Source organism: Hordeum vulgare, chromosome 3H, assembly GCF_904849725.1.
Source record: "Hordeum vulgare subsp. vulgare chromosome 3H, MorexV3_pseudomolecules_assembly, whole genome shotgun sequence".
In the NCBI taxonomy this organism is placed as follows: Eukaryota; Viridiplantae; Streptophyta; class Magnoliopsida; order Poales; family Poaceae; genus Hordeum; species Hordeum vulgare.
The window spans coordinates 457,119,892-457,191,787 of NC_058520.1; the positions used below are offsets into that span (position 1 = coordinate 457,119,892).

Consider the following 71,896-nt stretch of genomic DNA (forward strand, 5'->3'; position numbering starts at 1 on the left):
TAATCTTATTAATCTACATTGCCAAAGCTTTACTACTTTCATTGTTGAGGCTTACTGAGCCTTTTGGTTTCTAAAAGGTCTAATTTATCCGTATTAAGCAGCATCCAGTATGCTAACCAAACACATCTCAAAACATCCGGCTAATAAGATATTTAGTGAGCCTCTTCTGCTATTGTATAATACACTTTCAAGTCCTTTTCCCACTAGCCTCTTTCATTGTTTTTATTACTGAATTCATCTTCTTTAGAACCCCAATTCAGTGTTATTCTCCTTTTTGTGAGATTTTCCGGACACTTGTTTCCCTCGATTCTTGAATGTTGGTTTGCTATTAGAGTCAACTCAAGCCTTGTGCTAACAAAGGGAACTTGATATGTTATAACCTGCCCTTTCCCTGCTCTAACTATATACTACTAAACTTGTGCATCCTCGATAATTTGCTTTCACGTTTTCTAGGATCTGCCCGCTTCTGTATTGACTATTGAGCGATGGTCGATGGCAATGATTATGCGGTATTTTGGAAGTATTGGTATGCACAAAGACAAGATTGCGCATCCCTTAACCTAGAAGAAATTTGCCCTACAGAAATGCGAAAGGGCGACTCGATGTACGAGGCAAGAATCACATACCTTGTTTGTTGTATCCTGCTGCTGGTTCCTGAAGAGAAGATGGCGTCCTTTCCCTGGGGCTGCACCAGCGTCCAGTATTTGTGCTGCAAATGAGGCACTGCGTTTATATTCTCCATGAAATCGCCATGGGATCAGCTGGTCAGGTCTTGGCCACGTGCGAGGGTATCGCTGCAGGAGCCGGATGTGTGCACGGGAACGGCAAGAGCAGGGGTGGTTGGGGTCAAAGATGATGTAAGGAAGCACGTGGGTTTATAATCTTTGACTTTGCGGAGAATGTTTGTTTTAGCAGCTGATCCTATTATGCGACGACATATTAAAATACTTTAAATACTGCTACAAAGGAGTTCCTTTATAAAATACTTTATAATACTGCTACAAAGGAGTTGCTATCCTGAGTTGATTAAATGAATTTTGTAGCAATTCTACATCTAGGAAATTTTTCTGTAGAGATCTTAGTTCGGGACTAAAACCAGAGCACTTATTTATTTATTTTTAACTCAGATCATTTATTTTGGGACTGAGTACATGACTGATTCTTATCTTTTATGCCTAAATTTCAATGAAAGGAAACATTAGCTCGGACTATTATGACCGACGTGCATTATAGCCGCTGGGGGGCTACGGGCAGTTAGGCCCAATAGTAGTTAGGGGCTTAGCTCACTTATCGCATTTTTATTAGCAGCTATGAGATAAGTACCGAACCTATTTGCTCGGCTTCTGCCGGGAAACCCTAAACCCTAGCCGATGTCGCGGCTCCTTCCCCTCACGCGATCACGACGCCCCAACACCCTCGGCCTGGCCAACCCTCCTTCTATCCCTATAACCTAAGGCCGCGCCCTCGTAGGAGCCTTGCTCCTATCAATCTGGTATCAGCTGTCTCGGGTGTGATTATGTCTGCTCCTCAGCCCATCGCCTCCCAGTCACCACCACTTCGCCGACCCTCTCGGGGTCGATTGCCTCGACCGCAGGGCAGCCACCCGTCGCCGCGCCCTTCGTCTTCACGTCGGAAGAGATGACAGCTGCTCTCTAGGAGCTCGGGCAGGAGGTTGCGGGCATCTGCACCTTCCTCTCGGGCCCCTATGCCCCGCAGTTGACCGGAGCCTTCGCCGCCACCGCGGCGTTCCAGCAGCAGCAGTTGTCGCCGTCACCCTTCTCGGCCACCCCTTCCTCCTAGGGAACCACGGTTGCCGGCTCACGAGCGTCCTCGGGCCCGGGGGTCCCCATCCACAAATTGGATCATCTCCTTCGAAGTATGAGAGTTTCAGACAAAAACTCATTTGTTACAAAGGCATTTCATTTTTTAACTTATTTTAACTCCAGACTTTTTGTACATTTACTATGCATCATTCTAAGCCACATTTTCAAATTTCAACCCTTTCTAACTTCATTTGCTATTTTTCATGCATTTAATGATTTTTTTAGCTAAATGACCCTGAAATTAAAACGCAATACAAATGAACACTGAAAATATTGAAACTCGACCACATAACATGTGATAAAAAGTTGAGAGGGTTACAACAAAAACTGGATGCACTTCGTGTACAAACTGGACCGTCTCCTTCAAAGTATGAGGGTTTCACACAAAAACTCATCTGTTACAAAGGCATTTCATTTTTTTAACTTATTTCAACTCCACACTTTTTGTGCATTCACTATGCACCATTATAAGCCACAGCATCAAATTTCAACCCTTTCTAACTTCATTTGCTACTTTTCATGCATTTTATTATTTTTTGAGCAAAATGACCCTGAAATTAAAAAAAATACAAATAAACGCTGAAAAGGTTGAAACTTGGCATGGTATCATTATTTCGACCACATATCATGTGATAAAAAGTTGAGAGGGTTACAAAAAAACTGGATGCATTTCGTATACAAACTGGACCATCTCCTTCGAAGTATGAGGGTTTCAAACAAAAACTCATCTGGTACAAAGGCATTTCATTTTTGTGCATTCACTATGCACCATTCTAAGCCACATCTTCGAATTTCAACCCTCTGTAACTTAATTTGCTACTTCCTCCGTCTCAAAATAAGTGTCTCAACTTTATACTAGCTTTAGTACAAAATTATACTAACCTTAAGACACTTATTTTGGAACGAAGGGAGTACTTTTCATGTATTTAATGCTTTTTTTATTTAAATGATCCTGAAATTAAAAAGCAATACAAATGAACACTGAAAAAGTTAACATTTGGTATGGTATTATCATTTCGACCACGTAGTATGTGCTAAAAAGTTGAGAGGGTTACATCAAAAGCTCGATGCTCTTCGTGTACAAACTCGACCATCTCCTTTGAAAGAGATTGCCATATTTGAAATTCGAAAATAATAAAATTATTATTTTAGAAATTATTACTCCCTCCGTTCCTAAATATAAGACATTTTAGAGATTGCACTACAAACTACATACGGATGTATATAGACATATTTTAGAATATAAATTCATTCATTTTGTTCCGTATATAGTCTTTTAGTGGAATCTCTAAAATGTCTTATATTTTGGAACGTAGGGAGTATTCTTTAAACAAATGATGTCATATTTGTATTCCTCACATTTTTTCTGATAATAATGGATATATTATTTGTTGAATTTCGATTCCTCACATTTTTCTGATAATAATGGATATATTATTTGTTGAATTTCGAGTTATAGATTTAAAGATATTAATTATGCCATATTAAATGAATAAATGGCAAACAATGAATAAAATAATATGATTACTTATTTTATTTTCATAAAATTCAATATTATTATTACTTACTTTATTTTTTATTTTTTATTTTTTTATGCTTTTTGAGAATTATTTGTGTTTTTTGAAAGTGTTGTCTTTTTGAAGTTTTTTTAGTTTTTAAATTAATTATTGTTGTTTGTTATTTGTTAATCGTTGTTGTTTATTTTAATAATTGTTTGGAATTTAAAAAATTAAATCATGTGACATCAATGTGACATCAAGACGTAAGGGTTAATATGATTGATAGCTTATTATTGTTAAGAAAACAACAAGTGCACACTTCGAAAGTAGTGCAGATAAAATTCAAAAGTTAAGCGTGTTTTGACTGAAGCACGATTTGAAATGAGTGGAGTGGGTGAGTGAGTGATTGATCGGGAAATTAGACGATTTGAATGAGATATCCAAGCTGGAGTAGTGAGTAGGGGTGAGTAGAGATTAAATTATCAAATAATTCAAATATTTGGAAATTAAAAAAATCATTTAAAAAAATCCTTTAGTCCAGGTTGGTGTTACCAACGCGGACTAAACGTCCTCGGCCCCCGGCACAGGGTATTAGTCCACGTTTGTGGCAAACCGGGACTAAAGGGAGGAGGTCTTTAGTCTCAAGTTAATAGTTCCGATTGCTGAACTGAGACTATAGGCCCTTACCAATCGGGACTATAGCCCCGTTTTCTGCTAGTGACCTGCTGCATATTTGTTTAACAAATTCTACATAATTGGAGGCTCACGACGACCAATAGCATTGGCTTTTTTTTATTACAATGAATAGACTTTATTCATCACAAGATTGGCACGTTTGTTTGCAAGAAGGGATGAAATAAAGACTAGTGCATTATATAAACCGATACTAGGCTAGTCAATAGGTCATTTCATATTCATTATAACAATCTCATGGTAGATACATGTACTCTATGCTATACCCCATATCAATACAATCAAAAACACGACGCGGAGTATTATCTCCTTGAGAGAGTCCGAACCTGGACAAAATCATGTGTCTATGTTACCATCCCTTGAAGACGCATAGCTTAGAAACCCTACCTCGATATATGCTGGATTTATGACCAACAATGTTTGCAACCATGGCCGCCGCAAATTCCTTTTCTTCTTGGTTATTTTTGAAAATATCCATCTGCCACAGCAACATAGTACATAAGACGATAAGAAGATACATCACAGTAGCATTGCACATTGGCAAAAAAAACACTAGCTCCATCCATCAATTTAGTAACATCAACAATCGATACATCCATCCTTCTAACAAATTCAGGCATCAATCCATCTACGTATGCAACGTAAATCGATCCAACTATCCAATTTAGCATAAAATGAAGAACAAGAGAGATATAACAAAGAGGATGGCTCACCGTGGGCATGTCCTACTCCTAGTCGTGAGCTCCTCGTGGGCATCCAGCTGCAGCGGAAGCCCATCAGGCGGATTGGTGAAGTGAGGCAATGTCGGGCGTAGCGGGCATGGACGGGAGATGGGTCCGGCAGGGGAAGTGGGACGACGAAGGAAGAGGGGCGGTTGTGGGGACCGGACAGATGGAGGCAAGGGGCTGGCCGGTGAGGCCGATCAGGTGGCAACGTGGCAACCCTAGTGCTCATCGTGCGTGGGGATTCTTTCGCTCGATGCGTAAAGGGGTCGAGCGCAAGGAGTGATCGATGGCATCGTGGAATAGCACGCACAATAGGGGTATGCTTTAATTTGAAACGTTTTCTTTTGACGGACTCTCGAAAATGTTGAGATTATGGGGAAATCCAAGTGTTTTTTGACCTATTGATTACACTAGGATTTTACAGAATCCTCTCATTATTTTTTAGAAGAAGAGATTTTGTATAATCTGCTCAAGAGAACTGACCTTTATATCGACTGAAGAGGCAGCCTCTGGTTGGGCTGGGCCAGCTCACTGCGATGCTCGGGCTGGGCCTCGTTCCGCCAAGACTGGCCCAGTCTGGGACCCGAGCCGAGCCTAACCAACGTTCGTTTCGTTTTACAGGAGAGGCGGAGGACGCGCTGCTCTCTCTTCGGGGAGGGAGACGTCGGCCGCCTTCCCGCTGCCGTCGTCGCCGTTGGAGTCGGTTGCGTCTCCGCTCCGCAGGTTAGCCGCCGGCCTCCACCTTCCCTTCCTCCTCCTCCCTCCTCCTAGGGTTTGGTGCTTCATCAGCCAGAGCTGTCCTTGTTCCTCGCAGGAGTCGCCGCCTCCCTCCTCCTCTCCGACGAGCTCAGCGCGGCGCCCCTCGCCGCGGAATCCGCTGCTCCTCCCGTTTCCGAACGTCCGCACCGCAGGTTCAGGTGAGAAGCACCACGCCCCCCTCCCCTCCCCTCCCGCACCAGCAGAGGACAAGCATTTCGGGATGGGTACCGTACGGTGACGGTGGATGTTCAGATTTGGAATCCGAATTTCGTCGGGATTCGGGAGGGTTGCGAGGTGAATCGGAGAGCCGGCTGTTCTGATTTATTCGTATGATTCATGAAATGCTGGCTAACAATCTTACCACTTCATCAAACATTCACACTAATAAGATCATTCGAACTTGCGGAATAACATATTTTGTGCCGGTAGTATTCTGCTCAGCTGGGGGAATGCTTTCATACATCATTTATAAAGTACTGTTAATGCTAAAACATTTGGCATTTTTGTTCCCCCTTGCCCCCTCCAGGGATACTACACCAATCTCAAGTGAAATGGCTGTTCAATATGTGAGGCAGTATTCTGTAAGACTTCTTTTACTCATTCGTTTTTGTTGTTAATTGATGTGGTATAGGCCTAACAAATATGTTGTGTCAATACAGGAGACCTATAGCGTTGCTAGCATGTGCGATATGCTTCTGAACCATTGCCGCAACCCGGTGGACAACTTGACGCTGATACTGGTTTACTTCAAGCCTAGTGCCAGGCTCCCATCTCCGGCCCCGCCTGCTCCCACCAAGTTGCCCGTGCGCGTGGTTGGTTAGCGAGATGCACGCAAGGAGCTCTGATCAGTCTCTTAATTGAGAAGGTAGAGAGCGCTCATGGGTGGGGAAGTTCTGCAGTGACATATGTTTCATGTCTCCATGTGATGCCACTGTGTACATATGTTTCATGTCTCCATGTGATGCCACCGTGTACGAGAATGATGATAACATGGCGTTGGTAGGTGTTGTTCAGCTTACACTAGTACTGATTGCTGCATGCTTTACTGAGATCTGTTTAGGAGATTTTGCCTTAGAGTTGGGTTCTTCACGTGCTTAGTTTTCAGCATTTGACCTGATACTGTAGTTTCTTAGGCATGTGCCAATGAAAGTCTCTTAGCGTGGTTGATTACACATATGATTACGTGCTAAGAGACGATGCATTGACACAGGCCTTAGAGTTCCTCTGTGCTGCAGAGTGCTAGGCTTTTCTGCATCTAAATTGCATTGAATTCTTGTTTCTGTAGATCGATTACTCCTCCAGATGCTCACCGCCTTCAGAATTCTTGTTTGATATTCTATATGTTGACCCCAACCTAGTGTTGATACATGTAAAAAAACTAGAATCTGCCGCCTCCTCCATGACCAGCTCGCGCTCGACGACCTCTAGGGGAAGGGGCTCCATGACATCCGTCGCAACATACTCCGCAAGCATCTCGTAGTCCGCGTCCGCCATCTCTTTGGAAAAGGCCACCATGAGCCGGCCGTGGTCCGGGCGTCGACGGCCTCCATCTTGTCTAGCCCTCTAGGGAGGCCGCCGACGAACGGAAGGCTGCTCGAGCGCTCTCGTCGATTTTTCAACTCGACGGATGTAGCTTGCCGACCGATGTCAGAGAAGGCTGCTGCTATTTGTGCGGTGAACGACACGAGCTGGGCATGGACGTCCTCGACATAGGTGTGGGCAACCTCCATCAGGGGCTGCGGCGGCCGTCGAGGCACGGACAACTGATGTGTCGTTCTCGTCGTTTGCTATCCCCGTTGCGGATGTTCCTGCCACTATTTCAGTTGCATCCATTCTTGAAGACACTGCGGCTGCGCTCATGGATGTTGTGAGCGCACTCATGGCTAATGTCGTCGTGCTCGGGCCGGAGTGGTTCCCCGAAGTTGTATTCGCGATGCGGTTTCACGTCCCCATCTTTCATCGACGACGTTTGAATAGTAAAATGAGCTTGGAGAGCAAGTGTGATTGTGTGATTGACGTGCCGGCGGTGGACTGTAGCTGACTAAGCTTCCGACATAAGCCATATATGAGGATTTGCCAAAGATATATTATACTACATCACACACGGTTCGTGATCATCAACTCTTTATGATATACTTGATTTTAATATTGTTTTAAAATGAATAATGAGATTACATCAGCAAAAGAAGTTGTTTGGATTGCAATAATATTTATCTACAGTTAACATGCAACTATAGAAGTGTCTCTTAAAGTATGGAATTATTCAGAGTTCGTTTGGCCTTTGTAAACATTTATTAAGATTTTTAGACATTTGTTATGCATAGTTCAAATATAAAATTGCAATCACAGGGTCCAACATAGGAAAATGGGCCAGGGATTGAACAGAATGTGTACATGGAATTCGGTTTAAAAATTACAATGGGTAAACATTTATCGTCGAATATTTAGTTTGTATTGGGCTGTAAAATAAATATTAAGGGAATACTGTGTAAAAAGGCACTTCCACTGTTTTTGACATTATAGTTGAAAGTAGCAAAAAAAATACTGTCGTAAATATTCAGAGGTACAAATACTAATGTGAGGACATCATGCCAAAGACATAACAAAATTTAAGAAAACCGAAACATCCGTAAAGCTCAAAGAAATGAAACATTGGCAACCATAACTGGATCACTATGAAGTAGGGGCACATTCCGGATATTGGACTGCAAGGCAAGATACTATTCGTAGGAGATCGATCAACAATGACACCTACTAGCTGCACATGAGAACCAAAAAGGGGACAATATTAAAATAATAAAGGCCGGCTCTTCGTGCGAAATATATATGAAAAATATGCATGTACGCATGTTGACAAGACCAACTCATGATGCAAAGATCATGAAAGCACACCTTTTTACAAGTAGTTAAGAACTAGATAAAAGAGAAAGGTGTAACAACAAAATATGAACAGTAAAATAAAAAATAAATAGAAAAAGAGTTTTTAAAAAATCTGAAACTTTGCAACATATAAGGTGGTCAAACTTTGTAGGTTCTTACAAGTTTTCATGTCAAAACATTATGTAGAGAAAGGTGTACAAACAAGTTACAGATTCCAATGCGAAAAGTGCTTAAAATTTGAAGTACTAAGATGTTTTTCCTGTGTAGAGCTCGTCAAATGTTTATTTGACATGAAAACTTGTATGCACCAGTGGCGGAGCCAGAATTTTTGACATGGGTATGCGCACTAAAAAAACTGCTTCACGACATTGCAAGAAATAGAAAGGTGCATAATAAAATAAACGAAACTAGAAATTATTATTTGTAGAAACCCTGTCTTCAAGAATTCGATTACATCGCAACAAGGAGAATCAAAATTTAACCCTACGATCACCCTTTTGGAAGCGAGATATGATGGTGTCTTCCTTTACTTGGATGAAGAATTTACGCTTAAGAAAAGTAACCAAGCAATCATTTAAATATTGCTCTCCCATTTTGGCTCTTAACTTATTCTTCACATAATTCATCAAAGAGAAGACCCTGTCAACACTAGCAGTCGCCACCGGGAGAATTAACACCAACTTGAGAAGCTTGTAAACAATGGCATATGATATGTTCTTCTTTGTCTCAACAAGCTTGGCTGAAAGTTGGGCAATATTTTTCACCTTTATAAATCTTTCATCTCTACGCATATCAGCAATAAACATTGACAATTCATAAGGAAGTTTCAATATTTCAGTCTTTGAGAAATCCTTAGGATAAAAATGGGCAAGCTTGACCAACTTCTCTTGATCATAAGCAGCAAATGAATCAACGGGATTGAACGATGCCATACATACAAGTAATTCGGTGTTCACCTCATCAAACCTATTGTTGAGCTCTTGAAGTTGCCTATCAATAAGACCCAAAAACATATCAATACGGAAGCGATGGAGATTCTTTACTTTCTTGAAGAACTTATTGGATCACTGAGCCGACTTATAAAATCCATCCATGTCAGGCACTTTGATCTTGTGCTTCAGACAAAAAGACTTGACATTTTCTAGAAATAATGCCCACCCACTATCTTCTCGCAAATTCAACAATTGCTGCTTAGTGAGGGAAATTAGATCAATAGCATTCACAATATCTTGATCCCTCCTTTGCAAAGCTTGACTCAAGCCATCTGTGTACCCAAATAGTTCCTCCATCAAGTGCAACATGAAAACAAACTCAAATGACTCAAATGATCTCAATATAGTTTGAGCTCCAATACCCTCAACACTATTATACTCTTTTCCAATCCTTTTGAGAACCTTTTTGATCGAAGGGTACAAAGAAAGAACATGTGACACGATTTTAGAGTGGGATCCCCAACGGGTTTCACATGGTCTTCCCAAACCCATCTCCTGGTTTTGCCCTTTGCCGGTTTCAAGTTCATCCAATTGCAATGCTTCAATGAGATAATTAGCTTGAGCTTCTCGAAACATTTGTATCTTTTTGCAAGACAAACCCAGAACATTCAACAAAGATGATAGTTGTTGAAAGAACGAAAAGCAATCACCATTCTCTTTAGCAACAGCAACAAGAGTTAATTGAAGTTGATGGGCAAAGCAGTGAACATAATAAGCAGATGGAGACTCATCCATAATTAAATTTTTTCAAACCATTAGCCTTACCCTTCATGTTGCTGGCTGCGTCGTATCCATGTCCACGCACCATAGAAAAACTCAGAGAATTGTCCATCAATAGTTTCTCAATTGCCTTTTTAAGTGTTAGAGAGGTAGTGTCCTCAACATGGACAATTCCAAGAAATCTCTCAACCGGCCATCCAATTTTGTCAACATAATGCAAGCAAAGGGCCAATTCTTCCCGCTGGTACACATCACTAGATTCATCGGCAAGTATGGCAAAATATTCTTCACCGAGATCTTTCATGATGAGACTAGTTGTCTCCTTAGCACAACAATTGATGAGTTCTAACTGTATATCATGGGATGTCATTTTACAATTCTTTGGAGCATTTTCTAGAACCACTTTGTCAACGTCTTCAAACTTTTCCGCTAGATGATTTAAAAGCTCAAGAAAATTCCCCCTGTTAAGTGATTCTTCACTTTCATCATGACCACGAAAAGCCAAACCTTGCTTCAAAAGAAATCTCAGACAATAAATAGAATAACCTAGGCGGGAAATATATTGAGCCTTGGCTTGTTTGGAAGTTGAAGCAAGAGACTCCCTAATTGATGCATCGGGCTTAATAAACAAATCAAATTTCTCTTGAGCTTCACAATGAGCACTAGTGAGAGAACCACAATGTTTTTCACACCTATTTTTCATCATGTTCCAATTTTTAAACCCTCCTTTCACAAAAGCATCACCACCTTTAAGTTTAGTTTTATCCTTGAACAAGTAGCAAACGAAGCAAAACATCGCATCTAGTTTAACACTATACTCAAGCCATTCGTACGTGTCAAACCAATGAGCTGAAAAGCGACAATTATTACCTCCATTTTTTGTTGTTTTGAATTCATGTTTCTTTGGTTGACAAGCCCCCATTGCAATGTATCTCCTTCTCACCAAATCTTGATCATTGACGTCATAGTTCACGATGGGAATCCTTTTCCCGGGATCAGGTTCAAGTACATACACTGCTTCATCATTAAATTCTTCATCTGATTCTTCATCTTCTACATCTGGCGAACCTATCTCCGGTTCCATGCCACTGTTATTACTTGTCTGCACTAGTGCCAATTGTAGTTCATTGGAAGGTGGGTTACTAAAATTATGATCTTGATCTTGGTTTTCAACGTCGATAGATACCGATGCTGGTGTTGATGTCGAACTTATCTTCGGCGCCTTTGAAGCAGCTCTGTCCCACAAACGCTTCAAATCATTACCCTGCTTGTTCTTCATATTTGACACCTATACAAAAAACATGTTAGATAGTCATGGCGGCATACTGACATGGTGGGCAGTCTCAAAAAATTCAAATATTCATAATTCAGAAATCTATAACTATAAGCATGAAATTCACCTTGTTTTCCCTCCACTGCTTCACAAGTTTTGTAGCAAGCCAATGCAAAACGCACTCAAAATTAACTGATGCTACAATAGGCAGTTCCCTGACAATAGGTTAATGAAAACTAAACTAGGGAGTGAAAATAATCATCTCTTCTTAACTAACAAATCGGAGAAATCAAGATTGAATACTCACTGACTCAAAAAGGTCAATCAGACAGGACGAAACGGTGATTCTTGATGTGTGTGCGCTACTGCGCCGGTGTTGCCGCCGTTGGCTGTTATCGTTTCTTAGTTGCAGTCAGGCGACGAACAGGCAGTGTGACGATTGACGAGATCGATCTGCTACTGCTAGATGGTAGATCGACCAGTCCTGAGATCGACGATGTGCTCCGCGCCTCCGCCAGTCCGCCCGCCAGATCGCCAGGCCAGCAGTTTTCGATGCGGCGTCTTGGATGGATCGAAGGATTTGCAGGCGCTGCGGCGACAAGTTCGTGGTCGAGCGTCTCGCGTCTCTCCTTGCCTCCTTGGCTTCATCAATCAGCCAGCAGGTTAAGCCCAGGTTGCCAGGATAACTGGATAAGGCCCACTACGGCACTACCTATAACTAACGATCAGCCAGCAGGTTAAGCCCAGGTAGCAGGTTAAGCCCAGGATAACTAGGACTAGCAACGTAGCTTATATACTGATTTTTTTTTGCAAAAAACGTTGGGTATGCATTGCATACCCTTGCATTAGCCTAGCTCCGCCCCTGGTATGTACCTAGAAAGTTTGATCATCTTTGATCTTGCAAACTTTCATTTTTTTTATTTCTTTCTATTTGTTTTGATGTTACTATTCATAGAGGGTGCCTAGGCACCCGGGTGCTGAAAAACCAGTCTCCTAGATAGAAACCAATCAATTCAATACACTAGAAACTTTAAAAAAAATCATTCATCATGTTAATAATAATTATTTAACCATGACAAAAATACATACCCATAGCAAAAAATATAAATTACCTCGCCTGTTCATAGCATATTGGCGGATCTCTTGTGTTCAGAGATTTGGATCCACCCATTTCCACCCAACTCCCCTGCCTATATAAATAAAGCACAATAAATCAATGATTAAACATGGAGAAGTTGGATCGTGAGAATGCAAGGTACGATTTTGTGACAAGACAACTACAGTACATTAAGCCATATCCGCTGTCAGGTGGAAGAGATAATTAAGACAAACATTGTCTTTGCAAGGAGACACGTTGAGTGAAAAAAACGTAACACAAGATTTTATCATCCAATCGGGAGTAACTATTTTTCAAAGATTAGATGGTTTCACTCTATTATTTACATGGAGTAGACCATTAATGACATGGCATGAAAACTAATAAGTACAACAAATACATACCAATAATAATTGGAACTAATCTTGTTATTAGTTATTACAAATGAGTTACGCAGTATTACCTGCACGGTAGAAATTTCTGTAGGGAAAATAATTCGCATTAGCCCATTTATCCGTTTTAGAAATTAATCTGATGTGCATCGTCTTAAGGTTGACCATGAAGTCGTCACTGTATGTCGAAAGAACCATCACATTTAACTCCTCGTCATACCCCACCATCTCTGCAGTTCTGAAGGCGCCAGACGAGATCCCCTTCAATTGATTGATTTTCCGCAGAAGCACCCATCCGGCAACACCATCAGAATTCAGTTTCCTCTCCCATATATGAATGCCTGGTCTCGACTTGACGGCGAGGCCAAGTACACTATCATCATCTGTCCGTAAGAGCTGAAAGGACCAGTTCTTGATATGTTGGGCATCTGTCGGCGTCTCGATGACACCGAGAGCCTGCCTTTCAATATCAAATGCAAAAATTTCACGTCCATGAAACAACCAGTAAACTGTATTCCCGATAAGGATGCTGGGCCTTAGATTCAGAACGAAATTTGTAGTGAATGTTTGGATAATATTCCCCCCATACACCAGACGCGAATTCGTAGACACAAACGAACGATGTCTTCAAGTCTCTACTGGTGCAGAGTAAGACCAATTTGAAGGACGGGCTCAAGAAGCAATCGTCGTCCACATGGGCGGCTTGATCGTCAACACACATCACCGTGGCGCTGCACAAACACAAACTCCCCCTTTTGACGTCGCGGAGCTCCGGTGGAAAAGACACACGGTGCTGCTGGCCGTTGAGGGGATCCCACACAAAAACCTCACACAAAGACTCGCTGAGCATGACGGCGAGTGATGGGGTTATAGTCTTAGGGTAGGGTTACAGACCTGCCCTATAGATCCTATCAAAAGACTACCCTTCATAAGTGACAAGGGCCTTAGTCAGTTCCGACTGAATTAAGGACTTCCCATCATCCAGTCGCTGACGATTCCTCCATCATCCAGTCGGTAATGAGCATTCGGAGTGTATCAAACGTACCGACTGGATTCCACTCCGTACATTATAACCCCCCCTCCCCCCGCCTCGAGGGCAACGGTCATACGCTTTCGTGTACCTTTATTAGCATTTAAGACATACGTTACCTGTAACGTAGACATTTAATCATCACTACTCTACCCCTGCGCACCGAACCGTTGTGAAGGGCAGTGCGCTCTATATAAGTCGCCCTTCCCTACTGGTGCAGGGGTTAGCAATTCATTGTAATCCATATTCCACTCGACATCTAGCTCCAAGAGCACTGAGACGTAGGGCTTTTACCTCCACCGTAGAGGAGCCTGAACTCATACAACCTCGCCGTAGCTAAGGCTCTGCCCATCCTTTCGTACCCCATACATCTACTGTCAGACTTATACCCACGACAGTTGGCGCCCACCGTGGCGCGAGCGTCTAAGCGACTTCCGGCGAGTTTGCGACTACATCTTTTCATCATGTCATCCGGTGGAGATTTGAGCATGGGTCACGAGATCCTCTTCGGCGCTCTCTCCTTCATCGTCGACGATTCGGCATGGCTTCGGGATGCCCCTCTTGACGTCGAGGCGCTCCCCAGTCGCGGGGCTACGCACTTCCGTGCCGGCGTCTGCGGCATCCTTCTTCTCCAGCAGTCGGCTCCGGTGTCGACCTTCGCCCCCGTCACGCGCCGCAACAAGCGGTCTCGCCATCCGCGGCTCCAGCGTTGGGTGCAACACGTCCAGGCGCGCCAGAGCGCGTCTTCACAAGTGGCGGTCCTCGGGTCGGTTGTAGTTGCGCCGCCGTCCCAGTGCTCGGACTCAGTTCCGACTGAGTTTCCTTCCGAGTACGTGGGTCGCGGGCCTGCAACCTAAGTGCACATGGCCAACTCCCATGAAAGCCCCCGCCAAACCGACCGGAACGAGCACGAGGTCGACGAAACATCCGGCGCTCGCCGTCAGCCCCGCCGTTCTGCCAGTCGGCGCACTCATCAGAGCAACGTGGAGGTGTTCCGCACACCCGTCCTCAACCTGGCTGCCACCGCCAAGATAGCCGATTCCCTCCACCCGACTGATTCAGAGGCTGGCAGAGGGATCGAGTAGATGCGTGCCCTGCTGCACACGGCGCAGCAGCAAAATTCGGCGGTTTCTTAGTCGCACAACAGGATCCACAATAGTTCCGTTCGCGCGAACACGCATCGGTCAGTTCACAGCCCCAGTTCTCACCAGCGACACAGGGGAGGCAGCCGTTCCACGAATCCCGAAGATCGTCACCGTTCACGCACCCCTCCGCGGGGTGGGCCCTATGGGCCCCGAAGTCATGATGATCGGCGTTCGGTCGGTGACACTTATGATCCAAGGCCTGACGCAAGAGGATATATCGCCCAGAGGAGGGTCGACAGGGGTCGGGCCCACCGCGATGGTCACGATGAAGACCGTCCGAGTGGAAGCAGGACCATCGTCTCTGGCCCCGAGTGTTTCAGTCGAGCAATCCGTTCGGCTGACATCCCTCCCAACTTCCGATTGGCGACGGGGATCAGCAAGTTTACAGGAGAATCCAAGCCAGAAACGTGGCTGGACGACTACCGAGTGGCAGTCCAGATCAACGGAGGAGACGACCAGGTCGCCATGAAACATCTCCCCCTGATGCTCGACGGCTCGGCACGAGCATGGCTAAACCAGTTGGCTCCTTCAAGCATCTATAGCTGGGCAGATCTGGCCCGAGTTTTCATGAGGACCTTCGAGGGGACGTACAAACGCCCTGCTGGTCTCGTGGAGCTCCAGCACTGTGTCCAAAAGCAGAATGAGCCCCTGCGCGATTTCATCCAGCGTTGGACAACCCTCTACCACACGGTGGAAAACGTCACAGAGCACCAAGCAGTCTGCGCTTTCAAGGCAGGCGTGCGGTACAGAGATCTGTACCTGAAGTTCGGTCGAACAGGCGACATCTCCATGAGCAAGATGATGGAGATAGCAGCACGCTATGCGAATGGCGAAGAAGAGGACCGCATTCCTAGCGGCAAGCACAAAGCGGTCGCCGATGGAGATGGAAACAGCACTCGGAAGCAGAAACAGAAAGCTCCGTCCACTCCTCAGGTAGAGGCCGCAGCCGTTACCAATGCCAAGTTCAAGGTCAAGGGGAAGGCTCAGTTCACCCCCAAGAAGAAGCAGTTCGGAAACCACATCCTGGACCAGCCATGTCCAATCCACACGAAGATGGATGAAGAGGGGAACGCCATACTCCTGAAGCATACCACTCGGCAATGTCGCCTCCTGATCTAGGGGTTCGGCGAAGCACAGCCGAGTGAAAAGGACAATGAACAGGATGAGGAGGACAAGGAGGATCCGTTCCCCCAAGTCCATGCCACGCTGATGATTTTTGCTGACGTTGAAAGCAAGAGTCGACTGAAGTTGGTGAACAGGGAGGTGAACATGGCCACCCCGACCAACCCCACATTCCTCAAATGGTCTCAGACTGTGATCACCTTTGACCAGTCGGATCATCCAGCACACGTACCCACCTTAGGGAGGCAGGCCCTGGTCGTCGACCCCTGGTAGGTGGAAGGAGTCCGACTTCGCAAAGTCCTCATGGACGGCGGCAGCGGCTTGAACATCATGTACGCTGACACTCTCAAGGGGATGGGCATTCCGATGTCCAAACTTAGCGAGAGCAGCATGCAGTTCCATGGAGTCGTCCCTGGACGAAAGGCCAAGTCACTCGGTCAGATCGTGTTGGACGTCGTCTTCGGCTCCGACAAGAACTTCCGCAAGGAGAAACTGACGTTCAAGGTGGTGGACTTCCAGAGTGCGTACCACGCGATTCTGGGCCGCCCGGCGTATGCGCGTTTCATGGCCCGTCCATGTTACGTGTACCTGAAGCTGAAGATGCCAGGCCCAAAAGGTGTGATCACTATCACAGGCAATCGGCAGCGGGTCGAGGAGTGTCTGCAGCAGGGATCGAGGATCGCCGATCAACAGATGGTTGTCCTCGAGCTCGATGAGTACAAGAAGACAGTCGACCCCGCTGACTTGATGCGTTCGAAGAAGCCAGCTTCGGAGTCCGCATTCCAGTCGGCGGGAGAGACGAAGATGTTGGAATTATGCCCTAGAGGCAATAATAAATGTATAAGTTATTATTATAATTCATGTATCAAGATAATAGTTTATTATCCATGCTATAATTGTATTGAATGAAGACTCATTTACATGTGTGGATACATAGACAAAACACCGTCCCTAGCATGCCTCTAGTTGGCTAGCCAGTTGATCGATGATAGTCAGTGTCTTCTAATTATGAACAAGGTGTTGTTGCTTGATAACTGGATCACGTCATTAGGAGAATCACGTGATGGACAAGACCCAAACTAATAGACGTAGCATGTTGATCGTGTCATTTTGTTGCTACTGTTTTCTGCGTGTCAAGTATTTATTCCTATGACCATGAGATCATATAACTCACTGACACCGGAGGAATGCTTTGTGTGCGTCAAACGTCGCAACGTAACTGGGTGACTATAAAGATGCTCTACAGGTATCTCCGAAGGTGTTAGTTGAGTTAGTATGAATCAAGACTGGGATTTGTCACTCCGTGTGACGGAGAGGTATCTCGGGGCCCACTCGGTAATACAACATCACACACAAGCCTTGCAAGCAATGTAACTTAGTGTAAGTTGCGGGATCTTGTATTACGGAACGAGTAAAGAGACTTGCCGGTAAACGAGATTGAAATAGGTATGCGGATGCTGACGATCGAATCTCGGGCAAGTAACATACCGAAGGACAAAGGGAATGACATACGGGATTATACGAATCCTTGGCACTGAGGTTCAAACGATAAGATCTTCGTAGAATATGTAGGATCCAATATGGGCATCCAGGTCCCGCTATTGGATATTGACCGAGGAGTCTCTCGGGTCATGTCTACATAGTTCTCGAACCCGCAGGGTCTGCACACTTAAGGTTCGACGTTGTTTTATGCGTATTTGAGTTATATGGTTGGTTACCGAATGTTGTTCGGAGTCCCGGATGAGATCACGGACGTCACGAGGGTTTCCGGAATGGTCCGGAAACGAAGATTGATATATAGGATGACCTCATTTGATTACCGGAAGGTTTTCGGAGTTACCGGGAATGTACCGGGAATGACGAATGGGTTCCGGGGGTTCACCGGAGGGGGGCAACCCACTCCGGGGAAGCCCATAGGTATTTTTGGGGGTCACACCAGCCCTTAGTGGGCTGGTGGGACAGCCCACCAAGTCCTATGCGCCAAGGAACAAAAATCAAAGGAAGAAAGAAAAAAAAAAGGAAGAAGTGGGAAGGGGGAAGGACTCCCTCCCACCAAACCAAGTAGGACTCGGTTTGGGGGGGGAGAGTCCTCCCCCCTGGCTCGGCCGACACCCTTGGAGTCCCTTGGACTCCAAGGCAAGGTCCCCCTCCCTCCTCCTATATATATGGGGCTTTTAGGGCAGATTTGAGACGACTTTCTCACGGCTGCCCGACCACATACCTCCATAGTTTTTCCTCTAGATCGTGTTTCTGCGGAGCTCGGGCGGAGCCCTGCTGAGACAAGATCATCACCAACCTCCGGAGCGCCATCACGCTGCCGGAGAACTCTTCTACCTCTCCGTCTCTCTTGCTGGATCAAGAAGGCCGAGATCATCGTCGAGCTGTACGTGTGCTGAACGCGGAGGTGCCGTCCGTTCGGTACTAGATCGTGGGACTGATCGCGGGATTGTTCGCGGGGCGGATCGAGGGACGTGAGGACGTTCCACTACATCAACCGCGATCTCACATCGCTTCTGCTGTACGATCTACAAGGGTACGTAGATCACTCATCCCCTCTCGTAGATGGACATCACCATGATAGGTCTTCGTGCGCGTAGGAAAATTTTTGTTTCCCATGCGACGTTCCCCAACAGTGGCATCATGAGCTAGGTTCATGCGTAGATGTCTTCTCGAGTAGAACACAAAAGGTTTTGTGGGCGGTGATGTGCGTTTTGCTGCCCTCCTTAGTCTTTTCTTGATTCCGCGGTATTGTTGGATTGAAGCGGCTTGGACCGACATTACTCGTACGCTTACGAGAGACTGGTTTCATCGTTACGAGTAACCCCCTTTGCTCAAAGATGACTGGCAAGTGACGGTTTCTCCAACTTTAGTTGAATCGGATTTGACCGAGGAGGTCCTTGGATGAGGTTAAATAGCAACTCATATATCTCCGTTGTGGTGTTTGCGTAAGTAAGATGCGATCCTACTAGATACCCTTGGTCACCACGTAAAACATGCAACAACAAAATTAGAGGACGTCTAACTTGTTTTTGCAGGGTATGATTGTGATGTGATATGGCCAATGATGTGATGTGATATATTGGATGTATGAGATGATCATGTTGTAATAGAAATATCGACTTGCACGTCGATGGTACGGCAACCGGCAGGAGCCATAGGGTTGTCTTTATACTAACATATGTGCTTGCAGATGCGTTTACTATTTTGCTAGGATGTAGCTTTAGTAGTGATAGCATAAGTAGCACGACAACCCCGATGGCGACACGTTGATGGAGATCATGATGATGGAGATCATGGTGTGGCGCCGGTGACAAGAAGATCGTGCCGGTGCTTGGGTGATGGAGATCAAGAAGCACGTGATAATGGCCATATCATGTCACTTATGAATTGCATGTGATGTTAATCCTTTTATGCACCTTATTTTGCTTAGAACGACGGTAGCATTATAAGGTGATCTCTCACTAAAATTTCAAGACGAAATTGTGTTCTCCCCGACTGTGCACCGTTGCTACAGTTCGTCGTTTCGAGACACCACGTGATGATCGGGTGTGATAGACTCAACGTTCACATACAATGGGTGCAAAACAGTTGCGCACGCGGAACACTCAGGTTAAGCTTGACGAGCCTAGCATGTGCAGACATGGCCTCGGAACACATGAGACCGAAAGGTCGATCATGAATCATATAGTTGATATGATTAGCATGGGGATGCTTACCACTGAAACTACTCTCGACTCACGTGATGATCGGACTTGGGATAGTATAAGTGGATCATGAACCACTCAAATGACTAGAGAGATGTACTTTTTGAGTGGGAGTTTAGCATATAATTTGATTAAGTTGAACTCTAATTATCTTGAACATAGTCTAAGTCCACTTTGAATATATTTGTGTTGTAGATCATGGCTCACGCAAGTGTCATCCTCAATTTTAATACGTTCCTAGAGAAAGCTAAGTTGAAAGATGATGGAAGCAACTTTGTAGACTGGGCTCGTAATCTTAGGCTAATCTTACAAGCTGGCAAGAAGGATTATGTCCTTAATGCTGCGCTAGGAGATGAACCACCCGCTACGGCTGATCAGGATGTTAAGAACGCTTGGTTGGCGCGTAAGGAGGACTACTCAATAGTTCAATGTGCAGTCTTGTATGGCTTAGAGCCGGGACTTCAACGTCGCTTTGAGCGTCATGGAGCATTTGAGATGTTCCAGGAGTTGAAGTTTATCTTTCAGAAGAACGCCCGGATCGAGAGGTATGAGACCTCCGATAAATTCTATGCTTGCAAGATGGAGGAAAGCTCGTCTGTCAGTGAACATGTGCTCAAGATGTCTGGGTACTCAAACCGTCTAGCTGAACTAGGGATTGAACTCCCGCAAGAAGCTATCACTGACAGAATCCTCCAATCACTGCCGCCAAGCTATAAAGGCTTTGTGTTGAACTACAACATGCAAGGGATGAACAAGTCTCCCGGCGAGTTGTTTGCGATGCTGAAAGTCGCAGAGTCTGAACTCCGTAAAGAGCATCAAGTGTTGATGGTCAGCAAGACCACTAGTTTCAAGAGAAACGGCAAAGGCAAGAAGGGCAATTCGAAGAAGAGCGGCAATCCTGTTGCCAATCCGCCGAAGAAACCCAAGGCTGGACCTAAGCCTGAAACAGAGTGCTTCTATTGCAAGGGTATGGGTCACTGGAAGCGCAATTGCCCCAAGTATCTGGCAGATAAGAAGGCGGGCAAAAAAAAATCAGGTATATTTGATATACATGTTATTGATGTGTACTTAACCAGCTCTCGTAGTAGTGCCTGGGTATTCGATACCGGTTCTGTTGCTCACATTTGCAACTCGAAGCAGGAACTGCGGAATAGACGGAGGCTGGCAAAAGACGAAGTGACGATGCGTGTAGGAAACGGTTCCAAGGTTGATGCAATCGCCGTCGGCACCGTGTCACTTCAACTACCATCGGGATTAGTGATGAACTTAAATCATTGTTATTTAGTGCCTGCGTTGAGCATGAACATTATATCTGGATCTTGTTTATTGCGAGACGGTTACTCTTTTAAGTCTGAGAATAATGGTTGTTCTATTTCTATGAGTAACATCTTTTATGGTCATGCACCGAATGTGAGAGGATTGTTCATATTGAATCTTGATAGAGATACGCATATACATAACATTGAGACCAAAAGAGTTAGAGTAAACAATGATAGCGCCATATTTTTGTGGCACTGCCGCTTGGGTCATATTGGTGTAAAGCGCATGAAGAAACTCCATGCTGATGGACTTTTGGAGTCACTTGACTTTGATTCACTTGACACGTGCGAACCATGCCTCATGGGCAAGATGACTAAAACTCCGTTCTCCGGAACAATGGAGCGTGCAAGTGACTTGTTGGAAATCATACATACCGATGTGTGTGGTGCGATGAGCGTGGAGGCACGCGGCGGATATCGTTATTTTCTCACCTTCACTGACGATTTAAGTAGATATGGTTATGTCTACTTGATGAAGCACAAGTCTGAAACATTTGAAAAGTTCAAACAATTTCAGAGTGAAGTGGAAAATCATCGTAACAAGAAGATCAAGTTCCTACGGTCTGATCGTGGGGGTGAGTATCTGAGTTTCGAGTTTGGTGCTCACTTAAGACAATGTGGAATTGTTTCGCAGTTAACACCGCCTGGAACACCACAGCGTAATGGTGTGTCCGAACGTCGTAATCGTACTTTGTTAGAAATGGTGCGATCTATGATGTCTCTTACTGATTTGCCGTTATCGTTTTGGGGTTATGCATTAGAAACAGCTGCATTCACTTTAAATAGGGCACCATCAAAATCCGTTGAGACGACACCATACGAACTGTGGTATGGCAAAAGACCAAAGTTGTCGTTTCTTAAAGTTTGGGGATGTGATGCTTATGTCAAAAAGCTTCAGCCTGAGAAGCTGGAACCCAAAGCGGAAAAGTGCGTCTTCATAGGTTACCCAAAAGAGACAGTTGGGTACACCTTCTATCTCAAATCCGAGGGCAAAGTGTTTGTTGCTAAGAACGGAACTTTTCTCGAGAAGGAGTTTCTCTCGAGAGAATTGAGTGGGAGGAAGATAGAACTTGACGAGGTTGTCGAACCTCTCATCCCTCTGGATGGTGGCGCAGGGCAAGGGGAAACCCCTGTGATTGCGACGCCGGTTGAGGAGGAAGTTAATGATGATGATCATGAAACTCCAGTTCAAGTTTCTGTTGAACCACGCAGGTCGACGAGATCACGCGCTGCTCCAGAGTGGTACGGTAATCCCGTCTTGACAATCATGTTGTTAGACAACAATGAACCTGCAAATTATGAAGAAGCAATGGTGGGCCCAGATTCCAACAAATGGCTAGAAGCCATGAAATCCGAGATAGGATCCATGTATGAGAACAAAGTATGGACTTTGGAGATACTACCTGAGGGCCGCAAGGCTATTCAGAACAAATGGATCTTTAAGAAGAAGACGGACGCTGACGGTAATGTGACCGTTTATAAAGCTCGACTTGTGGCAAAGGGTTTTTCACAAGTTCCAGGAATTGACTACGATGAGACTTTCTCTCCCGTAGCGATGCTTAAGTCCGTCAGAATCATGTTAGCAATAGCTGCATTTTTCGATTATGAAATTTGGCAGATGGATGTCAAAACGGCGTTCCTTAACGGTTTTCTTAAGGAAGAGTTGTATATGATGCAACCCGAAGGTTTTGTCGATCCTAAAAATGCTGACAAGGTGTGCAAGCTCCAGCGATCCATTTATGGACTGGTGCAAGCATCTCGGAGTTGGAACAAACGCTTTGATGAGGTGATCAAAGCATTTGGGTTTATACAAGTGGTTGGAGAATCTTGTATTTACAAGAAAGTGAGTGGGAGCTCTGTGGCGTTTCTAATATTATATGTGGATGACATATTACTGATTGGAAACAACGTAGAGCTTTTGGAGAGCATAAAAGGTTACTTGAATAAAAGTTTCTCTATGAAGGACCTAGGAGAAGCTGCTTACATTCTGGGCATTAAGATCTATAGGGATAGATCAAAACGCCTGATAGGACTTTCACAAAGCACATACCTTGATAAAGTTTTGAAGAGGTTCAAAATGGAACAGTCCAAGAAAGGGTTCTTGCCAGTGTTACAAGGTACGAGATTGAGTAAGACTCAGTGCCCAGCAACTGATGAAGATAGAGAGCATATGCGCTCCGTCCCATATGCTTCAGCCATAGGCTCTATCATGTATGCAATGTTGTGCACTAGACCGGATGTTAGCCTGGCCATAAGTATGGCAGGCAGGTTCCAGAGTAATCCAGGAGTGGATCACTGGACAGCGGTCAAGAATATCCTGAAGTACCTGAAAAGGACTAAGGAGATGTTTCTCGTGTATGGAGGTGACGAAGAGCTCGCCGTAAAAGGTTACGTCGACGCAAGCTTTGACACAGATCCGGACGACTCTAAGTCGCAAACCGGATACGTATTTATTCTTAATGGGGGTGCAGTAAGCTGGTGCAGTTCCAAGCAAAGCGTCGTAGCAGATTCTACATGTGAAGCGGAGTACATGGCTGCCTCGGAGGCGGCTAAGGAGGGTGTCTGGATGAAGCAGTTCATGACGGATCTTGGAGTGGTGCCAAGTGCACTGGATCCAATAACCTTGTTCTGTGATAACACTGGTGCCATTGCCTTAGCAAAGGAACCAAGGTTTCACAAGAAGACCAGACACATCAAAACGACGCTTCAACCTCATCCGCGACTACGTCGAGGAGGAGGACGTAAATATATGCAAAGTGCACACGGATCTGAATGTAGCAGACCCGCTGACTAAACCTCTTCCACGGCCAAAACATGATCGACACCAGAACTGTATGGGTGTTAGATTTATTACAATGTAATTCACATGGTGATGTGAGGGCTAGATTATTGACTCTAGTGCAAGTGGGAGACTGTTGGAATTATGCCCTAGAGGCAATAATAAATGTATAAGTTATTATTATAATTCATGTATCAAGATAATAGTTTATTATCCATGCTATAATTGTATTGAATGAAGACTCATTTACATGTGTGGATACATAGACAAAACACCGTCCCTAGCATGCCTCTAGTTGGCTAGCCAGTTGATCGATGATAGTCAGTGTCTTCTGATTATGAACAAGGTGTTGTTGCTTGATAACTGGATCACGTCATTAGGAGAATCACGTGATGGACAAGACCCAAACTAATAGACGTAGCATGTTGATCGTGTCATTTTGTTGCTACTGTTTTCTGCGTGTCAAGTATTTATTCCTATGACCATGAGATCATATAACTCACTGACACCGGAGGAATGCTTTGTGTGCGTCAAACGTCGCAACGTAACTGGGTGACTATAAAGATGATCTACAGGTATCTCCGAAGGTGTTAGTTGAGTTAGTATGAATCAAGACTGGGATTTGTCACTCCGTGTGACGGAGAGGTATCTCGGGGCCCACTCGGTAATACAACATCACACACAAGCCTTGCAAGCAATGTAACTTAGTGTAAGTTGCGGGATCTTGTATTACGGAACGAGTAAAGAGACTTGCCGGTAAACGAGATTGAAATAGGTATGCGGATGCTGACGATCGAATCTCGGGCAAGTAACATACCGAAGGACAAAGGGAATGACATACGGGATTATACGAATCCTTGGCACTGAGGTTCAAACGATAAGATCTTCGTAGAATATGTAGGATCCAATATGGGCATCCAGGTCCCGCTATTGGATATTGACCGAGGAGTCTCTCGGGTCATGTCTACATAGTTCTCGAACCCGCAGGGTCTGCACACTTAAGGTTCGACGTTGTTTTATGCGTATTTGAGTTATATGGTTGGTTACCGAATGTTGTTCGGAGTCCCGGATGAGATCACGGACGTCACGAGGGTTTCCGGAATGGTCCGGAAACGAAGATTGATATATAGGATGACCTCATTTGATTACCGGAAGGTTTTCGGAGTTACCGGGAATGTACCGGGAATGACGAATGGGTTCCGGGGGTTCACCGGAGGGGGGCAACCCACTCCGGGGAAGCCCATAGGTATTTGTGGGGGTCACACCAGCCCTTAGTGGGCTGGTGGGACAGCCCACCAAGTCCTATGCGCCAAGGAACAAAAATCAAAGGAAGAAAGAAAAAAAAAAGGAAGAAGTGGGAAGGGGGAAGGACTCCCTCCCACCAAACCAAGTAGGACTCGGTTTGGGGGGGGAGAGTCCTCCCCCCTGGCTCGGCCGACCCCCTTGGAGTCCCTTGGACTCCAAGGCAAGGTCCCCCTCCCTCCTCCTATATATATGGGGCTTTTAGGGCAGATTTGAGACGACTTTCTCACGGCTGCCCGACCACATACCTCCATAGTTTTTCCTCTAGATCGTGTTTCTGCGGAGCTCGGGCGGAGCCCTGCTGAGACAAGATCATCACCAACCTCCGGAGCGCCGTCACGCTGCCGGAGAACTCTTCTACCTCTCCGTCTCTCTTGCTGGATCAAGAAGGCCGAGATCATCGTCGAGCTGTACGTGTGCTGAACGCGGAGGTGCCGTCCGTTCGGTACTAGATCGTGGGACTGATCGCGGGATTGTTCGCGGGGCGGATCGAGGGACGTGAGGACGTTCCACTACATCAACCGCGATCTCACATCGCTTCTGCTGTACGATCTACAAGGGTACGTAGATCACTCATCCCCTCTCGTAGATGGACATCACCATGATAGGTCTTCGTGCGCGTAGGAAAATTTTTGTTTCCCATGCGACGTTCCCCAACAGAAGAAGGTCAGCATCCACCCGACAGACGACTCCGCTACTCCGACGAACATCTCCACCACCATCGATCCTAAATAGGAAGCCGAGCTCATCCAATTCCTCCGTGAGAACTGGGACAGTTTTGCATGGAAGCCCGCTGACATGCCAGGTGTACCCAGGGAGTTGGCTGAGCACCGACTGCATGTGGATCCTGCTGCTCGGCCTGCCCGAGAACGCCTGCGTCGGTCTGCCGCGCACAAGAGGAAGGCAATCGGAGAAGAGGTGGCTAAGCTTTTGGCAGCCAACTTCATTCGCGAGGTACACCACTCCGAGTGGCTCGCCAATGTTGTCATGGTGCCCAAGAAGGACAAGTCCCCCCGAATGTGCATCGACTTCAAGCATCTCAATAAGGTCTGCCCGAAAGACCATTTCCTGCTCCCCTGCATCGATCAAATTATCGATTCGACTGCGGGTTGCGAGCATTTGTCATTCCTTGATGCCTACTCGGGATATCATCAAATCCGTCTGTATGGCCCCGATGAATTAAAAACAGTCTTCATCGCCCCATTCGGGTGCTTCTGCTACATCACTATGCCATTTGGTTTGAAGAATGCAGAAGCAACCTTTATGCGCATAATCCAGAAATGTCTCCTTGACCAGATTGGTCGAAATGTGGAGGCGTATATGGATGATATCGTAGTCAAGTCACGCAAAGGTTCCGACCTGCTGACTGACTTGGCAGAAACATTCGCCAACCTTCGTAGGTACGATATCAAGCTCAACCCAGCCAAGTGTTCATTCGGTGTTCCCAGCGGAAAGTTACTCGGTTTCTTCGTTTCCGAACGAGGGATCGACGTCAACCCCGAAAAGATCGGGACCATCGTCCAAATGGAGCAGCCAGTCAGAATACACGATGTTCAAAGGCTTACAGGTTGCCTAGCGGCTTTGAGGAGGTTTATCAGTCGACTCGGCGAGAAGGCACTTCCTCTGTACCGAATCATGAAGAAATTAGATATTTTCGAGTGGACAAACGAAGCCCAAATCGCATTCGACGACCTCAAAGTCTTACTTTCCACCCAGCCGGTTCTTACTGCTCCGCTCAGTAAAGAACCCCTTCTTCTGTACATCGCGGCTACAAATCAAGTCATCAGCACTGTCCTCACAGTCGAACGCGAAGAAGAAGGCAAAACATACAAGGTTCAGCGGCCAGTGTATTATGTCTCCGAAGTCCTGACACCTTCCAAGCAGAGGTATCCCCACTATCAAAAACTTATCTACGGGATTTACATGACTGCGAAGAAGGTGGCTCATTATTTCCAAGACCACTCGGTGTCTGTCATTTCTGATGCTCCGTTGTCGGAAATCCTCCACAATCGGGACGCGTCAGGCCGAGTGGCGAAGTGGGCGATGGAGATGTTATACTGCGATATCAAGTTCGAGGCCAAGAAAGCTATAAAGTCTCAAGCTCTGGCTGACTTCATAGCAGAATGGGTAGAACAACAGCAACCGACCCACATCTACTCGGCTTATTGGACAATGTTCTTCGATGGGTCCAAGATGTTGAATTGCTCCGGCGCTGGCGTTGTGATCATATCACCAAAAGGTGACAAACTCAAGTATGTGTTGCAGATACACTTTGATTCCTCCAACAATGAGGCAGAGTATGAGGCTCTCCTTTATGGATTGCGCATGGCCATCGCACTCGGCATCCGTTGCCTGATGGTCTACGGCGATTCAGATTTGGTAGTTAATCAAGTGATGTAGCAGTGGGACGTAAAGAACCCCACCATGACCACATACTGCAATGCGGTGAGGAAGCTCGAGAAAAAGTTTGAAGGTCTGGAACTCCACCATGTTCCGCGACTGAAAAACCAAGCAGCGGGTGAATTGGCGAAACTTGAATCCACTCGGAGACCAGTCTCGAGTGACGTCTGCCTCGAGCACCTTCACCTTCCCTCAGTTAAAGAAGATCCTTTCACAGAAGAACAAGTACAACCAAAGAGCTCGACAGATCCGACTGAAGTTGAAGTCCCTGCTGTGGTTGATTTGATCATGGAGATTCTTGCCATCACCCCCGATTGGACTGTGTCGTTCATTGCATACATCCTGAGGCAAGAATTACCAGAAGACGAAGTCCAAGCCAGACAGATCGTCCGCTGGTCAAAGTCGTTCACTGTCATTGATGGCCAGTTGTACAAGGAAAGTGTTTCAAGCGTCCTTCAACGATGCATCTCCCCTGAGGAGGGACAGTTAATCCTGGAAGAAATTCACTCGGGAACCTGCGGTCATCACGCCTCCTCAAGGGCAATCGTCGCCAAAGCATTCAGAGATGGCTTCTTCTGGTTGCAGGCGAATGAAATGGCGAAGGATATGGTCGACAGATGCGAAGGTTGTCAGTTCTACTCGAACAAATCCCACAAGCCAACGTCCGCGTTGAAGACAATCCCTCTTGTTTGGCCGTTTGCAGTGTGGGGATTAGATACAGTCGGTCCATTCAGGACAGACCAAGGGGGATTCACACATCTGTTGGTGGCAGTCGACAAGTTCACAAAGTGGATTGAAGCCAAGCCCAACAAGAAGCTCGACGCCCTTACAGCCATCAAGTTTGTCAGGGACATCATCTCCAGATTCGGGGTGCCGCACAACATAATCACTCACAATGGCACAAACTTTGACTCGGACAGATTCTAAGGTTTCTGTACAGGCCAAGGTATCCGAGTGGATTTTGCATCTGTGGCGCATCCCCAAACAAACGGGCAAGCAGAGCGGGCAAATGGACTTATTCTGCAAGGTTTGAAGCCTCGACTCCTGCGAGAAGTGGGACATGCTGCCGGGCATGGGTCACCGAACTACCTTCGGTGCTATGGGGTCTCCGCACAACCCCAAATAGATCTACACGGCGATCCCCGTTCTTCCTCGTTTATGGAGCAGAGGCGGTCCTTCCAAGTAACTTGCTTCACAACGCTCCACGAGTTGAACTCTTCTCCGAAGCCGAAGCAGAGCAAGCAAGGCAAGACGGAGTGGATCTTCTAGAGGAGGAGCGCGAGATGGCACTGACTCGCTCAACCATTTATCAACAAGATCTGCGGCACTTTCACGCACGACACGTCAGGAGTCGTACATTCCAAGCAGGTGACCTGGTGCTCCGAGTGGATCAGCAGAGACCTCACAAGTTGGCTCCCGCCTGGGAAGGACCCTTCATCATCTCCAAGGTGCTGAACAATGGAGCATGTCGACTCTACAACCTCGACAGGAAAACGGACGAGCCGCGAGCATGGAACGGAGATCTCCTGAAGCGATTCTATACGTGACCGTCGATTGAAGCAATGTAAAGAACAAGTATCATTGAAGTAACACAAAGCAGATTGAATTTTTTGCAGATTCTTCCGCGTTCGCAGACTCCGGTCTAAAAAAAAAACTTAGCCGCGATCCAGAATCGCCTAAGTACTAACTTTCTCCGAGTGTGCACTAAACGTCACACTCGGGGACTTAGCTGCGATCAAGAATCGCCTAAGTACTAAATTTCTCCGAGTGTGCACTAAACGTTGCACTCGGGGACTTAGCTGCGATCCAGAATCGTCTAAGTACAAACTTTCTCCGAGTGTGCACTAAACGTCGCACTCGGGGACTTAGCTGCGATCCAGAATCGCCTAAGTACAAACTTTCTCCGAGTGTGCACTAAACGTCGCACTCGGGGACTTAGCTGCGATCCAGAATCGCCTAAGTACAAACTTTCTCCGAGTGTGCACTAAACGTCGCACTCGGGGACTTAGCTGCGATCAAGAATCGCCTAAGTACAAACTTTCTCTGAGTGCGCACTAAACGTCGCACTCGGGGACTTAGCTGCGATCAAGAATCGCCTAAGTACAAACTTTCTCCGAGTGTGCACTAAACATCGCACTCGGGGACTTAGCTGCGATCAAGAATCGCCTAAGTACAAATTTCCTCCGAATGTGCACTAAACGTCGCACTCGGGGACTTAGTTGCGATCCAGAATCGCCTAAGTACAAACTTTCTCCGAGTGTTCACTAAACGTCGCACTCGGGGACTTAGCTGCGATCCAGAATCGCCTAAGTACAAACTTTCTCCGAGTGTTCACTAAACGTCGCACTCGGGGAGTTAGCTGCGATCCAGAATCGCCTCAGTACAAACTTTCTTCGAGTGTGCACTACACGTAGCATTCGGGGACTTAGCTGCGGTCAAGAATCGCCTAAGTACTAAATTTCTCCGACTGTGCACTAAACGTCGCACTCGGGGACTTAGCTGCGATCAAGAATCGCCTAAGTACAAACTTTCTCCGACTGTGCACTAAACGTCGCACTCGGAGACTTCTCTGCGATCAAGAATCGCCTAAGTAAACAGCTTCCTTCGAGTGTACCTTAGAGATCCACTCGGACGCTTAGCAGACCTTCATTGAGGCTCATGTAGATGTCAAGACAACTGACAATTACATGAGTAGCAGACCTTCATTGAGGCTCATGTAGATGTCAAGACAACTGACAATTACATGAGTAGTAGACCCTCATTGAGACTCATGTAGATGTCAAGACAACTGACAATTACATGAGTAGCAACTCGCTCCGAGTGCGACCTTACGGTCACGCTTTAAGACTTAGCTGCGATACCGAATCGCCTAAGTAAAGAACTCCCTTCGAGTGTATCCTAGAGATCCACTCAGAGGCTTAGCACACCCTCCTTGAGGCTCATGCAGACGTCAAGACAACTCACAAATACATGCTCCGCATGTTTGCCATTGGCTTCACCAAGAAACTCCAAGCAAAAACCACGAGCCAAAATCGTGTCAACAATTCTTTCGCAAAGGACGAGCAAAATATTTGGTTCAAAGTTGGTTTAAGGATAGTCGGTTCGGTGTAGATCAAGCTTATCCACACCGAACCATGAATGTGACGGCCAACAACAGTGGCCAAAGTTTGATACAAGTAACACTCGGTATACCGAGGTAAAAGTTTTCTCAAGCTTCGTCAGGGCTGGCACTAGGACTGGCAGGCTCCACGAATGTGTCGAGGTCGATCCCGTCTGCGATGCGAGTGGCGCTCTCAAGGAAGGTCTCCATGAAATCTTCGAATCGAAGCTTCTTGGTGTTGGCAACCTGCAACGCCTTCAGCTTCTCTTCGCGAGCCTCCTTGCACTGCACTCGGACCAGCGACAACGCCACGTCCGCACCACAGCGAGCCGCAGACTTCTTCCACGCCTGCACTCGGTTCGGGACGTCCTCCAGCCGAGTCATCAACCCTTCCATCTCTTGCCGGGACTCGTCTTCGGGCCACAGCTCCTTGTCGATTCGGCCGACGACCTCTCTCAGTCGACCTATGAAAGGTCCCACTTTGCCCAGGCGAATGTGCGCTCGGAGCAGGTCTCGATTGGCGTCCTCGCCGAGTGGAACGTTCGGAATAACCGACCGCTCAACGTCAGCTGCTTCAGCTTCAGCGTCCATACAAAAATCTGCAAAGATAAGACGAGCAGAAAGTAAGCGCAGAATGAAATACACAGTCAAGAAGCACTCGGAAAAACAGAACTTACCACCGAGAAGCGCAATCATCTTTCTTGCCCAGTCGCTGACGTACTTCTCCTGTGATATGCACCGCGTGTTCATCACCTTCATCTGTCCCATCAGCTCGGTCCTTTGTTTCCCCATTTTCTCCATTTCGGCCACCAATGCCTTGTTTGCCTCACGGGACTCCTCCAAGGACTTCTCTCGTTCAGCCAGAGCGCCCTTCACACCAGCCAAGTCATGAAGAGCTGCCTCCAGTTCCGCAGCAAGCTGAACCTTTTCAGCCTTCAGAGCGTTGTACGCTGATCACATCTCGCAAGTCTTCTGCAAATCAGAGCCAAGAGAAGATCAGACAAATTCAACAAGGAAAACATTAAAAGCTCGAAGTTCTTCAGACCCCTGCCGACGCAAGCAGTCGACAGCGGCCTCGGGGACTACACCCAGTGGGTTCACTAAGAGTGACCCCACTGCCATGAAGCTCAAACAGGTCCGCCCTATTGAGTTAAATAACAAAAACAAGCCTGAGAGGCTACTACTACCCGACCTGAGTAAAATTACTCTCGGGGACTACTTCCAGTAGGTGCACCCGGAGTGCCCTCACTGGTAACATTCCAACAGATTAGTTTTGATCTGATCAAGTTAAAGAAAATGTATATAAAGACAACTGCCGGTGCAAGCACTCGACAGAAGTCTCGGGGACTACACCCACTGGGTTCACTAAGAGTGAACCCACTGCAAAAATAATCATACTGCATCCGAGTATATTGCTTAAACACCCAGTGGGTTACAAGAGGAAAGTAAATACTTACTAGCCCACTTACTCGGATATCTTCCCGGAGTTCCAAGCTTCGCTTGTACACAGACGCGATGGAGTCGTACGCTCTCTTGGCATCACCCGCCATCAACTCCGCCTGCACCATGGCCCCCTTAGCAGCTCCCACTTGATCTTCCGGGAGGCGTTGGGCGTCGTACTGGACGGTTGACGGACCTGGCACCACAAGAGACTCCTTGGGCATCCCAAGTCCTGCTCCAGTCGGCTCAGCAGCGATGAGCGCCGTTTCAGTCGACGGCATTGTCTCGGCTGGCGGCGCGTCCATGGCGGGAGTAGTAGCAGATGGAACAGCCTCAAGGACAACACCGCAGCTTGCTCGGACCTCTTCTGGTCGTCCTCCTCCACGTGAATCACCTCTGAAGGAAACCCGACTGAACGATGTGAGACCACAGAAAAAAGGCAAGATCAAAGACAGAATTCGCGAAACAATAATTTGGGCTCTCGGAGCCATCACGACGTACCTTGCTGGGATGTGGCAACGTTGTCCGTATCCATGGGATCATCTTCCTGGCGTGGCGGAGAAGTGGCGGAGGTAGCAGCTCTGTCGAGTAAAATCCACTCGACCAATAAACATGAGTTCAATCAAATACTGAAAGAAGATAAGAGAACAAGACACTTACGTTGAGGCAACGGGAACGGCGATCCTCATCCGCGGCAAAGCCTTCCGAGGTTTGGACCCACTCGGTTTGGCCACCTTGGAAGGTTGGCCCGCAGGCTCAGCAGCAGCGTCCCTGGTCCTCTTTGTGCTCCGAACACTCGGAGCTACGGGAGTAGCTGGCAAGGCGCTCGGAACCACGGGAGGAGCTGACGAAGCACTCGGGGCCGCTGGAGGAGCCGACAGAGTCACGGGAGCTGCCGGGGCACTCGGGGCCGCTGGAGGAGCCGACGAAGTCACGAGTTCGTGACGACGCTTAGTTCGAGGCTCTGGTGGTGGGGGTGGCGAGCTCTGCTCCTCACCTTCCCCCTCCTCTTCTCCAGACTCCTCCTCCGTCTCCCCGCTGTCTGAGACATACTCGGCGCTCTCCACGCTGCCTTCCTGGCTGCCTTCCTCTTCCTCAGCCGGATTCCCGTTCGAGACAGGAGAATACCAGTTGGTCCACGCCTGCACAAGATACAGTCGACAACATCAGACGTCAGACGGTGACGCAAGAAGAAGTGGCAAATCTAAGGAAATTGTAAGCGCTCGGCAAGGTATTCTCACCTCATTCGGAGGAGGGTTGTCCGCGCGGAAAGGCTTCACTCGCCGGGCTCCTCTCGGGTTATCGCAGGCGCCTCTGATGGCGCGGACCCACGCCGTCACAACCTCCCCGGTCACGCACTCGGGGTGAGTCCGAGTGGAGTCCTCAGGCCCCGTGTAGTGCCACATGGCGTGGTGTCGAGCTTGCAAAGGCTGGATACGCCGACCCAGAAAAACCTCCAGCAAATCTATGCCGGTGACTCCCTTGCGGACGACATCTACCAGCGCGTCGACCAGAGGCTGAATCTGGATCTTTTCCATCTTCGTGAGCGCAAGCTGCCTAGGCGGAGCCGGTCGGTCTAAGCTAAAAGGGGGTAGTCCCGTTGCAGCATTCGGACAAGCGACGTCCTGGCAGTAGAACCAAGTTGACTGCCAGTTCCTAACGGATTCAGACAACTGAAGAACGGGATAGCTACTTTTGCTTTTCTTCTGGAAGCCTAAGCCTCCGCAGAGCTGGAGGAGATGAGTTTTGTCGTCCGACTGGCTAAGTCTTTTGATGTTTGGGATCTAGCGGAGAAGATGTGCTTAAAGAGCCCCCAATGAGGAGGGCAACCGATAAAACACTCGCAAAGCACGACGAAGGCAGAGAGATGAGCTATTGCGTTGGGAGGAAAATGGTGGAGCTGCGCCCCGAAGTGGTTCATTATACCTCTGAAGAAGGGATGAGGAGGCAGAGAGAAGCCTCGGTACACATGACTGAGCAGCAGGACGCGCTCATCCTCCCGAGGCGCCGGCTCCGTCTCGCCCTTCGCCGGCAATCTCCACGACTTGTTCTCGATCAGGCCTTGCTCCACCAGCTCCAGCATGTCCGCCGCCGTCACCGTGGAGGGGAGGAAATCCCCCTGGATCCAACCCGCCGGCAGTGCTCGCTGCCTCCGCTGAGCAGGAGCCGCCGCCTTCTTCTTCTTCCACGCCTTGAGCTTGCTTGTCTGCCCCTTCGTCATGGTGGAGGTTGCAGATCCGCGGGGGAGGAGGAGAAGGAAGGAGCTTGGGATGCGCAGGAAGTTACAGGAGAAGCGGGGCGAGTGCGAGTTATCAGGCGAGTGCAACGAGAAACCCTCGCTGGGGAGGTTTAAATAAGGTTCCGACTGGGTCACTAGCAGGTGGCCCCGAAATCTTATCCCCCGACCGGTTGCTGCGATATTAGTGGAGGAGATGAAGGCGCGAAAATCGAGGCGGCAAATACTACTCGATGACGATGTCGTCATCCCCGCTGAGCGCGCGGCAACCGAAATTTGAGGATCCCAGAAAATCCGTCGCTATCAGTTGACCGGTCACGTCAAAAGATTCCACGGAAACACTCGGTTTATGACGGTTCGTTTCACAGATATATCCACTCGGATCACTGGCCAAGAGGATAAAATGGATCGAGGCAAACAACGCCAAAGTCGCATCCATAACAGTCAGATCCGTACTCCAAGCGTCGCTTCGTCGTTCCAACCCTGATCCATTCGGGGACTAACGATGGGGTTATAGTCCTAGGGTAGGGTCACAGGCCTGCCCTATAGGTCCTACCCAAAGACTACCCTTCATAATGGACAAGGCCCTTAGTCAGTTTCGACTGAATTAAAGACTTCCCATCATCCAGTCGGTGACGATTTCTCCATCATCCAGTTGGTAATGAGCATTCGGAGCGTATCAAACGTACCGACTGGATTCCACTCTGTACATCATAACCCCTCTGGAGGGCAACGGTCATACGCTTTCATGTACCTATATTAGCATTTAAGGCATACGTTACCTGTAACGTAGACATTTAATCACCACTACTCTACCCCTGCGCACCGAACCGTTGTGAAGGGCAGCGCACTCTATATAAGTCGCCATTCCCCACTGGTGCAGGGGTTAGCAATTCATTGTAATCCATATTCCACTCGACATTAAGCTCCAAGAACACTGAGACGTAGGGCTTTTACCTCCACCGTAGAGAGGTCTGAACTCATACAACCTCGTCGTAGCTAAAGCTCTGCCCATCCTTTTGTACCCCATACATCTATTGTCAGACTTATATCCACGACAGCGAGGCCGTGGCGGCAGCCTTGCAATTCCCAATCCCTCGTGAGCTCAGGCACAAAGAAGCGTTGGGCCGGGACGCGGTCGGTCGGGTCAAAGACGGGAGCAAATAAGGGATATGAGATAATAGTTCCTGTGCGGAAATCCAACGGAGGAGCTCTCCAGAAGCTGTGAAGAAACCGAACAAAGAAGCTGCGTTTGGCGGGGATGCGGTCGAGCGGGACAAAGACCGGAGTGACGACGGAATATTTGAGACGTGAACCTCTGAAGAAGCCCAACAGAGGTGGTTCCGCGTGGTGTTTTCTGCTCAAACGGCGGAGGAAGCGGGGATCGGAGAGGATGCGGCGCCAGCGCGTGCATACGAGGGAGGCACGGGAGAGGGTTGACGGCAGCGGAGGGAGCCGGAGGAAAATCTCCTGGAGGAGGTCCTCATCCTCCAGCGCCGCTGGAATTGGCATATGGAGTTTTACTCTTCTTTCTCGCAAAGTAGCTAGGCTGGCCGCGTGAATCCTGGCACGCGGAGAGGCAGGTCTCGGCGGATCGAGATTGGAACTTTGTTATATGAACTTAATTTGCGGTAAGATTGCAACTCCGTGTAGGTATGTGTCCGTTTCTCTCTCTCTCTCTCAAAAAAAGAAAAGGGTATGTGTCCGTTAGGTCACAAGAGGGATTCGTTTTGATTTCCATATCTGTCCGTTCATAGGTTGGAAAGTTGGTTCATTTGTGGCCGTAGTCAGCCTCTACATAAGAAGCGATTCAGAGAAAAACAAAGATCGAGGGACCGACTCGGAGTGCCTGTACACTGTACATACAAGTAGGCGTGGCTAATGCGCGCGCGCGTCCTGGGTGGCGCGCTCGATTTCGGACGAGGTCGCCGACAGCAAAACGACACGTCCTGGGTGGTGCGCTCTATTCCCTTTCGCTGCTAGCGCGTTCAGCCTAGCCTTGACCCAATACACCACTTAAACTAACACTTTCAACCAAAATAAACTAACACTTTCAACCGAAAAAAATTGTTGCTTTTGCCCAGAAAAACAAATTAACCAATCCCTCTATTCCCTTTTAATTAAAATTTTACGTTAATATTTTAAACAAGAAAAATAGCGTCCTGAATTAAATAAATCTACAACATTTTGGTTAAACCATGAATATTCATTCAATTAATCTACAGTGATGAACTTTCAAAATTATAACAAAAATATTCCAAAGCGAGAACAAGATTCTAAAATTACGAACAAAATTTTGAATTTGTAATTTTTTCGGGAAATCGTAAATATTTTCAAAATTTGCAACAATTAATTAAAATGAAAAAAATATTTGCTCATAATTTCCAAAAATGTTGGTCGCATTGATTTTTTAAATTACGAACAAAATTTTGAATTTCCAATAATTATTTAAAATAAGCGTAACGCTAAGACAAGGGACAATGGTGTCACGTGCTCGTCTCGGCCTCGACTCACGTAACGCTAAGACAGAGGGGCAGTGGTGTCACGGGCTCGTCTCGGCGTCCGTCGTCGCTACCGCGACAACGTCCGCCTCGACTCGCGTTACGCTAAGACGGGGGGGGGGGGGGGGGGGGTTGTTACGCGCGACGACGTCCGCCCCGACTCGCGTTACGCTAAGACAGGGGGCGGTGGCGTCACGGGCTCGGCTCGGCGACTGTCGTCGCTACCGCGACGACGTCCGCCTCGACTCGCGTAACGCTAAGACAAGGGGACCGTGGTGTCACGGGCTCGTCTCGGCGTACGTCCGCCTCGACTCGCGTTACGATAAGACAGGGGGACAGTGGTGTCACGGGCTCGTCTCGGCGTCCATCGACGCTACCGCGACGACGTCCGTCTCGACTCGCGTTACGCTAGACAGGGGGCAGTGGTGTCATGTGCGACGTCCGCCTCGAACCGCGTAATGCTGAGACAGGGGGCAGTGGTGTCACGTGCTCGTCTCGGCGTCCGTCGTCGCTACCGTGACGACGTCCGCCTAGACTCGCGTAACGCTAAGACAGGGGGCAGTGGTGTCACGTGCTCGTCTCGGCGTCCGTCGTCGCTACCAAGACGACGTCCACCTCGACTAGCGTTATGTTAAGACAGGGGGGGGGGGGGCAGTGGTGTCACGTGCTCGTCTCTGCGTCCGTCGTCGCTACCGTGACGACGTCCGCCTCGACTCGCGTTATGCTAAGACAGGGGGCAGTGGTGTCACGTGCTCGTCTCGGCGTCCGTCGTCGCTACCGCGACGACGTCCGCCTCGACTCGCGTTACGCGAAGACAGGGGGGCAGTGGTGTCACGGGCTCGACTCGGCGTCCGTCGTCGCTACCGCAACGACGTCCGCCTCGACTCGCGTTACACTAAGACATGGGGCAGTGGTGTCACGGGCTCATACAATATTCAGAATTCATACAGAAAAGCAAAACTCATTTTCAGAGAATTAGCTCATTCTCTGAACAATGGCAGCTGCTGATTTCCTTGCTTGGTGTTCAAGTGACAGTTTTCATGCAGGTGCACATGGAACCATGTTTGCCTCCGTATTTTCGAAGACTATTTATGTTATTCAACTGTCGAGGCTTCTGCCGTCTAAAAGATCTATGTGATTCGACTGTTGAGGCTTCTATCGTCTCTAAGCAGTGCTAAACTGATAGTCTCAAGCTTGATAGAACAGGCATAACTACGAGAGAGTTTTGTTTCAAACGTGGAACACAGCGGCAAGATTGAATAGAATGGGTAATGTGTACACTTATTTCTACTTCTACTACAGAACTTACCATAAGCAGGTACTCGTATGTACACTATGCTATACGAGTAGTATATATTGCTATGTCAAGAAGACCAGAAGGAAGAGTATAATGAAGAGAACCACCAGGTAGAGGATGAGCATGATCTGCCTCTTGATGCTGGCCTTCTTCATCACCATCGCCACCCGTTTCTGCACAAAGTCGAGCCTGTTGAAAGTAGTTTCCATCTCCAGGCTTAGGTTGTTGAGGATCCTTTCCTGTGAAAACAGTAGCCATGTAGTTACTCTCCGTGCCATATGTACTCTTTTTATCATGATATAAACTCATAACAAAACTACATAACTATTAATAATTGAAAATGGAATCAAATGTCCCTCAACTATAGATCAGAATTGTTTAAACTGTAATTGCTAACCACACCCATCCGGCAACCTACAGCCTGCTTGTCAGTCAGTAGCAACTACCTGTCCAGACAGTTCTTCGTGTATGGTGAGCCTGGATATGCATAATTATCTGGAACACCGAAATGCATGATGAGAGATGAAAACACCGAAATGGCAGATAACTCGTGCAGATCGTGCAATGGTATAGTTGCGTTACTCTGCTCACCATCTTGTCAAGGTCATCATCTGAAGCCTTGCTGCACTCCATGTCTGAAGGAGCACTGAACGCGGTGTCAGCATTCCTCTTCTGCCTCTCACTGACAATTGGTGCCTGCCAAATAAATTCAAATCCTTGAGTTGACACTTACCTATTTGGTCATATTCTTGGCTCAAAGAAGGTAAGGTGAAATACATTCTGAACTAAATCTGAGTGCAATAAAAGCAAGGGATGCAAAAGATGGAAAATCTACAGCTAACCCAATTGAACCTACATTAATATCATACCATATGTATGTAAAAGTGAGCACCCAATTCAGTTAAAAATATTCATGATGTACTACTTGCCTAAATTTGCTAGACTACATTAAACCTAATCAATGATATACAGTACCATACTTATATGATAACTACATCGATTCAGCAAGAAGGTACAGCGCATATATCAAGATTTGATCTGCTCAAATCTCTGAAGATCTGTATGTGCAAATCTGCAGATTCAGGTGTATTAATTCAAACAGTACGTAGTTACAATTTTTTTTACAGTAAAATTTCTGTGTGCAAATCTGAATATAGCAAACGCAAAGTGCATTCAGAATCCAGACAGGTCCGAACATCTAAATTCACCCAAAACAGGTCCTAAAATTTGCACAATTGGAAAGTACAGAGATAAGAACAGCAATGCACACCCAGAACAGTATGAGAGCAGCAATGCACAATGGGCTGACTATCCTCATTGAGACATTGGGGTTGGTAGTGAATTAATAGTTCAATTGCAGCAATTAGGCAATACACATATGAGTTGGTTTTGACTTTTCACTCAGGGATTGTCAATAGCACAATCAGGTCCGTTGATGGAAATGAATATATATAGTCCACAAAGACGCTTACTACTGTGTATTGAATTGTGCACTTTGAATACGTCCTTACATTGAGATGAGCATTCCAAAAGTAAAAACACCTATTTTTTCGAAGTAATTATTAATGCTTTGGTTTACTGACTATCCTGTGCAACTCTTAGTTCACTCCCACTTTTAAATTTTGGTGAGCTGTGAAAAAATTATCTTGAGAACCTAGCAACTATTATTTGATGAAAAGAATATATCTTCCTACAACAGCACTTGTTTGTGGACTGGTCAATTCTCACCACAATTTTACCTGTCTGCAGGCTGCTACAGTTTCATCTTTCTCAAAATTGACTGTTCAAGATCTTAAGACACTTATTCCTACTGAGTCCTATCCATCGTGGGTATCCGTTTGCGGGCTGCGATTGCTGCAGGATGGCAGCGAATTTCCTGCATTCGTGAGCTTGGAGACGGCGGCCGCCATCAGCTATGGACTCATGTGAAGCAACAGGGGAGGGGGAGGTGGGTGGTACCGGGAAATACGTGGATGCCGTTGGGATGCTTGGTGATGCGGGTGGGGGGCACGGCGGGCAGGAGGACGTACAGCCGCCGGACATCCAGCGCCTCGCTGTATTGGCCGGTGTCGGCCCTGGATCTCGCGCTGCCTCGCCGTATTAGCCGTTGACCTGGCGGTGCCCATGCAGCCCCGGCGTCTCGCCGTACTGGGCGCTGCAGCGAGGGAGGAGCCACCGGCGAGGAGGGGGAGGGGAACGGCAGAGTAGCAGCTCATGGGGCCACGCCGTCTCGACGTACTGGGCGCTGCCGCGAGGAAGGAGCCGTCGGCAAGGAGGGTAACGGCAGGGTAGCTGCTGCTGGCGCAGCCCCTGGACCTCGCAGCGTCCGTGCGGCCACGCCGTCTCGCCGTACTGGGTGCTGCCGCGAGGGCGGGGCAAAATTAACAAAAATGACCCCCGAAGCAAAAGAACTCATGAAGTGAACCCGAAAACAAAAAAAATTCACCCGTGTGACCCTTTCGTGTGACGCCCGACACCTAGGTGCCACAATACACTGTGTGACGCCTAAGTCGTCGGCGCCACGCTTCTGGCCACCTGGCAGAGCGGGCCCACCCCAGGTAGTGCGACGCCTAAGCCTCAGGCGCCGCACCCTGTAAAGTGTGCGCGCCGAAGAATTAGGCGCCACACTGCGACTTATCCAGCCACGGGCCAGCCCCTTCCCCCACCCCCTCCTCATTCCCCTCCCTTCACAGCTTTGTGTTCAAGTCACCCCTTCGTCAAATCCCTCTCCAAATCACCAGATCTGAAGGTTTGGACCGGGCATTTGTTGTCCAATCCCTTTCGTAAGGTAATCCCCCATATCCCCTCATTCTCATCCAAACAAAAATATCTTGCGGTCATTTTGTTGCAAATTTGAGGAAACCCTAATTTTTCATAAAATGTGGGATGTATATGATATTGTTGTATTTGTTTTTATGTTAGGATAAGGGGTATGATGGGGTTAGGATTATGGTTGTTTTGATGTTTGCATTATGGTTGTTTTAGGGATGGGATAGGGTTAGTATTAGGGTTGTTTGGATGTTTGGATGGTTGTGTTAGGGTTAGGATAGGGTTAGGCTTAGTGTTATGGATGTTTGAAAGTTAGGAATAGGGTTTATTTTTATTAAGTAGATATTGTAGTATTTGGATGATTGCTTATAAAAAATATTGTATGTTGTGTTGTTTAGGGATGGAAAGAACATGTGTTTATGTTCACGTGGACAAGGATGCCTTTTTAAAAGGTAATATTGATCCGGACCCGGATGAGCTTGACATGGTGTTCGATTTCTGTCCTAGCTATGCTGAACTTGTCCTTATTGGCCTAAGGCATGTGTGGCGTCTAAGGCTTAGGCGCCACACATGTGCATCTGAAGTGTGGACTCTCTGTTACTAACAGAGAGTCCACACTTCAGATGCACATGTGTGGCGCCTAAGCCTTGGGCGTTGCACAAGTGTGACGCCTTAGTCTTAGGCGTCACACATGTGAAAACCTACCGCCATCTCTACTGCCAGCATCCCTGCACAGCATTTTCACAGCACATTGATGCACATCATTTTCCACAACACTTTCCACAGCACTTATGCACACTTGTTTTCCACATCACATTGATGCACAGCACCCACAAATAGTGCACAACACAACTTAAGACACTCATATATAGTCACACAATTCATAGCATTAAAACACAAATAGCGCAAATGGTTCACAACACCCACAAATAGTGCAAATGGTTCACAACACCCACAAATGCAACACCCACAAGTGCAAATGGTTCACAACATCCACAAGTGCAAATGGCTCCGGTTCACATCTTGGGGCCTCGTGAAAAATCCAATCCAATCCAACATAACAAAACCTCAAAGGAAAAGACTCAATTCATCACATCAAGATAGAAAGGGAGAACACCATATGATCCAACAGTATTAGCAAAGCTCATGATACATCAAGATCCTTCCATCTTAAGAACACGAGAGAGAGAGAAAGAAAGAGAGATCAAACACATATCTACTCGTACATACCCTCAGCCCCGAGGGTGAACTACCCCCTCCTCATCATGGAGAGCGCCAGGATGATAAAGATGGCCTCCAATGATGATTTTCCCCTCCGGTAGGATGCGGGAACAGGGCTCTGGATGAGATCACTTTAGAACAGAGGCTTGCGGTGGCGGAGCGGAAGTTCTACGTTAACTTTTGGGGGTTTCCGAATATATAAGATTTTCAGCGTTGGAATCAAGCCAAAGATATGCCATAAGGGGGCCACAAGGTAACAGAGGCGGCCACCCCCTAGGTGTGCCCTAATTCCTTGTGAGTCCCATGTGGGTCTTCTAGTACTCATTTGAAGCTTCCTGGGTCCCTTTCCTTCCAGAAAAAACCGTCAAAAAGTTTTGTTCAATTCCGAGATTTTTTATCTTCTGCACAAAAACAACACCATGGTAATTATGCTGAAAAGAACATCAGTCTGGGTTAGTTCCATTAAATCATATAAAAGTGCATCAAAACCATACAAAAGTATCATAAACATGGGTACACATGGCATGAATACTTCATAAATTATCGATACGTTGGAGACGTATGACGGTGTGTGGCCTCCTCCCGAAGCTTCATGGGCCCAAAATCTTCCAGAAAAAATCGCCAAAATGTTTCATCATGTTTGTACTCCGTTTGGTATTGACTTTCTATAAAATTCAAAAACACAAAAAACAAGAGCTAACACTAGGTTAATAGGTTAGTTCCAGAAATGATATAAAATAACATATTATTGCATATAAAGTATCCAAGATTGATAATATAATAGCATGGAACAATAAAAAATATTATCAATATGTTGGAAACATATCAATGACACTTCACCATATTTGGGTGTAGAGGAAAGCATTATGGAGTAGAAAGTAGATGATGTGTTGTGAGAGTGACGGAAACTTAAACCCTAGTTTTATGTACTATTCTACAAGGGGCTGATTTGGATTCATATGTTTCATGCTATGGTTAGTTTTATCTTAATTCATCTTTTGTAGTTGTGGATTCTTGTGAAAGAGGGTAATCATAAGTGGGTTGTTTGTTCAAGTAAGAACAACACATTAACATCGGTCCACCCACATACCAATGTTATCAAAGTAGTGAACACAGATCAACTAAAACATAATAGGCATGACTAGACAAAATTCCCATGTGTCCTCGAGAACACTTTGCTTATTATAAGAAACACTTTGGGCCCGTCCTTTGCATAATAAGGATTGGGCTATCTTGCTGCACTTTATTACTATTGTTACTTGTTGCGAATTATCTTGCTATCAAACTATACATTACCACCACTTTTAGTACATGCAGAGAATACCTTGCTGAAAACCGCTTATCATTTCCTTCTGATCCTTGTTGGGTTCGACACTCTGACTTATAAAAAGGACTACGATCAATCCCCTATACTTGTGGATCATCAGCCATCGCTTGAGATTGTAAGCAGGGAAAAGGGGGATCAAGAGGTCTCGCCGGACTATGTTCTCTGGGTGCTGGATCTTGGGGATGATGAGAGCAAGAGCGGGAGGAATGGCGTGAAGATGGATTGATTTTAGTGTGTACCTGTCCATAAGCTAATGAAAGTATGGAAGAGAGCATTGCATTGAAGTAATTATGTAAGTTCACAATGCAATGTGTGTTACGTGCATGCATGAAACGAGGAGTTTTTACTAATGATGTTGCCGAAAATCCAGGGCACAATCTCTTTATTGACAAGACATGCCAATGGCAAGGCCCGGAGCTGTGCTAACACATCATAATGACTATCGAAGGGACTTTTCGTTCTGAAGTACGTGGTGGTGTTTCGGTTTTGGTCAAAGTTGTTAAAATGCAACCAAACTAGCATCCCCCATTTTGGCACACGAAGACTTCGCCGTTAAGATAACTGGGCGCTGAAGGGGTCTTCAGATCTGACAAATGGAAGGATACTTCTTGGTAAGCTGAGTTGAAGCTCCTCGGATGTACGAGGTATACCATTCCTCGGACAAATTTCTAGTCGCTTTGGAGACAGACACGTAAAGAAGGTGTTGAACCAGTTTGCAAGGCCAAAGACCAATAATGTAGAACAATCCATCCGAGGACAGTCCTCGGATTGAAGACCTGTTGAGGGGCTACTGATGCTGTCCCGGATAGGGGGTGCTAACCATGTCGGCTCCCAGACATGGGTTGGGCATATAACCCCCAAACAACCTATCAATGGGCCCATTCGTCTGGCCCCATGAAATAATGAAGATGGAATCCTCCGAGGACTTGGAACATACTCCAAGACATGAATGCAATCTTTCATATGTTTATCTTTAGATGTAATCGACCTATGTGTAACCCTAGGGACTCCGACATCTATATAAGTTGAGAGGCGTAGTTCGTAGAGGAAGATAGACTCATTCACATACAATATCGTGATAGATCAACATGTACTCTATACCCCATCCACAATCAATACAAACAAAGCATGATGTAGGGTTTTACCTCCTCGAGAGGGCATGAATCTGTGTAAACACCATGCGTCCTTTTATGTCATGTTACCATCGTGACAATGCTACCAGCTCGGGACCCCCTACTCGAGATCAGCCAGATTCGACTCCATCACCATGTACCTAGCACCCTCTGATACCTATGATTCAAGGGACTTGGCTCATAGACAATAAAATAAACCCTTGGCAGATGCATGCACTATGTACCCACTCCAACATAATAAACACAAGCATGACATAAGGTATTATCTCCTTTGAGAGCCCGTACCTGGGTGAAGTCATGTATCCTTGTTACCATCGCTCTTATATGCCTAGCTTAGGATTCCCTACCTCTAGTTCCGTCGATTTTTGTTCCGTCAATAACCACCCAAATGCTTCCGTTGATACACACACCAGCTTCCAAGATCCTAAGAAATCAATAGATCTAGCGACACATATCCTCACATGCCCTTCATTGAAGTCGAATTGAGGTAGGGAGAGGCCAAAAACACCTTATTCAAACGCGTCATCGCCACCACTTCTCCGATGCCGTTAATGAAACAATAACCAGAGAAAAACATGACCAATAGGAATCTCAGTGTGGTACTTTATGTGCACCTTCTAATTTAGTAAAATTTCCCAAGGCCGCACTTGGATTGACATTTTGAGTGTTTTACATGCATAAAACATACCACTGTAATAGAAATTGAGCGGTCTACTTGGAACGTTACTTCCGTGTCGTAAATTTTACAACTAGTTTCATGCTACACTTGTATTCCATTCGTAATCAACCAGTTTACACTACACTTCCCGTCCAATCGTTTTCCACCATATTCACTAGTGTCTCGCTCGATATTGATTGGTTGTCCACTGCTAATGCAAGCGCCACAACATCTTGATCGGATCACATCAATGCCACCGTCGTCCGTGAGAGTCACCACCGTCAACCACCAGCACCATCGCCTCGAGCTGTGTCCGCTTGACCCACGCCCAACGTTCGTCTGTGCCACCATGTGTGCCCCCCCCGCGTCGTTGAGCTTTGGGTCGCCGACAGGGCACCCCACGCGCAACCAACATAGTGCCTCTGTGCGTCGCCACTGCATACCAACACCATCGTGGTCTCATCGTGCGTCTGCCACGGTCTCGCTTCGCCACATGCTAGTGCCAAGGACAACGCACGTGGAGAGGTGTCTAGCTTCACGCTCGTTCCCTGTGTGAGCATTGCCACACGGCTTGAGCTTCCGTCGGACTGTGAGGTTGAGGCTAGGACGACCATGCCAAATGGTGGTCGTCGATGATGTCTCGTGTCATGGCGGCATCCGAGCTCGCCGCCAACAACGGGTATTCGTAGTGGTCCAATGGGTCACGGTCGTGAACTCATTGTATCACACTTGTGGTGGTTAGGTCCGTTGGTTCTCTTCGGATCGTTTATCGGTCGTAAAAGCTTACATGAATTCTAAGGGGGGCCTAAAGTGTCGACTGTGCTTTGTATGTGCACCATATAACGAATTTGGGTAAGCAATTAATTTTGCTTTTGGTCGGTAAGAATCTCAAGGAGAGGATGGAGGGTGGAGATGGTCTTTGGCCATGGTTGGTGATTTATGGAGTGCTTATCCCTTTTGAGTTCTGTATGTACGTACTCGTACTACTCCGGGGCGAGCATTTCATCAGCAAATAAAGAGAAAAAACCCTCCGAAAAGAGATTAGGGTTTCTGGTCGGCTAGTTCATACGGTGAGGAGCACGGGAAGGGAGGCGGAACTCGGGAGATGGGCGCGCCGAAGCAGAAGTGGACGTCGGAGGAGGAGGAGGCGCTGCGGCGCGGCGTGCTCAAGCACGGGGCTGGCAAGTGGCGCACCATCCAGAAGGATCCCGAGTTCAGCCCCGTCCTCTCCTCCCGCTCCAACATCGACCTCAAGGTACCATCCATCCCCTGAACTCCTGAAGCACCGCACCGCTTCCTATCTACCACAGTACCTCACACGCGTGTGCTTCGGCCGCTCGCCGCCTCGGTAGGCTCGGCATCACGAAGCGCTTTTTTCCGCCAGGCGAGCCTCCCGTCCCGTGGCGCTGCTCGTGATGTTTCGCACTGTCTCCGTCTGATTTGTGTGCGATGCTCTGTTAACCCTTTGGCCATCGTAGGATGCTTAGTGATTCCGGGACCGGGGACATGGTGGTAGATTTAGGGTCGGACAGAAGAGAATCTGAACCCGATATCCAGAGCTTGAGGGGACTTGGTGTAGCTTAGTTGCCGTAGGGATGTTGCCATGTGATTTTGCCCAATGGTATGTGGTGCTGCGTTGGGAGGGAGGGTGGATGTTTTATGATCTCGTTTGTACAGTAAAAGGTTGCCTTTTTCTCATATCTGTAAACTATTGGTGCTCGAAGTAGTTGAATTTCATGTTGTCACTGGTCATGTGATGGTGCTGTGTCTATAGAAATAATTGACTTTATGAAACATATATCTCGCTGATGTTCCTCGCAAAAAGAGTTAAATCTCTCTGATGTAATTTTGTTATTTATGCTGCCCAGAGTTTAGAAGGGAAGTAAGGTGATGCCATTGGGTGTGCTTGTGTCATGGGGATTTGGGGTGTAGGAGGTTGGAATTAGTGCAAAAAAGAGAGGCGTTTTCTTCTTTGCGGAAGGTGCTGGTAAAATAGTTGGATTTGGTTTGTGTTGCTAGCTTGCTGCTGACAAATGCAGTTAGTTAAGCACATAGGAGTTCTAGTGTAAGTGATGTGCAGTTATGTGATGCCTGCAGAGACGATTCAGATTGAGTAAGTTTTGATGGACAGGATTCAACCTCGAGTAAGGCGCCACATGGGGAAGGAAATAACTGAATAGGGCCCTCAAGGAGTTGCTTTTAGCATCACATTTAACCAGTATATTACTTCACTAACAGGACAACTTCTCACAGTTGAATTATTTTCATGGTTTTAGTTCGGAGTTTGTTCTTCCTCTGTCCTTTAGACTGTATTGTAGAGTTGTACTTCTTTAGTTACAAAACGAATCTTACTGTAGGTCTTTAGCAAGTTGAACATGGATAAGAAATCAGAAACTATTACCACTGACAATTTTCTTCTTAACAATTCCTCCAATGTAATCGGTAATCCAGCCCCAGCCAGTTAATTGAAATCAGACCCCCCTCCCTTCCCCCTACCAGGTATTCGATAATTGCAACCCAGCCTGGTATTTATGGTTTTTCCAGACGCTGGTCCGACCACTAGGAATAGCCTGATGAAATGTTAGTACACGGGCAAGTTTGAAGACGGGCATAAATATTTTTAGTTGAAAATGTAAAACATTATCTGTTTTGTAACAGTGGTGAAATATGTTTTTCTTTTATGTTTGAAAAATGAATGCACTCTTAGCAATAGAAACATTATTCTAAATTGTGCCCATCCTTATAGTCTTTATCTGTAGTTTTACCTGTGTGATCCTGTTTCCTTCACTGCAGCCAAAAGTTCCTGGTACGGCAATATACTAGGCAGGCTAAATCTTGAATTAAAGTACTGAATAGATTGTATACCATATTCATGGAAGCCATTGGAGTCCTAGATATTGAATTAATCTACTGCACAGATTGAGAAATTGTGTTCTGTAATTTGATTTATAGAAATTTATGCACTGGGCAAAGTACATGACCTTACTCCTAGATAACTCACCTATTCTTCAGATATATTGTATGAATAAGCCAATAGATACAGTCAGAAAACGTGAGGAATTATATATTGCTGTTGGAGTGGTTCAATTGTTTCTTCAAGTAGTACTCATGAGGAGCATGCTGCAAATTGTTACACATCTGGCAACTTTGTTTTTTCTGAAGCAACATTTGTGTCTTTTTCCTTCCATAAGGGCACAATGGGGAGAACCTTTTGGGGGTATAACTGAGCGGAAACTTATTTATTGCAATCTTCTCCCATGCATATAATCCAAGGCAGTAATACTTTTAAAACTTAGATTGCTATGATAGTTCTGCCATTTGAGGAGTATGAGGATAGTATATAAGTTCAGTTGTACCTTACTGATTTTCCCGTGTTTAATGACACTATGCTCTAACTTACCTGATTGAAATTTATCTGCAATTTTCAGGACAAATGGAGGAATTTGAGTTTCAGTGCAAGTGGACTGGGTTCAAGGGATAAACAAAGGGTTCCAAGGCCGAAAGCACCTTCGTCCTCCCCATCACCTAGCCCGCAGCTTCTGCTTCTCCCGGCCCCAAATAGTGTTGCCGATGCTGCTCCACCAGAAGATTCTGAAAAAAGCCCACATGATGACAAGACTCCGAGTCCAAAGTTGTCTTACTTAAGCCATATGACTTTACTTTAAACTTTGGTTACAAAACATATACTTTTAAGCGTCTGCTTATTCTGGAAGATAAGCATAGTACTATTAATTCAGTACTTCTATTCAAGAGTTAGTGCATGATCTCGTGATACATCTAGGACGTTTCTACTCATCCCATGTTAGATAAATCTACTCGTTTATTTCTTTCTACTAGATGATATCCCGCACATTGCTGCGGGGATTGGTTGCAATATTGTTTTGATGATATTTAAATAAAATTTAAAATAGATATGATATATTGTATTTGATTACTATGTAGTTGTGTATATATATATATATATATATATATATATATATATATGTTGCATTTTCCATGCATGGTAAGAGAAATATAATTAGTGTGATTGATGAGGTGGCATGTGTGGTGAGTTGGGATGTGTGCATTTTGAGAGAGAATATAAATGCCATTTCCCATGCATGTTAAGAGAAATAGTTAGTGGGTTGATGAGGTGGTATGTGGAGTGAGGTGGCATGTGTGCATGTCGAGAGAATTGAGATAGTGGGGATCAATTATTTAGGTTTATAGGATTACAGGAATATGATTCTGTCTAATGATCACAATATGAATTTTCAAAGAAAGCAGTAGGAACGAACAAGATAAGGATATGCCCGCTAAAAGTATGATATTGGTATAAGATGAATACAAACGAGTAGACATAGTAAGAACATAGTAGTTAAATAACAAAAATGTTGACAGACTCGGGTTAACAAGATAAAAAGTCTTGTCAGCGTTATTAAGCATTCTTATTTTTTTCTCATTGAGAATTATAACTGCATCATTTCTCCCTGACACAAGTATTTTAGTTTGTGATCTGATTACGTCTACCTATTTGCATATAAGGTACAGTGCCATGATCCTGGAAGCTCTTGGCGAACTGAAAGAGCCAAATGGTTCAGAAGTTACTACAATTTGCAATTTTATAGAGGTTGAGCATCTTTTTGATTTCATTCTGCTGTAGTATTCTTTTGTCTCATTTTTTGAGTTCATTCAAGTCTTGCTCAGATATACAACTAACATTGTACAAGTGAGAATTATAAGCATTCGGTTTTCACCCGGTTTTCCATTAATTAACTGGACAATTCTCTTCTTCTTAATTAATCGACGAGGCATATCTTTTGCCTCCCTTTCGAAAAAAAAAGAATTATAAGCATTTGCTGTCGCTTGATTTGCTTGCAGGAGAATTTGGCGTTAAAGTATTCTGAAAATATTGTTGGTAATAAGAGCTAATGTACTCCCCCGCAAAAAATAAAATAAAATAATAGCTAGTGTACTATGTTGGGTGAACAGATTAGTCTAGCCGTTTTTCACATAGATATTGGTATATAACCTGATCTTTGACATGGTGAAATAAATGTGAGCCCATGTTTCATGACCTGTTTTATTTATGATTTATGCATGATATTTTATGTATTGGTTAAGGTCCTCTACACCAAGGAAGCTCTGAAGATTGCCTTGATTGCTACAGGAATATTTTGTTTTTGTGGTCTGCATGTGTCCTGTTTTGTACCCCCTCTGTTCCACAAATGTAAGACGTTTTTGCAAGCTGTTTTAGCTTGCAAAAACATCTTATATTGTGGGACGGAGGGAGTACTTTGCAGTACTTATGTTTCATAATTATGTTGCATTGTTAGAATGATGGTAGGTTGCTGATGTTGTCTTTGTGCCATACATGCAGCAAAGGCATGAGGTGCAACCAAATTTTAGAAGGTTGCTTTGTGCGAAATTACGAAGGCTTATAGGCGTGAACAAAGTTGAGAAGGTGACAATATTTTCATTAGCAAAATGAAGATAATTTTATTAGGAAAATGAAACTACCAGAATTATGAAGGCTTACGGGTGCCAAAGTTCTTCTTCTGTTAGCTTGTTGGGGTCTGAAGAAATTGGAGGGCACTCGCCTCGACTAGCCACTGTCAGGGCTCTCTTCCCTGCTTTGGTAGAGAGGCTCCTAGGCCTATTTGAACTTCTAACTCTTCATTGCTTAATTGCAAACTGGGTTCATGGTCTCTCTTTTATAGGGAAGACTGACTTGCCCCCTAAGAATATAACTCACCTTCCTAACTCATTTCTTTCTCTTCCTAACTACTTGGTCGGCTGCTGCTGGTGCGACTGATATGTGTCTCATGCTTGTTTGAATCCACTCCATTAGGCCACAACATCTCCAATCTTCCTTTTTGTAAATTTGTTCTCTTTTGTGTATCTTGCTTACTATTTCTCCCTTTAAACTACGGCAGGACCCTTGCCAAATCCACATGAATCTTAGTTCTCCGCATGGATTATGCTGGGACCCACATTCCTTAGCAAATCCAAACCAGAGTATTCATGTCTACTGGGTAGAGTGTTGGTGGGAATACAGGGGCGGTATAGGAAGTCTCACTGTGCCAACTTTGCAGCAGATGTTGTGATTTGCACCTCTTCCAGTTTAAGCATTGTCGATATGCGGAATTCAGATTCTGTAGTTTGGCTGTCAAAATTGGCACACTTCATCTCAAGTTACAAGTTATCTTATGTGGAGCTCGGCATGAAATTCAAGTTTGTATTGCTATTTTAATTTCTTTAAATAGATTTTAATTCAGAAGAGAATTGAAGACGTGAAAAGACCTCTAGATGCAATTAATGATAATCTTTTCTATCTTAATGTGAACAGATTGACAAGTCCTATAAGCTGACGGATTCATATGCAAAAAGGGCTCTGGCTCCAATGAAAGATTCATCTCTCAAGAAGAAGGATCCAGCCAAGTCATCCAAGGCAGCAAAGGGTCTAGCCCTGTTTGCGGCCGCGAGCCCTGCACTGGACGCAGCTGAAGCTGCAGCGATGAAAGTAGCCGACGCGGAGGCCAAATCTCACCTCGCAAACGAGCACATGATGGAGGTTGAAAGGATCGGCAAGATGGCCGAGGAGACCGAGTCTCTCCTTGCGCTCGCCGAGGAGCTCTACCAGCGATGTATAGCATGTTGACCCTCCAGCAATTTTCACCTTCAACATCATCTTTACCATCATTATCTAACCCCTGGTGCTTCAGGTTCAAGAGGAGAGGTGCTCACAATACTGCAGGTGGCGAAAAGGGAGATTTGATGATATTATCGGCCCCGTTAGCTGCGCGCCGGCATCTGCCCTATTGTACATGGATGGATAGGTTGGCGCCGACATCTGCTCCTTTGTACATGGATGGACGGATAGGTTGGCCCAGCCTGTTGTCTTCTTGCCCGCCTGTTGTCGCTGTGTTGTAGCATAACCTGAATCGATTCGTTGGTTGTACCTGATGGGCATTCATTTCGTTGCCTAGGATGATTTTAAACTTGCTGCATTCTGGATACTGTTCTGCGTTGAAATCATAATGTGCATGTCATCCTGCTGCCTTGGCCTGCAGGTTTGGTCATATATACTCCTCCTTAACGTACAGCCTGGAAGTTTGCTTTTATTATTATGTTTGTTATTATTATTTGTGGGAAGTGAAGATTGCTTTTGGTGGATGCTTAACGTACAGCCTGTGACGCCGCCTTCTTTGTACTACATGGCCGATGGATGGCCTTTGTCGAAAGCACCTAAAAGCAGATTCGCCAGTGTTTTTTTTGTCCTCTGCGATGCACTTTGCCCTGTCGGTCCATCTTATGAAACACTGATCTGGAGTTTGGACCCAGTTCCCAGTTTGTTGTGACCGGACAAGTTCAAACATCTGTGTTACGGAGAGCGTCTCTCTCTCTCTTGTAAAATGATTATAAAATCAAATTTTAGACCATAGGACAGATTGCCATAACATAGTCGCAAAATGGGGTACACAGAAACTTGTTTGGGGTTTTTCTTCTACAGTTGTAATTTTGTGTGATGTTATCTCTCCGTACGATCCAATAATCAATGGGGTTCCACTATGAAAAGATGACGGAACAAACATGAAACGGCGTCGTCAAGACAAGAAACTAAGGCCCAATTCTTTTTCCAGAATCTCAGGATTCTTCCACAATCTGACCCCTCCCTAGTTTCTTTCAGAATCTTCGACCCCTATTTGTTTTACAATCCTAGCTAATTAGACCCTAACTAGATAGGATTGTAAAATAAATGAGGCTCAAAGATTCTGAAAGAAGCTGGGGAAGGGTCAGATTCTGGAAGAATCCCCAGATTCTGACAAAAGAACCGGGCCTAAAGCATGGTTCACATGCACCGCTAGCATCGGAAAACTAAGAGCATCTAAAGCCGGATTTAGCAAATCTGAGCCCCTCTACGCCTGCAGGCACGTTCAGGGTTCAGGGATAGCGTCCGTCGGTTCCTCATATGTTGCGTCGCATATCCACATACCTCAAAGGAAATTTTTAAATCTACGCAATTCATGCACGCCGATCAGTCGATATAAATTGTTTGAATTTAATAGTACGAAACAAAGCAAATCGAAGCATAGTTCAACAAATCGGACATGCCAAAATGAAATCAATATCCGAACGTGAAGGGATGCTTGTCGGATCGCTGGCTGGACGCGCCCATCCATGCGTCCCGCTCGTCTAGCTTGCCGAGCTCCGCCCGCATCCGGGCCGTGTGCTCCACCTGCATCCTGGTCGCATGCTCTGCTGATGCAGTTACCGTCGCCGCCTCCTGCGTCCTACGGTCATTGATCTCCTTCTTCTTCTCTGTAACCATTTCTTCGCATGCGCATCCAAGTGGGTTTCGTCCGCCAACATGAGCTTCGCATCCTCCACGTCCTGTGCAAGTTGCAGCCTCTCCTTCTCGAACTCTATCTCTCCAAATGTCTTGGCCTTCTCGAGTTCTCATTTTATCGCTGCCTCTTGCTTCTCCAACTCGATCTTCTCCCTCTTAATTTCAAGCTTCCTCTCTACCCTCATCTGATCCTATTTCATCCTTTCCTTTTGCGCATCCAACATATGCTTGTACCTATCCTCTTTCTTATTCTCCCTTGTCAAAAAAATGCCCGTCCATGTGGACGGCATTTTTGTAGCCGCCACGTCACGAGAGATCCTTGCCTTCTCCCACTTGTTTCCCATGACTTGTCGGTTATCCTTTGGCACGGTAACTCTTCCATTGGTGACGACAACCTCGTCGTCCAATCCAATGGATTGGTTGGAGCTTGAGCCATTATTCCTCGTCTTGCCGGCCTTGAGATCGGACACAACTCGTGTCCACTTTGTCTTGCCATTCAATAAGAGCCAACAATGGCTAAAAACAAATGGCTTCTTCTCGACCTCGTGATACAAAGTGGACGCCACCGATGTCTAGCATACAACATACGTATGAGCACAAGAATAAAAGCACATGAAACATATTGAAATGACAATAAGATGAGGCAATTGAGCTTACATGAGTTGCCACTCCCATCCCACTTTGAGGTCGTTTGGTCACTTATGAGTAGTACCCGATGTACTTGTTCACTTCTCCTAGAATGACCCCCCATCGATGTTGGAGAGATGCCACATCGCGGGTGGTCACGATAGGATGCGACTCCATATACTCCTTTCGTTCATGATAGTCCTTCTAAATCTTCTCCCAATACGTGGTTCCCTTTTTCTCGGTGCCGCTTATTGGATCGAACGATTGTGCCCAACCAAGATTTGACCAACAAGATGTCCTCAAATCTTGTGAAAGTCAGACCTCTTTCCTTAGCTGTCTTGCCCCCCTTCTTCTTCTTGCTCGGATTGGGACCGTATGTTGCCCCAAGTACAAATGTGGTGGTCTCCTCCAATTCATAATCCATTTCGGCTGGATTTTCATTGTCATTGATCATGCTTGTCAAGTACGCCTCTGATAACCCACAAGTGTAGGGGATCGCAACAGTTTTCGAGGGTAGAGTATTCAACCCAAATTTGTTGGTCCACCAAAAGGGAAGCGAAATAATATTCTCAAGTATTAGCAGCTGAGTTTGTCAGATTCAACCACACCTGAAAGATTAGTGTCTGCAAGCAAAGTATCAGTAGCAAAGTAGTATGATAGCAACGGTGTCAGAAACGATCTGTTGACGGCAGACTATTCCTAACTATTGTATCAATGGCGCCAGTAAGTTGCACGTGGGTGAGTAACTATTCTTCCCCGACAACAGCGTCGGAAAAGGATTTTGCAACAAGTAACAGCGAAGTAGCAACGAACAACAGTAGCAGTAGCAACAGAGTAACAACAATAGCAACACTAGTAGCAGCAAAGTGGCCCAATCCCTTTTGTAGCAAGAGACAAGCCTAGACAAAGTAACGTAGCGAGGACCAGTAGTAAAAGACTCGTAGGCAGTGGATCGGTGATGGATGAGTATGACGGATGTGATTCATCATGTAACAACTATAACACGGAGAGATATGTAACTAGCTCCCGTTCGTCAATCTAATGTAGGCATGTATTTCGTATGTAGTCATACGTGCTTAGGGAAAAGAACTTGCATCACATCTATTGTCCATCCCTCCTGTGGCAGCGGGGTCCTAATGGAAACTACGGGATATTAAGGTTCTCCTTTTAGTAAAGAACCGGACCAACGCATTAACACTTGGTGAATACATGAACTCCTCATACTATGGTCATCTCCGGGAGTGGTTCCGGCTATTGTCACTCCGAGGTTGCCGGGTCATAACACATAGTAGGTGACTACAACTTGCAAGATAGCATCTAAAACACACATATATTGGCGACAACATAATAGGTTCAGATATGAAATCATGGCACTCGGGCCCTAGTGACAAGCATTAAGCATAGCCAAGTAGTAGCAATATCAATCTAGAACATAGTGGATACTAGGGATCAATCTCCGTCAAAACTAACTCGATTACATGATAGATCTCATCCAACTCATCACCGTCCAGCAAGCCTACGATGAGATTACTCACGAACGACGAAGAGCATCTTGGAATTGTCGATGGAGGAAGGTTGATCATGACGATGGCGACAATTTCCCTTCTCCGGAGCCCCGAACGGACTCCAGATCTGCCATCCAGATGAAGAACAGGAGGTGGCGGCGCCTCCGTATCGTAAAACGCGATGAAACCTTCTCTCTGATTTTTTTCTCGGACGAGACGGAAGATATAGAACTGAGTTTGGGGGCGGTGGTGCCACGTGGGCCCCACAAGCCCTCATGGCGCGGCCTAGGAGGTGGCTGTTGACGGGCAACTATTTTTGACTTGATGCCTCCACGGCAACGGAGTCAGAAAAGAGCTGCTCCCAATTGCTCAACAATTAGAAATTGTCTTGCAATAGCCCACCAGCGCGTGGGATCGAGGCAGTTTTCGAGGGTAGAGTATTCAACCCAAATTTGGTGGTTCGCACGACGGGAAGTGAAAGAATATTCTCAAGTATTAGCAGCTGAATGTGTCAGATTCAACCACACCTGAAAGATTAGTATCTGCAAGCAAAGTGTCAACAACAAAGTAGTATGATAAGAACGGTGCCAGAAACGATCTGTTGACGACAGACTATTCGTAACTGTTGTATCAATGGCGCTAGAAAAGTATTATAGCAGGTAGCAGCAGTGTAACGAGTAACAACAGTGGCAAGGAACAACAGTAGCAAGTAGCAGTAGTGGCAGCAGCAGTAGGACAAAGCAAGTAACAGTAGCAACAAGTAACAGTAGCAGCAACAGTAGTAACAGCAGCAGAGCAAAACAAGTAACAACAACAACAACAACAGTAGTAACAGCAGCAGAGCAAAACAAGTAACATCAGCAGTGGGATAAACTCGTAGGCAATGGATCAGTGATTGTCGGATGATATTCATCATGCAACAATTATAACACGGAGAGATATGTGGCTAGCCCCCGTTCGTCAATGTGATGTAGGCATGCATTCCGTGTGTCGTCATACGTGCTTAGGGAAAAGAACTTGCATGACATCTATTGTCCATCCCTCCCGTGGCAGCGGGGTCCAAAAGGATACTACGGGATATTAAGGTTCTCCTTTTAATAAAGAATCGGACCAACGCATTAGCACTTGGTGAACACATGAACTCCTCAAACTATGGTCATCACCGGGAGTGGTTCCGGTTATTGTCACTCCGGGGTTGCCGGGTCATAACACATAGTAGGTAACTACAACTTGCAAGATCGGATCTAAAACACACATATATTGGTGACAAAATAATAATTTCAGATCTCAAATCATGGCACTCGGGCCCTAGTGACAAGCATTAAGCATGGCAAAGTAGTAGCAACATCAATCTGGAACATAGTGGATACTAGGGATCAATCCCCGTCAAAACTAACTCGATTACATGATAGATCTCATCATACTCATCACCGCCCAGCGAGCCTACGAATAGATTACTCACGAACGATGAAGAGCTTCATGGAATTGGAGAGGAAAGAAGGTTGATGATGACGATGTCGACGATTTCCCCTCTCCGGAGCCCAAAACGGACTCCAGATCTGCCCTCCAGATGAAGAACAGGATGTGGCGGCGCCTCCGTATCGCAAACACGATGAAATATTCTCTCTTGATTTTTTCTGGGACGAAAGGGAATAAATAGCGCTGGAATTGGGGGCAGCAGAGCCACGTGGGCCCCACAAGATTGGTAGCCGCCGCCGGGGGGGGGGGGGGGGGGGCTACAGGGCTTGTGGCCCACTGGCCCGTCCCCTCCGGTGGATCTTTGCGCAAGTATTTTTCATGTTTTCCAGAAATATTCTCCGTAATTTTTCAGGACGTTCCGAGAACTTTCATTTCTGCACAAAAACAAACACCATGGCAATTCTGCTGAAAACAACGTCAGTCCGGGTTAGTTCCATTCAAATCATGCAAATTAGAGTCCAAAACAAGGGCAAAAGAGTTTGGAAAAGTAGATACGATGGAGACGTATCAACTCCCCCAAGCTTAAAACCTTGCTTGTCCTCAAGCAACTCAGTTGTCAAACTGAAAGAGAAAGAAAAACTTTGACAAACTCTGTTTGATCTTGTTGTTGCAACTATGTCTAACTCATAACCAGAATTTCAGCAAGATCACAAGTTAACCACATAAGCAAGTGACACACAGGTCTCACGGTAAACTAATATCAATGGCATAATCAGCTAGCGAGCAAATAATAATGAGTTTCAGATACCCACAATTCAAGCAAAACAAGCATGGAGCAATATGAATAGGTGGTATCTCGCTAGCTCTTTCCGAGACCACAAAACATAAATGCAGAGCACTTTCAAAGATCAAGGGCTGACTTAAACATTGTAATTCATAGCAACGAAGATCCAGTCATAGTCATACTCAATATCAATCAAAAGCAAAGCATAAAAATGACAGAGGTGCTCTCTAATTGGTGCTTATATAAGAAGATGATGACCCAACAGGAAAATAAATAGACATGCCCTTCGCAGAGGGAAGCATTGATTTGCAGAGGTGCCAGAGCTCAAGCTTTGAAAACAGAGATAATAATTTTGGGTGGCATGCTTTCATTGTCAACGCAATGACCAAGAGTTCTCAATATCTTCCACGCTACACATGCTATAGGCGGTTCCCAAACAGAAAAGTAAAGTTTTAACTCCCCACCACCAATCAATCACACTCCACGGCTAGCCGAATCCTCGGGTACCGTCCATACTAACATCAATCCGGGGGAGTCTTGTTTTCCAGTTATGTTTTCGATTTAAGCGTGGAACTGGGCATTCCAATCACCGACCCCTTTCTCGTGAATGACAGTGAATAAACACATGTCGAGGATAACATGCCTAACATGGAAGATACCAATAGCCCCCTGTCACCACATGAGCGGTTCGGTCATGCAAAACAGATTATTTCTTGAAGGTTTAGAGAATGGCACATGCAGATTTACTTGGAACGGCAGGTAGATACCGCAAATAGGTAGGTATGATGGAATCTCATGGAAAAACTTTTGGGTTTATGGAAGTGGATGCACAAGCAGTATTCCGCTTAGTACAAGTGAAGGCTAGCAAAAGACTGGGAAGCGACCAACTAGAGAGCGACAACAGTCATCAAGATGCAATGAGTTTGACTAACACGGGGTGCAAGCATGAACAGGATATAAATCACCATGAACACGAACATCATAGAGGCTATGTTGATTTTGTTTCAACTACATGCATGAACATGCGCCAAGTCAAGCCACTTGAATCATTCAAAGGAGAATACCATCCTATCATACTACATCATAGTCATCTCAAAATCTATGTTGGCATTCAAGACAAACCATTATAAGCTCCTAGCTAAGTAAGCATGGCATCAGAAACTATGATCTCTAAGTTGTCATTGCAAACATGTTTCTCTCACAACAAAGCTGAATCTGGGACGACAAGCTAGTCATATTTACAAAAACAAAATAGATAGAGTTCATACCAACTTTTCCGGTCTCAGTCACTTCATCATGTATCATCATTATTGCCTTTCACTTGCACGATCGAACGATGTGAACAATAATAAGAGTGCTCGTGCATTGGACTAAGCTGAATCTGCAGGCAAACACAAAGGAGAAGACAAAGTAATATGGCTCTTTGAAAGTTAAACAGGTATGCATGCAAGAGCCACTAAATATTGTAACCAATATCTTCTACCTTGACCCAAAGAAAAAGAAAACTATTTACACGGGAAAGCTCCCAACAAGCAAAAGAAGAAAGGAATTTTTTTTTTTTGGGTTTTCTCAAAAGGACAAAAAACAAGAAAACAAAAATAAACTAGCATGGATAATACAGTGGCAAAGTGTAAACACCAGCTAACAAAGTGAAAGCATAAGCATGAATGTAAGGCCGGTGAGAACACGTACTCCCCCAAGCTTAGGCTTTTGGCCTAGCTTGGTCTACTCCCAAGGCGGGAAATAACCAGCTCCGGGATACTCCGGAGCGGACTGTGGATGCCACTGCTGTGTGAGCTCCTCTGGCTCCCACTGATAAACTGGCGTTTGGTACTCGACTGGCGGCTCGGGCACGGGTACCTGTGGTTGGGCCAAGCCCCAATATGCGTAGATGTCCGATGGCATAATAGTGTACCTGCCTGCATGAAGATCGAACAAAGAAGGAGCACGCAAAGTAATAGTCTCTCGAGTACCCTGACTAAATACCAGGTTATAAATCATCCGTCTACTAGCATCTCTATCCAGAAAATCATGGCGAACCATGCTGTCATAATCCAGATATTTCTCACGAAGAAGCATCTCTTCTTCCTCGCGAAGTCTAATAGGTATCTCAAAGTGTCTAGCAAGACGAGTAGCATAGATACCTCCATAGACGACACCTTTGGAACGGTTTGTGTTCAACCGCTGAGCTACTATAGCACCTAGGCTATAAGTCTTAGTGCTATAAAGGACTTCGCGCAAAACCGCAAGGTTTGGAGAGCTAAGTGATCCAGCCTCCCCACGGCCAATCAAATATTTTCCCACAAATAATGAGAAGTACAGAAGCACAGGAAAATGTATGCTAGCAATTCTAGCACGAGACACTCCTCTCTCCTCTCTAACAGCAATAGTACCTATGAAATCCCCCAAGTCCCGTGGACGAGGGTCATGAATATCCCCAACATAAGGTAATTTGCATACATTGCAAAAATCCTGTAGTGTCATGCACTGGGGGATGTCGTATAACATGAACTCAACCATGGGATGATTCTTCCTCGGATAAAAGTTGAAGCTTTGAACGAAAATATTGGTATTGTGAGCACTTATCATCAACGAATGCATAAGACCCGCGTTCTCCACCAAGTAATAAAAGTCTTCATAAAGAATAGCGGCGCGCAAAAATTCATCACTTGGCCACTCGCATGCTCGAACTTCTGTTACTCGAGGAACCACGTACTTTGGGTGGTTCTTCTCATCCTCCTTGGGGTTACGCCTTGAAGAGCCTCTCAAGAACCTCCTCATCTTTTCCCTTTTCTAGCTCTGAAAAATTCTGAAATTTTTAGAGACTTCGAAATAAAAGTGAGTAAGGATTAACCCAACTCGTAGCAACTACTCCTACTAGTGCCTAGAGACCGTATCACGCGCTAAAACTACTTGGGACCAGCTAAAATCAACATTTCAAGCTCAAGAACAGGGTCACCAAGGTAGCAAGAATACGCGAAGGATAAAGCACTAGAGCAAAACTAATTGGACCAATGGAGGAGTCACTTACCAAGGAGTAATTTCCCCAAAACGGTTCGGAGAATGGTGCTTTGAGCAAGGAGATCGAAAATCACAGCGAAATGAGCAAGAACACGGGTTTGAGCCGCGAAACGATTTTTTCTGGAGGTAGAAGAAGAGGATGGGAGCTGGAATGAGTGGAGGGGGTCCCTGTGGGCCCCACAAGCTTGGTAGCCGCCGCCAGGGGGCGGCTACAGGGCTTGTGGCCCACTGGTGTGGCCCCCAGGCCAGCTCTCAGTCCTAGTATTTTTCAAATATTCCAGAAAAAATCATACTAGATTTTCAGGACCATCGGAGAACTTTTATTTTCGGGGTATTTTTCTCCGGGACGCTAAAACAGAAAGCAGGAAAAACTAAATTAAATCCATCATTTGTCTTGTAAGCAACAGAAAGTGAAAGCTTAAAACAGAGGTATGTGACTCCTTGATTCATCCATTTCATGGTCATCGAAAGAAATCCGTCAATGGGGTTGATCAAATCCTCATGACAAAACCTTCTCGAATCGCAAAAGAGAATGGAGAATTTTCGAATAGCCACTAAGTCACCTCAATGGGGATATGTATCTCCCCAACACGCAAATCATACTTCATCTTGACACGAGGAATAGGACATTCAAAGCTCCCAATAAGAATCGATGAAGTTTTTTCGATAGCATCGATGCAATGTACTTGATATCGTTTCTTCGGAAAGTGCAATGTATGCTCATTACCATTGACATGGAAAGTGACATTGCCTTTGTTGCAATCTATAACAACCCCTGCAGTGTTTAAAAAGGGTCTTCCAAGGATGATAGCCATGGCATCGTCCTCGGGAATATCCAAGATAACAAAGTCTGTTAAGATGGTGGTGTTAGCAACCACAACAGGCACATCCTCGCAAATGCTGATAGGGAAAGCAGTTGATTTGTCGGCCATTTGCAGAGAAATTACAGTGGGTGTCAACTTATCCAGTTCAAGTCTACGATAAAGAGAGAGAGGCATAACACTAACACCAGCTCCAAGGTCACATAAGGCAGTTCTTACGTAGTTTCCTTTAATGGAGCAAGGTATAGTGGGCACTCCGGGATCACCAAGTTTCTTAGAAGTTCCACCTTTGAAAGTGTAATTGGCAAGCATGGTGGAGATCTCAAGATCTGGTATCTTCTGTTTATTAGTCACGATATCTTTCATGTACTTGGCATACAGAGACATTTTGAGCATATCAATTAACCGCATCTGCGGAAAGACGGGTCTTATCATCTCAACGAAGCGCTCAAAATCCTCATCATCCTTTTTCTTGGATGGTTTAGGAGGAAAGGGCATAGGTCTCTGAACCCATGACTTCCTTTCTTTACCATGCTTCCTAGCAGTGGAGTCATTCTTATCGTATATCTTAGGTTGTGGGTTATCAGAATTAACCGTAGGTTCAATCTCCACATCCTCATCATTGCTAGGTTGAGCATTATTATGAACATCGTTGTCCATATTGTCACCAGGTTCATGTTCATCACCAGATTGTGTTTCTGCATCAGACGCAGAAATATCATTTGGTTCTTGAGGTGTGACAGTATTTGGTGAACTGACATGTAGGTTTCTATCATCCTTCTTCTTCTTAGGATGACTGGGTGTATCAGCATTAATTCCTTGAGAATGTTGATCAATTCTCTTAGGATGGCCTTCACGATACAAAGGTTCCTGTGTCATTTTGCCTCCTCTAGTAATGACTCTGACAGAGTTGTCATTTAATTCATTGAGAAAGTCATTCTGAGCTTTAAGTAGTTGTTCTACCTGAGTAGTAATCATAGAGACATGTTTACTCAGAAGCTTCAGATCATTGACATTTCTGTCTACACAAGCACTTAAATGACTAAGCATACGAGTACTTTGTTCCAATTGTCTACTAACATAATCATTGAAACTCTATTGTTTGGCAACAAAGTTGTCAAATTCATCAAAGCATAGGCTAGCAGGTTTATCAAAAGGAATATCACTCTCATCAAACCTACGCAAAGAATTTACTTCTACTACCTGTATCGTGTTATCGAGACCATGGATCTCTTCGATAGGTGGTATATTTTTGACATCTTCAGATCTAATTCCTTTCTCTTGCATAGATTTCTTGGTTCTTGCATATCTTTGGGACTGAGGAATAGAATACCTCTTTTCTTAGGAGTTGGCTTAGGAGGTGGTTCGGGAATAGTCCAAGCATTATCGTTGATCAAGATGTTATTTAGTAGGATCTCAACTTGTTCTACAGTTCGTTCCCTAAAAACACAACCGGCGCAACTATCTAGGTGGTATCTAGAAGCATCGGTAAGTCCGTTATAGAAGATATCAAGTATCTCGTTCTTCTTAAGAGGGTGATGAGGCAAAGCATTTTGTAGCTGGATGAGCCTCCCCCAAGCTTGTGGGAGACTCTCTTCTTTGAGTTGAGCAAAGTTGTATATTTCCTGCAAGGCAGCTTGCTACTTATGGGCAGGGAAATATTTCTCACAGAAGTAATAGACCATATCCTGGGGACTACTCACACATCCAGGAGCAAGAGAAGTGAACCAGGCTTTAGCGTCATCCTTTAGAGAGAAAGGAAAGGGTGGCTATATCGTGTAGTTTGGTAAGATGGGCTATGACCGTCTCAGACTCATAACCGTGGAAAGGATCAGATTCGACTAGAGAGATTATCTCAGGGTCGACAGAGAATTCATAATCCTTATCGGTGATAAAGATAGGTGAAGTGGCAAACTTTGGGTCGTATTTCATCCTAGCTTTCAGAGATTTTTCCTTCCACTTGAGAAGTAATTTCTCAGCGTCATAGGCATCCTTACACACAAGAAAATCCTCAGCTATCTCTCCCTCCATAACATAACCCTCAGGTATATCAGGCAATTCATACCTAGGAGAGCTAGATCTAGCAGGAGCAAAAGCAGGTTCTATCTCAACAGTATCGGCAGTTTCAGAAGCATCACGAGAATTGGCAGTAACTCTAGCAATATGAGCATCAAGGAATAACCCTAGTGGCATATCAGGCAAAGTAGTATCTCTAGCAGTATCAAGCATAGCATCATCAGGCAAAACCGCATCTCTAGCATCATCAGGCAAGGCAGTATAAAGCATAGCATCATCAGGCAAGGCAGTATCAGGCATAGCATATCTAGCAGTATCAGGCATAGCATCTCTAGCAGTATCAGGCATAGCATCATCAAGCAAGGCAGTATCAGGCATAACATCTCTATCAGTATCACGCATAGCATCTCTAGCAGTATCAGGCATAACATCTCTAGCAGTATCAGGCATAGCATCATCAAGCATAGTAGCATCATAAGCATCATCAAGCACAGGCGACATATCAAGATTTCTAGCAGGAGGTGGTGTCGCAAACTTACTCATAACTGAAGGTGAATCAAGTGTAGAGCTAGACGACAGTTCCTTAGCTCCCCTCGTAGTTGAGGGCAAAACTTTGGTTTTTGGATCTTTCAGATTCTTCATAGTGATTAGCAGATATAAATCCCAAGTGACTCAGAGAATATAGCTATCCTTCCCCGGCAACGGCGCCAGAAAAATGCTGTTGACGGGCAACTATTCTTGACTTGATGCCTCCACGGCAACGAAGTCAGAAAAGAGCTGCTCCCAATTGCTCAACAATTAGAAATTGTCTTGCAATAGCCCACCAACGCGTCGGATCGAGACAGTTTTGGAGGATAGAGTATTCAACCCAAATTTGTTCGTTCGCACGACGGGAAGTGAAAGAATATTCTCAAGTATTAGCAGCTGAATGTGTCAGATTGAACCACACCTGAAAGATTAGTATCTGCAAGCAAAGTGTGAACAGCAAAGTATCATGATAACAACGGTGCCAGAAACGATCTGTTGATGGCAGACTATTCCGTGTTGTATCAATGGCGCCAGAAAAGTATTATAGCAGGTAGCAGCAGTGTAACGAGTAACAGCAGTGGCAAGGAACAACAGTAGCAAGTAGCAGTAGTGGCAGCAGCAGCAGGACAAAGCAAGTAACTGTAGCAACAAGTAATAGTAGCAACAACAGTAGTAACAGCAGCAGAGCAAAACAAGTAACAGCAGCAGCAACAGTAGTAACAACAGCAGAGCAAAACAAGTAACAAAAGCAGTGGGACAAAGTCGTAGGCAATGGATCGATGATTTTTCGGATGATATTCATCATGCAAGAGTTATAACACGGAGAGATATGTGGCTAGCTCCCGTTCGTCAATGTGATGTAGGCATGCATTCCGTGTGTCATCATACGTGCTTAGGGAAAAGAACTTGCATGACATCTATTGTCCATCACTCGCGTGGCAGCGGTGTCCAAAAGGATACTACGAGATATTAAGGTTCTCCTTTTAATAAAGAACCGGACCAACGCATTAGCACCTGGTGAACACATGAACTCCACAAACTATGGTCATCACTCGGAGTGGTTCCGGTTATTGTCACTCCGGGGGTTGCCGGGTCATAACACATAGTAGGTAACTACAACTTGCAAGATCGGATCTAAAACACACATATATTGGTGACAACATAATAATTTCAGATCTGAAATCATGGCACTTGGGACCTAGTGACAAGCATTAAGCATGGTAAAGTAGTAGCAACATCAATCTCAGAACAAAGTGGATACTAGGGATCAATCCCCGTCAAAACTAACTCGATTACATGATAGATCTCATCCTACTCATCACCGCCCAGCGAGCCTACGAATAGATTACTCACGAACGATGAAGAGCTTCATGGAATTGGAGAGGGAAGAAGGTTGATGATGACGATGGCGACGATTTCCCCTCTCCGGAGCCCAAAATGGACTCTAGATCTGCCCTCCAGATGAAGAACAGGATGTGGCGGCGCCTGCGTATCACAAACGCGATGAAATCTTCTCTCTTGATTTTTTCTGGGACGAAAGGGAATAAATAGCGCTGGAATTGGGGGCGGTAGAGCCACGTGGGCCCCACAAGCTTGGTAGCCGCCGCCAGGGGGGTGGCTATAGGGCTTGTGGCCCACTGGCTCGTCCCATCCGGTGGATCTTTGCGCAGGTATTTTTCATATTTTCTAGAAATATTCTCCGTAAATTTTCAGGACGTTCCAAGAACTTTCATTTCTGCACAAAAACAACACCATGGCAATTCTGCTGAAAACTGCGTCAGTACGGGTTAGTTCCATTCAAATCATACAAATTAGAGTCCAAAACAAGGGCAAAAGAGTTTGGAAAAGTAGATACGACGGAGACGTATCAGTGGCCGCGGCCTGTGGGCTTGTGGCCCACTTGCACGCCTCCTCTGGTGGATCTTTGCGCAGATATTTTTCTTTTATTCTAGAAAAATTCTCCCTAAATTTTTAGGACATTCCGAGAACTTTTATTTCTGCACAAAAACAACACCACGGCAGTTATGCTGAAAACAGCGTTAGTCCGGGTTAGTTCCATTCAAATCATGCAAATTAGAGTCCAAAACAAGGGCAAAAGAGTTCAGAAAAGTAGATACGACGGAGACGTATCAACTCCCCCAAGCTTAAAGCCTTGCTTGTCCTCAAGCAATTCAGTTGACAAACTGAAAGAGACAAAAGAAAAACTTTGACAAACTCTGTTTGATCTTGTTGTTGCAACTATGTCTAACTCATATCCAGAGTTTCAGCAAGATCACAAGCAAACCACATAAGCAAATGACATCTAGGTCTCACGGTAAACTCATATCAATGGCATAATCAACTAGCGAGCAAATAATAATAAGCCTCAAGTGTCAACACTTCAATCAAAACAACATGAAGCAGTACGAACAGATGGTATCTCGCTAGGTCTTTCTGAGACCGCAAAACATAAATGCAGAGCACCTTCAAACACCAAGGGCTGACTAAACATTGTAATTCAAGGCAATGAAGATCCAGTCACAGTCATACTCAACACAGTTAAAAGCAAAGCATAAAAATGACAGAGGTGCTCTCTAATTGGTGCTTTTATAAGAGGAGGATGACTCAACAGGAACATAAATAGACAGGCCCTTCGCAGAGGGAAGCATTGATTTGCAGAGGTGCCAGAGCTCAAGCTTTTGAAAACAGAGATAATAATTTTGGGTGGCATGCTTTCATTGTCAACGCAATGACTAAGAGTTCTCAACATCTTCCACGCTACACATTCTATAGGCGGTTCCCAAACAAAAAAGTAAAGTTTTGACTCCCTCACCACCAATCAATCACACTCCACGGCTAGCCGAATCCTCGGGTACCGTCCATACCAACATCAATCCTGGGGGAGTTTTGTTTGCAATTATCTTTTCGATTTGAGCATTGAACTGGGAATTCCAATTACCGGACCCTTTCTCGTGAATGATAGTGAATAAACACATATCGAGGATAAAACGCCTAGCATGGAAGATACCAATAGCCCCGTGTCACCACATGAGCGGTTCGGGCATGCAAAACAGATTATTTCTTGAAGGTTTAGAGAGTGGCACATGCAAATTTACTTGGAACGGCAGGTATATACCGCACATAGGTAGGTATGGTGGACTCATATGGAACAACTTTGGGTTTATGGAGGTGGATGCACAAGCAGTATTCCCGCTTAGTACAAGTGAAGCTAGCAAAAGACTGGGAAGCGATCAACTAGAGAGCGACAACAGTCATCAAAATGCAATGAGATTAACTAACATTGAGTGCAAGCATGAGTAGGACATAAATCACCATGAACATGAACATCATAGAGGCTATGTTGACTTTGTTTCAACTACATGCGTGAACATGCGCCAAGTCAAGCCACTTGAATCATTCAAAGGAGGATACCATCCCATCACACTACAACATAGTCATCTCAATATTCATGTTGGCAACCAAGACAAACCATTATAAGCTCCTAGCTAAGTAAGCATGGCATAAGCAACTATGATCTCTAAGTTGTCATTGCAAACATGTTTCTCTCACAACAAAGCTGAACTAGGAACATTGAGCTAGTCTTATTTACAAAAACAAAATAGATCGAGTTCATACCAGCTTTTTGAGGCTCAGTCACTTCATCATATATCATCATTATTGCCTTTCACTTGCATGACCCAACGATGTGAACAATAATAAGCATGCTCGTGCATTGGACTATGCTCGAATCTGCAGGCAAACACAAAGGAGAAGACAAAGTAATATGACTCTTTGAAAGCTAAACAGGTATGCATGCAAGAGACACTAAACATTGTAACCAATATCTTCTACCTTGACCCAAAGAAAAAGAAAACTATTTACACGGGAAAGCTCCCAACAAGCAAAAGAAGAAAATGATTTTTTTTGGGCTTTTTCAAACTAGACAAACACACGAAAAGAAAACTAGAAAAAGAAAATAAACTAGCATGGATGATACAGTGGCGAAGTGTGAACACCGGCTAACAAAGTGAAAGCATAAGCAAGAATGTAAAGTCGGTGAGAACACGTACTCCCCCAAGCTTAGGCTTTTGGCCTAAGTTGGTCTACTCCCAAGGATGGTCCTAGCGAAACCCAAAATCATAATGGGGGTTATACGGGAGCGCTGCAGCCACTGCCTGAATAGCTGCCTCACGGAGACGAGCAACCTTTGCCTCCCTCTCATACTCCTCTGCCTCTCCTCTGGTTATGTAATATCTCCGTTTTACCTGAAAGTCAAAGAAGGCAGGAGTAGGAAGGGTAATATGGAAAACACGCTGCCGGTTAAATATCAAACGGTATAGAAGGGATTCGTCATCCCTCTCAAGGAACTGGTAGCATGTCAAAGCGACGCGGTCAAGGAAAGTTGTATGGAGCAGGGGATCTCCTTCGCGGATGGGTACTCCAAGAAAATTTGCTATGCGAGTGGCATAGATCCCACCAAAGAAATCCCCTTCATTAGCATTCTTATTCAGCCTCCTTGCTATTATAGCTCCCATGTTGAATCTTTTGTCACTCGTCACTGCGCTCTTAAGGATACTAAGGTCGGATGCGTAGAGGTGACAATGCTCAATCTTGCCATTAATGCATCTGCCTATGAAGAGGGCAAAATAATGCAAGGCAGGAAAATGAATGCTCCCCATGGTAGCTTGCGTAATGTCTCTAGTTTCTCCAACTGTAATACCAGAGCAAAAATCTCTAACCGAAGATTTAGGAGGATCATTGAGGCTACCCGAAATAGGTATTTTGCAAATTATATTGAAATCCTCTAAATCCATGGTATATGATTTATCATAGAGATCAAACAGTTCCGATGGCTCACGGCCAGCTGGAAATTTGAATCTACGAACAAAAGAGGCAGTGAGAGCAACATACTGTTCACATTTATCGGAGATGAATTCTTTGAGTCCGACGTTGTGAACAAGTGCATCAAACTCATCTTTGAAACCTGCCTCAATCATAAATTGATCAGAAGGCCATTCACATGGTTGTACCTGTGCGTCCCTTGGTTGGTAAGGATCAGGCTCCCGAATCGCAAGACGGGGACCCCTCTTGCTTGAGGAACCACCATGAAAGTTTCTCCTGAACATCTTCCTTTTCTGAAATTTTCAGTGACCCAAAGGAAAAATGAACAAGGCTCAACTAAACTAGTAGCAACTACTCCCACAAATGCCTAGAGGCCATAATACGCATCAAAACTACTTGGGACCAGCTAAAATCAGCATGCAAAGCTCAAGAACATGGTCACCAAGGGAGCAAAAAATACGCGGAGTATAAGGCACTAGAGCAAAAACTAATTGGACCAATGGAGGAGTCACTTACCAAGGAGTAATTTTCCCAAAACAGTTTGGAGAACGGTGGTTTGAGCAAAGAGATCGAAAATCCCAGCAAGAGGAGCGAGAACACGGGTTTGAGCTGCGAAACGATTTTTCTGGAGGTAGGAGAAGCGGATGAGAGCAAGAATGAGTGGAGGGGGTGCGTGTGGGCCCCACAAGCCTGGGTGGCGTGGCCAGGGGGTGTCCGCGCCCCTAGGGCTTGTGGCCCACTTGTGTGGCCCCAAGACAAACTCTTTGTCTCAGAATTTTTCAAAAAATCCAGAAAAAATCATACCTGATTTTTAGAACGTTCGGAGAACTTTTATTTTTGGGGTACTTTTCTACCGGACGCTAAAACAGAAAACAGGGAAAATTAAACTAAATCTATCATTTTTCTTCTAAGAAACCTAAGGTGAAATCTTGGAACAGAGGTTTGTGACTTCTCGATTCATCCATCTCATGGTCATCGAAAGAAAATCCGTCAATGAGGTTGATCAAGTCTCCTCGACAAACCTTTTCGAATCACAAAAGAGAACGGAGAATTTTCGAATAGTCACTAGGTCACCTCAATGGGGATGTGTATCTCCCCAACAAGCAAATCATACTTCATCTTAACACGAGGAATAGGGCATTCAAAGCTCCCAATAAGAATCGATGAAGTTTTTTCAATAACATTGATGCAATGTACTCGATATTGTTTCTTTGGAAAGTGCATCGTATGCTCATTACCGTTGACATGGAAAGTGACATTGACTTTGTTGCAATCTATAACAGCCCCTGCGGTGTTTAAAAAGGGTCTTCCGAGGATGACAGTCATGGCATCGTCCTCAGGAATATCCAAGATAACAAAGTCTGTCAAGATAGTGGTGTTAGAAACCACAACAGGCACATCCTCGCAAATGCCGATAGGGAAAGCAGTTGATTTGTCGGCCATTTGCAGAGAGATTTCAGTGGGTGTCAACTTATCCAGTTCAAGTCTACGATAAAGAGAGAGATGCATAACACTAACACCGGTTCCAAGGTCGCATAACGCAGTTGCCTTTAATGGAGCAAGGTATAGTGGGCACACCGGGATCACCTAGTTTCTTAGGAGTTCCACCCTTGAAAGTGTAATTGGCAAGCATGGCGGAGATCTCAAGATCAGGTATCCTCCTCTTATTATTCACAATATCTTTCATGTACTTAGCATACGGAGACATCTTGAGCATATCCGTCAAACGCATTTGCAGAAAGACAGGTCTGATCATTTCAACGAATCGCTCAAAATCCTCATCATCCTTTTTCTTGGATGGTTTGGAGGAAAGGGCATAGGTTTCTAAACCCATGGCTCCATTTCTTTACCATACTTCCTAGCAACGAAGTCATTCTTATCGTATCTCTTAGTCTTAGGTTGTGGGTTATCAATATCAGGTTCAATCTCCACATCCTTATCATTGCTAGGTTGAGCAACAACATGAACATCACTATTGATATTATCATTAAGCTCATGTTCATCACCAGATTATGTTTCAGTATCAGAGACAGAGGCATCGTTTGGACTCTCAGGTGTAGCAGCGACAGGGTTGCTAGCATGCAGGTTCCTATCATCTTTCTTCTTCTTTCTAGGATGACTAGGTGCAACACTACTAACTCCTTGAGAATTTTGTTCAATTCTCTTCGGATGACCCTCAGGATACAGAGGTTCCTGGGTCATTCTACCGCCTCTAGTGACGACTCTGACGGAATTGTCATTCAAATCATTGAGCAAGTCATTCTGAGCTTTAAGTACTTGTTCTACTTGAGTAGTAACCATAGAAGCATGTTTACTCAGAAGCTTAAGATCGTTGACGTTTCTGTCCACACAAGCACTTAAATGGCTAATCATACAAGCATTCTGTTCCAATTGTTTGCTAACATAATCATTGAAACTCTGTTGTTTGGCAACAAAGTTATCAAATTCATCCATGCATAAGCTAGCAGGTTTATCAAAAGGAATATCACTCTCATCAAACCTATGCAGAGAATTTACTTCCACTACCTGTATCGGGTTATCGAGACCATGGATCTCTTCGATAGGTGGTAGATTTTTGACATCTTCAGATTTAATGCCTTTCTCTCGCATAGATTTCTTGGCTTCTTGCATATCTTCAGGACTGAGGAATAGAAACCTCTTTTCTTCGGAGTTGGCTTAGGAGGTGGTTC

The 71,896-nt window shown here is 45.5% G+C and overlaps 3 protein-coding genes and 1 pseudogene across 9 annotated transcripts; 2 read left to right on the forward strand and 2 right to left on the reverse strand.

Moving 5' to 3' along the window:
• The first annotated feature begins 5,843 nt into the window (after positions 1 to 5,843).
• LOC123444235 lies at positions 5,844 to 6,606 on the forward strand. Its single transcript, XM_045120893.1, has 2 exons — positions 5,844 to 6,080; positions 6,159 to 6,606. Exons 1-2 carry the CDS (start codon positions 5,949 to 5,951, stop codon positions 6,318 to 6,320), a joined length of 294 nt encoding a protein of 97 aa, XP_044976828.1. The 5' UTR covers positions 5,844 to 5,948; the 3' UTR covers positions 6,321 to 6,606.
• A 5,907-nt stretch (positions 6,607 to 12,513) lies between these two features.
• LOC123441854 lies at positions 12,514 to 35,941 on the reverse strand (annotated as a pseudogene).
• A 2,169-nt stretch (positions 35,942 to 38,110) lies between these two features.
• Positions 38,111 to 40,590, reverse strand: LOC123440159 (syntaxin-61-like). Of its 3 annotated transcripts, none has more exons than XM_045116730.1 (4): positions 40,187 to 40,575; positions 38,819 to 38,923; positions 38,674 to 38,722; positions 38,111 to 38,466 (listed from the first exon to the last, which is right to left on the reverse strand). In XM_045116730.1, exons 1-4 carry the CDS (start codon positions 40,268 to 40,270, stop codon positions 38,264 to 38,266), a joined length of 441 nt encoding a protein of 146 aa, XP_044972665.1. In that variant the 5' UTR covers positions 40,271 to 40,575; the 3' UTR covers positions 38,111 to 38,263. The 3 variants fall into 3 exon arrangements, 2 of the variants coding, with proteins under 2 accessions (XP_044972665.1, XP_044972666.1); XR_006630289.1 differs by having other exon boundaries at positions 40,197 to 40,590; XM_045116731.1 differs by lacking the exon at positions 38,674 to 38,722 and having other exon boundaries at positions 40,187 to 40,580.
• A 5,743-nt stretch (positions 40,591 to 46,333) lies between these two features.
• On the forward strand, positions 46,334 to 52,398 carry LOC123444236 (single myb histone 4). 5 transcript variants are annotated; one of them, XM_045120894.1, is made up of 6 exons: positions 46,334 to 46,590; positions 48,764 to 48,969; positions 49,860 to 49,944; positions 50,695 to 50,778; positions 51,664 to 51,961; positions 52,040 to 52,398. In XM_045120894.1, the coding sequence occupies exons 1-6, from the start codon at positions 46,441 to 46,443 to the stop codon at positions 52,090 to 52,092; spliced, it is 876 nt and encodes a 291-aa protein (XP_044976829.1). In that variant the 5' UTR covers positions 46,334 to 46,440; the 3' UTR covers positions 52,093 to 52,398. The 5 variants fall into 5 exon arrangements, with proteins under 5 accessions (XP_044976829.1, XP_044976831.1, XP_044976830.1 ...); XM_045120896.1 differs by having other exon boundaries at positions 49,866 to 49,944; XM_045120895.1 differs by having other exon boundaries at positions 48,764 to 48,966.
• Positions 52,399 to 71,896: the final 19,498 nt, after the last annotated feature.

Coding starts and splice junctions, on each gene's coding strand:
- LOC123440159 (XM_045116730.1), bottom strand. CDS start 40,270: ATGTCCGGCGGCTGTACGTCCTCCTGCCCGCCGTGCCCCCCACCCGCA. Junction 38,723..38,818: donor ATGATGACCTTGACAAGATG/GTGAGCAGAGTA, acceptor TCGGTGTTCCAG/ATAATTATGCATATCCAGGC. Junction 38,467..38,673: donor ACGAAGAACTGTCTGGACAG/GTAGTTGCTACT, acceptor CTGTTTTCACAG/GAAAGGATCCTCAACAACCT.
- LOC123444235 (XM_045120893.1), top strand. CDS start 5,949: ATGCTTTCATACATCATTTATAAAGTACTGTTAATGCTAAAACATTTG. Junction 6,081..6,158: donor AATATGTGAGGCAGTATTCT/GTAAGACTTCTT, acceptor GTGTCAATACAG/GAGACCTATAGCGTTGCTAG.
- LOC123444236 (XM_045120894.1), top strand. CDS start 46,441: ATGGGCGCGCCGAAGCAGAAGTGGACGTCGGAGGAGGAGGAGGCGCTG. Junction 46,591..48,763: donor GCTCCAACATCGACCTCAAG/GTACCATCCATC, acceptor TGCAATTTTCAG/GACAAATGGAGGAATTTGAG. Junction 48,970..49,859: donor AAGACTCCGAGTCCAAAGTT/GTCTTACTTAAG, acceptor TTTGCATATAAG/GTACAGTGCCATGATCCTGG.